At 51.0% G+C, this 66,289-nt stretch overlaps 2 protein-coding genes across 2 annotated transcripts; one reads left to right on the forward strand and one right to left on the reverse strand.

Moving 5' to 3' along the window:
* Positions 1–15,428: 15,428 nt before the first annotated feature.
* On the reverse strand, positions 15,429–16,208 carry LOC135441431 (olfactory receptor 14J1-like; the record flags this gene model as incomplete). The annotated part of the gene is made up of 1 exon (XM_064700975.1): positions 15,429–16,208. A coding segment is annotated over one exon (780 nt), but the record flags the coding sequence as incomplete, so codon positions are not given.
* Positions 16,209–43,025: 26,817 nt separating this feature from the next.
* On the forward strand, positions 43,026–49,920 carry LOC135441433 (serine/threonine-protein kinase PAK 1-like). The gene is made up of 8 exons (XM_064700977.1): positions 43,026–43,087; positions 43,772–43,820; positions 44,589–44,701; positions 45,365–45,482; positions 46,179–46,278; positions 46,680–46,876; positions 48,213–48,350; positions 49,754–49,920. Exons 1-8 carry the CDS (start codon positions 43,026–43,028, stop codon positions 49,844–49,846), a joined length of 870 nt encoding a protein of 289 aa, XP_064557047.1. The 3' UTR covers positions 49,847–49,920.
* Positions 49,921–66,289: the final 16,369 nt, after the last annotated feature.

The following is a 66,289-nucleotide window of genomic DNA, read 5'->3' on the forward strand; positions in this document are numbered from 1 at the left end:
AAAAAGCCTTTAGTCCAGCCTGACTGAGGATTCAAACCTCTGCTGGTGACTGGAATGCAACCATGGATCACCAAAAAATATATCCAGACCTGAAAAGGAGCAATTATGGAGCCACCCACTCTTGGCTGGCTGTAGAGTTTGTGTCAGTCAGTTCCCTGGGGCTGGGGGAGCTGTCACGGGGCAGGGAGGGCCAGGGCTGGCAGTGGCTGCTCAGGGATGGCTTTGGCCCGTGTCCCTCCAAGCAGCCACTGCCCAAGCAGCTGCGCTGCCCCCGGGCTCTCCTCCCGGCCTGCTGGGCTTTGTTGGGTGGCACAGCCTGTGCCAAGGGGCAGCAAGGTGCCTGCAGGCCCCAGCTCTGGGGCAAACGGAGAACGTCCTGCCGGCATCCACCGTGCTGCCAGCTCAGCAGTGCAGCACAGCACGGGCTGACGCTCCCCATTGCTCCCACAGGTGCAGCCAGCCCCACCACACGGGTTCCCGATTCCCAGGAGGGGTGTGAAAAATGGCAATCACTTGTTTGTAAAATTGTAAAACTTTATTATTAATAAATTGGTTATAAAAATAGCAATATCATTAGAGTGCTAAAAATTTTGGACAATTTGGATTAGGACAATAGGAGACAATAGAAAGATAGAGTTACAGACATCTTGGTATCTATTTTCTGGGCAGCATAAGCCCGAAAAAGGACAGACATTAACAGAGGATTAACCCTTAAAAACAATAATCTGTTGCATATTCGTGCATCTCATACATGATGCATAAATTCCATTCAAACACAGGATTTTGTCTGGTCTTCGTCAACTTCTCCCTCTTAATCCTAACCGGCTTCCTGAGGGCTGAGCGATGCAGGAAGAAGTTAGTTTCTTCTGATAGGAGAGCAATACATTCTTTTTCTCTGACAAATTGCAGTGTTCTATGGCTGCTATATTAGCAAAAAGCCAATCATAAAATACATATTTCTCAGAGGACCTTGGAATGGGTTGCTGTTAGGGAACACTCTGCTTGCATGGGATAAGGGCAAGTTTGACCTTCTATTGATGCTGGAAAGGATTTGGAAGTGCTCAACACAGCCCTGACTGAGAGCTTCCCTGTTGCAGTGCATATTTTTGATTGTAATTCGGTCCTAGTAGTCAGTTTTATGACACCCCCTTATTTGGTATTGTTATACCACATTTTATTGCCAATGGGTTGTTCCTTCCCCCCCCCGCCGTGTTGTTGGCTTTCCCCTAGTTGTCCATCTCCCCAAAGTCCTGCCCTTTTGTTCCCTGTTCCTCCTCCCATTCAATGTCAATCCCTCCCCAAGCCTGCTCCTTTCTCTAGATACTTCCCTGTCCATTTGATATCTGTTGAAACCCTATTGGTTTGTTTAAGTTGTCCTCCTCCCCTGTAATCCCCTATTGGTTTAAACAATGTATTCCCCGCCTTGTGTTCCACCCTCAGTTTCTCCCAACTGGCTAAAGACTGTATCCTCCCCAGGGACCTCCGCAGTTTGGAAATCAGTGGAGGCCTTTAATTCAGTGTCATTCTGTCGCTGACTCTGCAGGGAATAAACATACAGAAGACCTCTCCCTGTTCCTTGTCCTTACCCCAGCGCACTCCACCTGTGCTGTAAAGCAGCCGTGCCCTACAGCCAAACCCCAGAGTTGACAGTTTTCTGGGGGCAGCCCACTCTGGGTGTTGGTGTTGGCAGCTAGTAGGGCTGAAGAAATCGGGCACTGCAGCACTTCCCGAATGAGCTCTTCTTTTGCAATAAAGAGATGGAGCTGTCAGCCCAGTGTCTGGGTGGCAGCAGCAGCAAAGCCCACCTGGCAGCAACACTGGCTGAGCTCCATGGCCAGGAGCAGCCGTGGATGCCCACGCTGTGGGCAAGCAGGAGCCAGGCAGGGGCTGCTGTGACCAGCGGCAGGGCCCCGAGGGCTGGAGAGCCCATGCTGAGCGTCCCTGGGCTGAGGGCACATTTCCTTCCCTGGCATCATCTGGGCCTGGACCTCCTCCAGTGGCAAGGCCAGGGAAAGAGGGAAGCCATCAGTAGGTGCTTGCCTTGAGAATAATGGAAAGACGCTGGACTCTGAAGGAAGTCCTTCATAGCCGGAGGGATGAGCTCAGAGCCCGACAGACACTGGGCCTGTGGCAGCCCCGGATCTCTTATGAGCATAGTGGGGATTTGTCCCCCAGGCCTCATCTGTTCACCCAGGGACACATGGTGAACACACACACACAGAAGATGGCTCAGCACTGTTGCTGCTCCCTGAGTGTTATGTTTGGGTCCCTCTAAAGGCATGCAGGGACTTTGGGTCACCTCTCTGCTGTGCAGGGGACTGGGGACACCAAGAAGTTGTGCACGGAATTTAATGTATGTCCAAAGGTGTGCAGGGGCATCTGTAAATTGAGCAGGACTTGGGGGTCTCCTGTGAGGCACACGGGGATTTTAGGGTGGCTGAGGACACTCATAAGATGTGCACGGGGTTTGGGTGTCCCCTGAAGTGTGCAACTACCCTGATGTCCTGTGTTAGATTATTTTTGTAAGCTTTGGCATCAAGTTGTTCACTTTTTAAATATGGGACAAAGGGCTGCACAGCGCAGAGCAGGGACTCGGTGTTAGTATGGCAGGGCCGCTGCTGCCTGCAATAGTGGGAATCATCAACATGAGTGGAATTTTACATTTGGCATTGCTGGTGTATGTAGAACCATGAAAAGCCTCACTTGTCCAATGTTTTATAACTCACTTCCTGTGAAAAAAAAAAAGAGATTGCAAAAGGTATCAGGAGGGACATGCTCTCCCTGCTGGAAGGGCACCTCTTGAGATCCATTCCAAGAAAATCCTGCCCCAGCCATGAGGTCACAGCAGGCTCTGAGGTCACAGAGGTGCCAGAGCCCCGTGGTTGCACAGCAGCACAAGGAGCGAGCAGTCAGTGCTTTAGCACAACTGTTGCGGCAGCAGCAGCGGCGGTGGCAGCAGTGGTGCTGACATTGGGACAGCGGTGTCAGGACAGCGGTGGCAGCAAGAGCTGCGGGACTGGCAGAGGGCAAGGCACCATGGCCCTTGCTCTGCGCCTCTTCCTCCTGCTCCTCCTGGCCGTGGCCCTGCCTGCCAGGGCTGCCCAGGCTGCTCCGCTGCAAGCATGGCGAGCAGGTGAGCCGGCAGCCTGGCTCCCCTTTCCCGGGACAGTGCTCCCTGCTCCCCGGGAAGCGCTGGGGATGGTTTTCTCCAGGGTATTCAGGGCGGGTTTCCTCTGGGGGAGGGAGAGAGCCCCCAGGGCCCTGGGCTGCCCCTGTTTCCTATCCAGGGATGTGTCACAGGGCCTGCAAAGAGGGTGGAGGGTGACCAGGAGCCAGCCCAGAACTGCCCAGGCCCCTGTGCAGCTCTGGCTTTGTCCATTCACACCTGGCTCCCACGGCCTTAACCAACTCCCTTGCAGTGCCCAGTTGCCTAAGGCAGAGTGGGATGCCAGCACACCATGGAAATGGGTTTGTTTGTGCTCCCTTCTAGACTGGGATGGTAACATGCATTATCTGGATGACCTATCGGATGATGGCTTGAAACCTCTTGAAAATTCTAGAGGTAAGTTCTCCTGTGCCTTTCCTGGCAAAATAATCAGTTTCTATGTGAAAAGAGGTCACTTGTGAGCCCTTTCCCTTAACAGAATCTCATGGTTGAAAGAATCTGATAACCTGGTCCTGTTTCTTTCTGGAGTCTGAGGGATCCCACTGTGGAGGCATCCCCTAAGTTACACCCCATGAGCTCCTTCCCCTCTTCCAATGTCCCTGAACCACTGCCTCCCATTTCCTTGATTGGCCCTTTGTAGTGCCCTGAGACCAAGGTCAGCCCCCAGACCCCCAGAGAGAGAAAGCTGGATCCACCCTGTATCTGTGCCTGCGACATGAATATTTCACCGCGCAGCTCCATTAAACATCTGAGGATATTTTGCAAAGTCCCTTTTTGCTAATAACACAGGATCGCTCTCAGTGGGAGGAAGGATCATTTATCTGTCCATTCTCCTCCCACGTTCAAGGCCAGTGTGTCCTTCTGTGTGCTCTGTGCAGCCACAGAGAAGAGCAGAGAGGGAAGGGGCCGGGCTCAGGGCTGTGCCCCAGGGCTGAGCCTTTCTCAGCTCCTTTGCTGGCTCCAGGGAGCCTGAGCTGCTCCTGCTGCCACTGCCAAGCCCTGGCCCTGCCTGGGGCTGGGTTTGGAGCTGCTGGCAAAAGAAAGAGTCCTTTCTGCCCCAACTGCCCCGGAAGGGGCTCCTTCCATCCCAGTGTGGGGCCACTGCAGGCACGAGGTGCCCCTGGCCCTGCTCCTGACTGGAAGGCAGAGCCAAGGGAGTGCCTTGGATGGCACCAATCACCCAGGTGCCCTCACTGCCACTCGGGCCTGAAGGAGAATCTTCAGCAGTGCCATTGGAGCTGTTGTGTCCTGCCTTTCTTTGCAGCTGAGCCTGTTGGTAAAGGTGATCTGGCTTCCCAGCCCACGTTCAGGATTGAGCCTCTGGGAGATGGTGAGGGTAGGTCAAGGCCTTTCCCCTGGGAGAGCTGCCAGATCAGATCCCAAAGCTTGGCCAGGGGGGCATCGCTGCAGGTGCCAGGACAGAGCCATGCACTTGTGTGCCCTTGTCATGCACAATCCATTCACAACTTCTGCTCAGCACTGGCAGATGTTTGGAGGAGGGTGGGCCCTGGCCCAGCTGAAAAAGACCAGATGATTTGTTGATTTTACCCGATTCTGCATAAGCATGACTGTCCGGTTTATCTCGGCTGTTTGAGGGGCCTGGAAAGGCCCGAGGTGGCCTTGGGGCAGCCCGCGGATCGAAGGACGAGAAGAGGCTTCAGTTCTTCTTTCTGGTTTTATGTTTATTAATTGTTTATCTAAAAGATGTTCTTTCAGCCGAACAAAGATCTGCTCAGCAGTCAGCCATGGGCACACTGTCTCTGCCCTCCGGGGCAGGCACCTATCTTTATACCCATTGTGACGTATACAATATTTATCATTTTTCCCCAATACCATCTATTGTTATAACTCGGTGTACTCTTAGTAATAACCAATCCAAAAGTGCCACCGTGGCCAAAGAAGATGGAGGAGAGGAGGAAGAAGGAGGAGGACAGGACACACCCCAATTCCTCCATCTTACTCCTCTAAACCCCCCTGTACATAAATCCTAAACCTTGTGTCTCACCCTCTAATTAACTAATCCCTTCACCATTCACCCTGTGAAGCCCTCATCCTTGTCGTCTCCTGTGCAGGGTTAAAGTCCAGCTACCAGACACTTCTGGCAGCATTCCAGGAGTCCCGAGCCCCCCCAGGGTCTCGGTGGCTCAGCATCTCAGGACTGAGATCTTGAGATCCGACATCTCCCCCTTCTGTTTGCCCCAAGAAAACCTCTTTTACAATCCGATTCATGGCATCTGGGACGACATGGATGAGGACTAGGAAAATTATTACAATATAAAATCCTAAACTATTAAAACATAAAATCCTACCCTTAAAATTCTTCTCCAAATGAGAGAAATGTCAAAGAAATCTGCCCTTAAAATTCCTCTCCAAATGGGAGAAATGTCAAAGAAATCTACCAGCTGATCAATATATGATCCTTTGTCAGTTTCCCCTGTAATAGGTAAATTTACCCCATTGCCTATTGCAATTCAAGACCCCAAGGAGAAAACCTCCCAGTCTTTCATTCTTATACAGAAATATTCAAGACCCCAAAGAGAAAAACCCCCCCAGAGTCTTTCGTTTCTCTTGTTTCTCTTCTGAGTTGTCCTTTGCAGTCTGAGTCCCGACTTTTGTCTGAGTATTCGTTTCTTCTTATATCTTGTTGAGGAAAATCGTTGCATAGTTGCAGACTTGTTACGAAATGATGCTGTAGCTCTGCTCACAACTGCCTCTTTGTTCTGCGATTGTTGCTGTTTGCAAGCTCACTCAGGGGTTACCTAGTTTTTGATTCAACTGACGATAGGGTTAGAAAACACACAAGCCTCCCCAGGAGGGGAGAGGCTTGGACTCCACGAGGGTTTTTTACCAAAGGCACCAAGTCTGGAGAGGGCCCCTCCTCGCCCGAGACGTTACCGTGGGTCTGGCCCGCCCCCGCCCGCGCTCTTTACTCTGCGCATGCGTGCTTTCCGAGCCGCCCTCTGTCTCTCCCGAGGTAATTTTTTCCTTCCCCCTTTTTTTTTTCCGCCTCTGAATTTTCCCCCTTCGGTCTGCCTCTGACTCTCTCCTCCTCCTCCGACCCTGTGTGTGTGTGGCCTTTCGTCAGTGTGTGCGGCCGCCCCCGCCGGCACCCGCGCCGGCCGCGCCTCGCTCCGGGTTTTTTGCGTCACAACTGCGCGCCCCCTGCGTCTCCCGCAGCTTTTCTGGGATTGCGCAATTCCCCTAATTTCGCTGCATGGGTCAGACGCCCCGGCTTTGGTTTGTGGCTTCTCCCCCCCGGGTTTTTTGCGAGTTTTGCCCGCCGCGCGCGTTTCTGCTACCTTGCCGGCCCCCGGGGCCGCTGCACCCCCCGGCCCTGAGCTTAGCAAAGCCGTATCTGAACACGCGTCTTTTGTTTTTTCTTTACCCGCGCTCCCCGCCTGCTCCGCCGCTGCCTGGCTGCCGCGAGAAAGCGCCTCCTCCGATCCCTTTTTCTCCTCCCCCTGCTCTCCCTCTGCTCCTGAGTCCTCCATGCTCTCTGGACTTTTTGGACGCTTTTTGGGAGTTTCCCAGGGTTTCTGGGTTTTGGGACCAGGTATTTTAATAATATTTCTTGCTCTTTTTCTCCAAGAGCATTTTCCTCTCGGCCTTTTAAGGCCAGAGCTAATAATTTTTTCCTGGAGCCTTGCTCCCCCCTCTCTTTCAGAGAGTCCCCCCCCCCGGACGTCTGCTGCGTCTCGGGGTCTTCCTTCCTGGCCTTTTAAGGCCAGAGCTAATTTTTTTTCCGGAGTCTTGCTCCCCCCCTTTTAAGGGCCCCCCCCTGGACGTCTGCTGCGTCTCGGGGGTCTTCCTTCCTGGCCTTTTAAGGCCAGAGCTAATTAATTTTTTTTTTTTTGTGTATGTTTGTGTCACACCTTAAAAGGCGGACAAAATTTCCCGTTGTTCCTGGGAAGGTGTGCCCCCATGTTCTTATTTTTCAGGCTTTCTTACCAAATCTGTTGTTCAGAGCAGTCTGGACGTCTCGATCTGTCCAGCAGATCACGAGAGGTGGTCCCAGGGCGCCTTCTGGTTCCAGTCCGGGCTGTCCTGCTACGAATTCTCTTCGGCAGAAACTGAGAGATGGAATTCTCAGTGACTGCTGTTTTTTGCAGTCTCTGTTGGCTTTTTTTTCTTCTTCTCTCTTTTTCTTCAGGGCTTTGAGAGTGGTGGTGGTGCCCCCCCCCGAAAGGTTGTGGTGGTCAGAGCTCACCCAGTGGAAGCCAAATGTCCGGGCTATCTCCCCCCGAAAGGTTGTAGTGATTCGAGTCCGTCCAGGGAAGCCAAGTGTCCGGTTTATCTCGGCTGTTTGAGGGGCCTGGAAAGGCCCGAGGTGGCCTTGGGGCAGCCCGCGGATCGAAGGACGAGAAGAGGCTTCAGTTCTTCTTTCTGGTTTTATGTTTATTAATTGTTTATCTAAAAGATGTTCTTTCAGCCTAACAAAGATCTGCTCAGCAGTCAGCCATGGGCACACTGTCTCTGCCCTCCGGGGCAGGCACCTATCTTTATACCCATTGTGACGTATACAATATTTATCATTTTTCCCCAATACCATCTATTGTTATAACTCGGTGTACTCTTAGTAATAACCAATCCAAAAGTGCCACCGTGGCCAAAGAAGATGGAGGAGAGGAGGAAGAAGGAGGAGGACAGGACACACCCCAATTCCTCCATCTTACTCCTCTAAACCCCCCTGTACATAAATCCTAAACCTTGTGTCTCACCCTCTAATTAACTAATCCCTTCACCATTCACCCTGTGAAGCCCTCATCCTTGTCGTCTCCTGTGCAGGGTTAAAGTCCAGCTACCAGACACTTCTGGCAGCATTCCAGGAGTCCCGAGCCCCCCCAGGGTCTCGGTGGCTCAGCATCTCAGGACTGAGATCTTGAGATCCGACACATGACGTCCTGAAGATGCCATCAAAGTAATGGAGAATCGTTCCATCTGTTCAGGTGTACTTTTTGTTTCTCAAGTGATGGGCCAAAAGGCAGGACAGAAGGAGATGTTTCCGCAAGGAAGCAGAGGCCGATTGGCAGCCCCTGCTGCAGGAGGGAAGGCCAAGCCAAACACAGGCATGGGCACGGGCACAGGCTCAGAAGGTAATTGCTGTGCCGGGCTCAGCAGGGCTCAGCCCTTGGCAGGGCTGTGTGGCAGCAGCTCTTCCTCCAGGGCCTGCCCTTGCATGGCCCTGCCGCAGCCAAAGCTGAGGGTGCCTTTAGAGCTCGTTCACAGCCCCGGGGAAAAGGGGACTCGTGCACCAACGTCCCTCCCGCTGCAGCTGCTCTGGAGCTGGCCCTGAGTGCCCAGAGGCCCAAGGCTCAGGAGCAGCCCCGAACGGGAGCCCTCCCGTGAGCCCAGGGCCAGAGCCGGCCTTGGCTCCCGACTGGGCAGGGGCTGCACTGGGTCTTGCCAGGTCCTGACTCTGTGCCCTGGGGCTGGGGGAGCTGTCACGGGGCAGGGAGGGCCAGGGCTAGCAGTGGCTGCTCAGGGATGGCTTTGGCCCGTGTTCTTCCAAGCAGTCACTGCCCAAGCAGCTGCGCCGCCCCCGGGCTCTCCTCCCGGCCTGCTGGGCTTTGTTGGGTGGCACAGCCTGTGCCAAGGGGCGGCAAGGTGCCTGCAGGCCCCAGCTCTGGGGGAAACGGAGAACGTCCTGCCCGCATCCACTGTGCTGCCAGCTCAGCAGTGCAGCACAGCACGGGCTGACGCTCCCCATTGCTCCCACAGGTGCAGCTGGAACCACTGCCCATGTTCCTGATGCCCAGAAGGGCCTTGGAAGGGGTTTCTGTCAGGGAACTGGCTGCTGGCTGGGGTTCCTGGCAGGCCTGCTTGTCTTGGAGCTGATCTTCATCTTATGCTGTGTCCGAATTTGGACTTACTTGAGGAGAAGACAGTGAGTGTTTAGTTCTCCTTTCCCTCAAACAGCTTCTTTTGAAAGTCTACTGTACATAGGAAACATTCCCAGTGAGGCTGCAGTGTAGGTGTGGCCAGTCCATGATTGTCCAAAGAACTCTGCTGAGGGTTCTGCTGCTGCCCAGAGCTTTCATTGGCCTCCTAATTGCTGGGCCTTGTCTTGGGGGGCCCTCTAGGGCTGCAGCCAGGGCTGGCTCCCACTGAGGCTGCCTGGCCAAGAGCAGCCCCAGGGGCACAGGGCAGAGGCAAAGCACTGAGGGGAGGAGAAAGAGCAGGACGAGATTGCCCTTGAAAGGCAGGGACAGGAGAATGTCACTTATCCGAGAGAGCCCCAAAGAGCGGCTGGAAGGGGTGCTGGCTGCTCAAGGATCCCCGAGGAGCGGAGGGAGGGCGTATCGGCTGATGGGGTGTCCCGAGGAGCGGCTGGGGAGAGTGGGGGTGTCCGTTGGCGGGGAGGAGCGGCCGGAGGGCTTGCACGGTCTGGTGGTGGGGAGGCCGGCGGGGCCTGTCGGAGTAGGCTCAGCCCGGCCGGTGAGTACAGCCAACGCCACCCGCCCGCAGGACCATGGCGCAGTTCCTGTTCGAGGCAGACTTGCACGGGCTGCTGAAGCTGGACACGCTGATCCCAAACGCGCTGCCTGCATGATGGCAACGCAAGGCCAAGGAGAGTGGCCCCGGGCCCAGCCCCGTCCGCGTGTCACCCGTGAAGCCAGCCAATCGCTCCCACAGCTCCAGCAAGAGAGACAGAGAGACAGATGCCATCCAAGATACCCGGTGAGCGCCGGCCACCAACAGCAGAGGTTTAGTGCGGGAGCCTCGCCCAGGCTGCTTGTCTGTAGCCATGGGGCTCTGGGCTCCCTGCCACGCTGCCCTACCGGCTGCTGCTCAGGCAGGAGGAGGTGGGCTGTGCTCCTGACAGCCACCCACCTCCTTGCCAGCATGAGGGGCAGAGCTCTGAGCACTGGGGCTGGCGAGCTGCTGTTCGCCCAGCTGAGCCTTGCTGGCACAGCTGTATGCTAGGACGAGTGTGGGCAGGCCTGTCAGCTGACAGCTTTACATCCTGTGAGCGTTTTTGTATCTTCTCCTTATCTCTGATCTCTGGAATTGTTGCACTAGACCCAAGTGCACACAGTCCCTAACCAACTTGGTGGCAGGGAGGAAAATATAAGTTAGTTGTGACTGGGTGGCATGAGACCTCAGAGTCCTAGTTATCTGGTGGGTGTGATGTGGAAGAGTGTTGGGTTTACTCCCATGAAAGCTCTAATACAGGCTATTAAATAGCTGCAAGACAATATTTTCATATGTGAATGCAGGAAAATCTGGATCCAAAATTCAAAGCACCCCCACAAAGGCTGGGGGGGAATCGCTACATTCCCAACTGCAGCACTATGCAGATGGAGATGGCAAATTTCCTCCTAAGCAAAGAGAATGACCCTGCTGAGGATTCCCCTACCAAGAAGGTGATCATGTTGCTAAGTTACAATTACTTCAACAACCGCTACTCCTTCCTGCCCCTTTACAAAGCAGTAAACTATAGGTTCTATCAAGTGGGCACACGGGACTGACAAGTCCCAGCCATCACTACTTGCAGCTCTGGGCTTCAGGAGCCTAGGATGAGACCGAAGCTGTAGAGACTGCCATGCACTCTAAGCCTATGCTGCTTCTGGAAGCAAAATTTAGCTTTTGACTAATGAGGCGTTAAAATGTAGCAGGCAACAAAAACACAGAGCTGTAAGCCTATGCAAAGTGAAACTGCTGGTGGTAGCTATTCTAGGACAATGTCTCCACAGGGAACACTTCTGGAATGTTTTACACTGTGTTCTGAAATCTGTTTATGAAGCATTTGGTGGCTTTGTGGCTGTGGCTTTTCCCGCTGGCAATGACACTGAATTTGCCATTGTGTGAAAATGTGAGCAGGACGATGTATGGAAGTCTGAGGAAAAACTGCTTTGACCTGCCTCTGTGTGACTGACCCTTGCAGCACAGTCAAACATCTTCAGATTCTAAGAGAAGGGGACTTCGGTGTCTGTTTAAATTGCAGTGTGGGAATTGTTGTAAATGCATTGCACTGAGGGTGATTTGTCTCTGTAGGAGCAACAGAAAGCCTGGGCAGTGAATCTGAATGGTTTTGATGTAGAAGAGGCAAAGATCCTCCACCTCAGTGGAAAACCAGAGAATGCTCCAGAAGGTATGTCTGTGTGAGCGGAATCAGCAGGAGAGATCTGTGATAGATATAAACACAATTAAGTTCTTGTATCGGGATGCTCATCCTGGAATGGAGGCAAAACAGCTTTAATAATTCCTGATTTGCAAAGCTTTCAGTGGTGGATGAAGAAGGGAGGTCAGGCTGCTCTTGGTGTTGAGGAAATGCTGAAACCAGCCTGACTCATTTCATCTCCTCATGCCCTGACTGATCTCCCATCTTTCTCCTTCCACCCATTGGCTTTTGTCTCCCACCAGGCCCCAGTGAAGAGCCTGGCTCTGTGTTCTCCATCCCCTCCTTGTTGGCACTGCCAGGCTGGGATGAGGAGCCCCTCAGCCTTCCCTGCTCCAGGCTGGAACAGCCCAGCTCCTTTAGCCTTTGCTCACAGCCCAAGGGCTCCAGCCCCACCTTGGAGGCCCTTCCCAGACCCTGCTCCAGCTGCCAGACATCTTTCCTGCCCTGGGCAACCCAAACCAGGCCACAGTGACCTGGATAATCCATATCCTTGATGTCCTGGTCACACAGCCCTGGCCCCTTGTCCCCTGTCAGGCTCTGGGGTGGATCCTGTGGAACATCCTTTGGTGGAGGCTGTGGCTCCAGGTGGGCCGGGGGGATCCCGGGGGACAGGGACCCTGCTGGGCATGAACAGCATTGGAGTTGTTGGGAGAAACTGTGAGGGGGAGCTGGGGCAGAGTGACCAAGCCAGTGACCTGACACAGCCCTGCTGGGATGTCACGCAGCCCCTCTGTGATGTCACAGCCTGCTCTGTGAGGTCACAGCTCATTCTCTAATGTTACACAGCTGGCCCCTGATGTCACAGCCAATTCTGTGATGGCAGACCTCTGCAGTGTGATGTCACAGTTAGCTCTGTGATTTCAGACTTCTGTCCTGTGGTGTCACAGAGGCAATCTGTTATGTCATAGCTGCCCAATGACCCCACATAAGCTGCTCTGTGATGTCACAGCCTACTCTGTGACTTCATGTTACCAGATGATCAATTGTCTACACCAGGTGAGCTGACACCTGGAGCTTGTTCTCCAAAACCCCAGGCCTATGGAAACCACACAATGCCCATTGTGTGAGAAGGGGAACTGGAAGTTCAGCAGCCTCAGTGTCCTGCCAGCTCAGCCCGCCTGACTGAAACATTGGGGTCCACAACCACCAGGAACCACCAGAGAGACCCCCAGGACAGAAGAACACATGGGTAATGGTGAGGGAAAATACGTTAATGATTTTGGAGTAATTATTATCATGAGTGTGTTTAGTCCAGGACAATCAATGAATATGTGTACAAAATACAGGAAATAACAAGAAACTTTCCTGTACTCAGCATGCACGGCTTTGGGAGGAACTATCTCCTGTGCATCCAGCTGAATAAAGAATGCTGCTTCTTAATGCTAAATTGGGGTTAAAGAGTTTTCTGTTTTACCGAATTTTTGGTTACACTCCCACTCCCAAGGAAAGCTCTGTCTCCTGCTGTTCACAAACAGAGAAGGGCTGATGGCAGATGTGGGCCTCGTAGGCTGCCTGGGCCACAGTGACCATGAAATAATCAAGTTTTCAATGTTCTGTGAAAGAAGGAGGGGAAGCAACAAAACTTCTGCACTGGAATTAGGAAGGGCAGACTTTGGCCTGTTTAGGATGCAGATCTGGGGAGTACCAAATCAGGTACTGATTTTTTAAAGAGAAAGAGCCCTTAAAATCAAAGGGCTTCAGGAAGGACCAACACATTTCAAGAAAATAGTTTTAAAGGGGAAGGAGTAGTCTGTACCAGGGAGCCAAAATACAATCTAGTGAGGAAAAAGACTGGCCTGGCATCCCCGTGGAGCTTTTGTGGGAACTCAGGGGAAAAAAGGACTGGCAATACAGGAAGTATTTAAGGATGCCCTAAGATTATCTGAAAGAAAATTAGAGAGGTGAAAGCTCAATGAGAACTTAACCTAACCCATTCTTTAAAAAAAAAAAAGTTTGTGGAAAAACTATAAAGCAAAAGGAGACACAGGAGAACCTCTACCCTTTATTAATTGCAGTGGGGAATATAGTAACAAAAGATAAGGAAAAGGCAAAGCTACTTAACAGCATGTTTGTCTCAGTTTACAATATTAGGACAGTCTGTCCTCAGGAGAAGTGTTCTCCTGAGCTGGTAGATGGGCACAGGGAGCAGAACAGCCCCTGTAATCCAGGAGGAAGCAGCTGATGATCTGCTGAGCCACTCAGATGCTCACAGGTGTATGGGATGAGATGGGATCCATCCTAGGGGGATGAGGGAGCTGTGGAGGTGCTCTCCATCATTTACTATCAGTCCTGGCTCAGCATGGAGGTCTCAGAGGACTGGCGGTGCCAGTGTGAGCCCATCCCCAAGAAGGGCTGGAAGGAGGATCTGGGGAACTCCAGGCCTGTCAGCCAGACCTGGGTGCCCAGCAAGGCTATGGAACAGATCACCTTTAGTGCCAACACAGGGCACCCACAGGATGGCCGAGGGGTCAGAGCCAGCCAGTGTGGATTTCAATGCCTGCATGAAATGGTCTGGATGAGGAGATTGTGTCCAACATCAGAAAATCTGCAGATGACAGCAAGCTGGGTGTGAGTGTGGATCTGCTGCAGGGTAGGAGGGCTCTGCACAGGGCCCTGGACAGGCTGGATCCAGGCACCAAATCCAACAAGGTCACGTTTAACAAGTCCAAGTGTCGGGTCCGGCACTTTGGCCACAACAACCCCTGCAGCACTACAGGCTGGGGACAGAGGGGCTGGACAGCAGCCAGGCAGAAAGGGACCTGGGGGAACTGATGGACAGCAGGCTGGACATGAGCCAGCAGTGTGCCCAGGTGGGCAAGAAGGCCAATGGCTCCTGGCCTGGATCAGGAATGGTGTGGCCAACAGGAGCAGGGCAGGGATTCTTCCCCTGCACTCAGCACTGGTGACGCCACACCTCGAGTGCTGTGTCCAGTTCTGGGCCCCCAATTTAGGAAGGCCATGGAGGGGCTGGAGCGTATCCAGAGAAGGGCAACAAGGCTGGGGAAGGGTCTGGAACAGAAGTCTGGTTGAAGTGACATGAGGGAGCTGCGGTTGTACAATCTGGAGGAGGCTAAGGGGAGACAAGATGGTGTTAGGGCGCAGGTTAGAATTGGTGAACTCCAAGGGTTGTCACAATAAACCTGAGTGGTTTCCCTGGTGTCCCCAAGCCCTTGCTGGCCCCAGGGGCTGATGGCATTTGTGCTCCCTCAGGTTCATGTCCCCACAGCAACAGCATGGGGATGCTCCCCCTGCTCTGTGCAATGCAAACAGGGGCTGCTGAGGCAGTGCTGCCGTGTCTGTGCCTGCAAGGATGGGGCACCTGTGTGAGCTGGGGGAGAGGCCAGGGCTGCAGAGGGGGGATGTTGTTGGCAGCTCCATGAGGACACTCTGGGACGCTGCCCTGGGCTGTCCAGCACTCTGGGGATGGATCAGCCCCTGCTCTGCTGCTCCTTCCCGTCTGCCCCAGGGCGCTTGCAGAGCCCCAACCATGCTGTTTGCCCCCAGCCTGCCCATGGCCAGCCTGGGGCTGCTCACGGGGGTTTTCTGTGCTGAGCATTGGCCTGGGTGTGTTCTTGAGAGAGCCTGGGCAAGGAGCCTGGAGCCCCCAGGCCCTGGCCTGAGGCGTCAGCGCTGCCCCAGCAGTGCCCATGGCCTGTCCCTGCTGCAGCCCCGGCACTGCCACCCCCAGGGCTGTGCCCGGCCCCAAGAGCACTCAGGCCCTGCAGCAACACCAGGGCCACCAGGGCAGCGGAGCAGGGCCACAGCAGCAGCACTGGCAACACCAAGTGCTGCTGCTGCTGGGCACAGCTGCTGGGCCAGCACTGATCTGCCCCAGCCTGTCACACAGACATTGCTGCTGCAGCTCCCGAGAAGGCAACAAAAGGGCATCTCTGCAGAAAACTCTGCTGGGAGATCCTATACTTCCTTTAACACCACGAAGAGTGCAGCCCCTCATTGACCCAGTCTGTGGGCACAGGGAAGGTGGAGAGAAACCTACTGAGAAATGGTACAAACAAAAATATTTCTTTATGGATAATATAAATAAGTTAAACTAAGAAAAAAAATGCTCCAAAATGAAATCAACAAGAAATATCAAAGATGACTTTTATTACAAGTGTTTTGCAGATAATTGCCAGCAGTTTAATGTTTCTGAAAGCATCCAGTCATCTGTCTCCACACTGCAGCCTTGAGCTCCTGGTTTCTCAGGCTGTAGATGAGGGGGTTCAGGGCTGGAGGCACCACCGAGTACAGAAGTGACATGGCCACATCCAGGGATGGGGAGGACATGGAGGGATGCTTCAGGTAGGCAAACATGGCAGTACTGAAAAACAAGGACACCACAGCCAGGTGAGGGAGGCAGGTGGAAAAGGCTTTGTGCCGTCCCTGCTCAGAGGGGATCCTCAGCACAACCCTGAAGATCTGCACATAGGAGAAAACAATGAACACAAAACAGCCAAATGCTAAACAGGCAATAATCACAATGAGCCCAAGTTCCCTGAGGAAGTTGGAGTGTGAGCAGGAGAGCTTGAGGATCTGGGGCACCTCACAAAAGAACTGGCCCAGGGCATTGCCGTGGCACAGGGGCAGGGAAAATGTATTGGCTGTGTGCATGAGAGCGTTGAGAAAGGCACTGGCCCAGGCAGCTGCTGCCATGTGGGCACAAGCTCTGCTGCCCAGGAGGGTCCCGTAGTGCAGGGGTTTGCAGATGGACACATAGCGGTCGTAGCACATGATGGTCAGGAAGGCAAGCTCTGCTACTATAAACAGGAGAAAGAAAAAGAGCTGAGCTGCACATCCCGGGTAGGAGATATCCCTGGTGTCCCAGAGGGAATTGTGCATGGCTTTGGGGACAGTGGTGCAGATCATGCCCAGGTCGCTGAGGGCCAGGTTGAGCAGGAAGAAGAACATGGGCGTGTGCAGGTGGTGGCCGCAGGCTACGGCGCTGATGATGAGGCCGTTGCCCAGGAGGGCAGCCAGGGAGATGCCCAGCAAGAGGCAGAAGTGCAGGAGCTGCAGCTGCCGCGTGTCTGCCAATGCCAGGAGGAGGAAGTGGCTGATGGAGCTGCTGTTGAACATTTGCTGCATCTGGCCATGGGGATCTGTTCATGGAGAAACGGATAGTGAAGATTGAAAGGTTGAAAGATACCTGTAACCAAATTCAAAGCCATTTCCCATATATCATCATCTATAGCATACATGGACATGCTTTTGTGTTTAAGCGTTCTGAGGTTTTCTTTTTGATCTACCCCCATGTCTCTCCTGGTTTTCTTGGAAAGCAGAAAGCCTCAGCAATTCTGCTGCCTTCTGGTAGAACACAGTGAGTTCCCTGAGGTGAGTTGATGAGTGGAGAGTGGGGATAGATAGTCTGTTGTTTGTACCTGTTGAGAGTTTCTTTGAGCTTTAATGTTTCTCAGGTTGAGGGTGATCATCTCCCAGTGCTTCCCCTGACATGTCACCAGACACAGCTGAGAGCAGGTTGATCCACCACAGCCCAGCTCCACATTTGTAGCCAACGACTCACATTGCTCATTTCACCATCCAGAAGCATTTTCAGTGTCACAACACCTCTGACTTTCCCCATCAATCTTATAACTCAAGAGATGATCTAAGACAGGTTTGCACCCTGGATTGAAGCTCCCCGCTTGGAATGAAATCTCAGGGAAAATCCCAAGTGTCCTTATGATGGCATTGGATTGAGGGAGATGCAGCTCCTTCCCTGGCTGCACTGACAGCATTGCCCAGAGCCGGGCACTGGGGACAGCATCACCCTGAGCCAGCTGTGCCCCCTGCCAGAGCTCCCAGTACCGGGCAGCTGCTCCCAGCCCTGTGCTCTGCAAAGGGAACTGGGCCCGGGGCTGCAGAGCTGCCCCACAGCTCTGCTGCTGCTCTGCCTGCACAGGAGGGGCTGCACACCTTGGAGCCCCGGCCCTGAGGGCAGAGGCTTGGCTGGGGGGACAGGAGGAAGGGGGCTTGTTCAGAGGGAGGGGGCTGCACTGGAGGGGATCCTGTGGGCATCTCTAAACTCTCCCTGCCACAGCATTGCTGGGTTTTGTTTTCTCTCTTTCCCTGATTTTCTCTCTGCTTCCTGGAGATTTCCCTGCTGCAGGTGTTTCCCTGTTCCTGATCTCTCCCTGCCAGCACTCACAGACCCAAAATCTCTGTGCCCTCTCCTTGGCCTTACAGAACCCTGCCTGTTTGCAGGGCACTGGCTGGGGCAGGTTCTGTTTGCAGCTTGGAGAAAGGACAGCTCATACTGAGCCTGAATGTTAAGAACAAAGGTGTTGCTGGCGCAGTCCATGGGCAGAGTGGCTTAAAGCACATTAGGAATCTCCTGTGAACCTATTGATCACAAAAAGTAACAGTTTGGATGTCTCAGACGCTTGTCAAAAATTCATATTAAATACTTCATAATCAACATTTAATATTCATCCCCACTACCCTTCATTCTGCAATAGTAGAAAGCTGACTACATAGTCTCAGAAAGTTTCCTAATTTTTATCAAAATCCTTGACTTGGAAATATTCTATGACTGATCAGAAACCCTCAGTATGTCAGAGCTTCATGAGCATTTCACCTTCCCTGCACCAGAAATACCCAGAGAATGTACTCACAGGGTCTGTAGGCATTGGGATGTTCCAGCTTTAGGAGATCACTCCAGGAGCTGCAGATGCATTGTCCTGCAGCCAGAGGTTCCTGTGCCAAGGGCTGGCAGTGTTTCTGCCCCAGGCACTTCTCAGCACCTTCCCAGCCCTGACTGATTGAAGCTCTCTGTGCCTCTGTGCTGTGCCCAGGGTGGCTGCAGGCAGTGCCCCAGCCCTGCTGGGCTGGCAGAAGAGCTGCTCATCAAGAGAAATGTGCTTTTGAAGCTCTTCTTGGTTACCAGGAGCTGCCTCTGTGCCAGGAGCCCAGCCCAGCTCAGCAGCACAGACACAGCACAAGAACTTTAATGAGCCTCTGGGGCTTTGTGCTCAGGCCCTGAACATCAGTCCTTGAGAAGGCGCTGAAGAAACCTCTCCAGAACTCCACATCAGAATCCAACTCCAAACTTTCTTGGACTTTTAATGGGTCCCACTGAAGGACACAACTGAGAAAGTGTCCCCAGGCCCCAGGCAGAGCAGAGAACTGCAGGCAGTGATGAGGGGTGGGGACAAGGAGAAGACAAGTCTTGGTGCCCTGGGGCACAGCAGCAGGGTCTGTGCCACCAAGGGCTGTGAGGAGACATCTTGTCCTGAGGCACTGGGGCCTCCTGGCACAGTCCCAGCCAGGCTGGGCACTGTCAGCCCCTTGTCCTGCCCTCAGCATTCCCCCCTTAGCCCACATCTGCTGGATCTGCTGGAAGGAGTCCCTGGGGAGCCTTGGCCAGGAATGGCCCTGGGGGGGTTCCTTAATTCTCCCTGCACGGACTGCAGGTTTTTCAAAGGACTTTGGGTTTGGCTTTTGCCTTGGAGTCACTGAGAGGTTTGTGCAATCATGGCCTCCAATTATCTGCTGTAATTAGTTCCTGGAGAGGCTTTTTCAGTAACAGCACTAAGTGGGGCTCATTAATACTTCAGCGTACTTTAGTTTTTTTTAGGTACTTTGGATTTTCCCTTTTGATACAGACTCTGTGAGAGGTTTTTGCAATCATGGCCCCAATTATCTGCTTTAATTAGTCCCTGGAGAGCTTTGTACCGACATTCAGTGGGGCTCATTAATGCCTTGAGATACTCAAGGATTTTAAGGTACTTTATGGATTTAAGAATACTTTTAGGTACTTTAAAGCATTTTCCTTCCAAAACTGAGTCTCTGATAGGTTATTGTGCCATCCTGGCCTCCAATTCTCTCCTCCAAGGAGTCCATGAGTATCCTGTGTTGGGTATCTTCCTCGTTTCTGTTTTACAACAAAGATGGAACTGAAAGAATTTTGTAAGACTTTCTAAAAGCATCCAAACAAACATGGGACAATTAACAATGCAACAACAACCACTAAGAGAATTAATAGTCCTGTTTTAGCTAGACATCATCCAACCCTTGGATTGGAAGAGTTTATTGCACCAGTCTTTGTTTTCCACTTGAAGCTTCTTGAACCCTTTCTTCAGTACCTGAATGCTCTTGTGGATTGACTCTCTGTGCCTGGAGAGGTTCATGCAACACATCCCTCAGAGTCTACACAGCCATGCCCATGTGCCCAGAGTAAAAACTCGATTGCTATTTTGCAAGGTGGCCTGTCTGATGGTCTCTATGTCTGAGAGCAGGACACTCAAAGTGAGGGAGGTAGCATTGGTTTGCTTACCTAACAGGCACCCAGCATGGTCTAATTGTCCTAAAGCTTTAGCTGCAGCTGCCCAAGTGTCATGGTTTGAGCCTGGCACAGAGCCAGTGCCCCCCATGAAAATGCCTCACCCTGGTGTCTGCTGTGAGATGTGACCAGGAATAAGCAAAACAGGCTCTAACTTAAACATAAAGAACACTTTATTACCTAAACTACAGGAAAATAGGGAAAGAAAAAAAAAAAGAAATTGAAAACCTTACAAAAAAAAACTTTCCTCCTCCCCACTCCCTGACTTTCCCAATCCGATACATTCTCCCAAAAAACACCAACTGCCCAGCCCTGGCACGACGCTTTAGTATACTCAAACTTCAGTTCATGAAGAGGAAAGGAGTCTTTCTCGTTCCATAGGCTTCTCCTGGAAACACACTGAAACCTCGTGTGCTTCCCTGTCACTGCGGCACCGCCCGGAAAGTCCATTTGCCGCTTGTGACATCTTCCTTCCATGCTCAGTGCTCTCACCACCGAGACATGGCCAGAGCTGCTTTTAGGGTTGTCTTTCAAGGATGCCTTGTCTCACTCCAAAAAGGCACAGTCTCTGCTTTTGGGACATCTGTCCCCCCCATATTTTTCCAACCCCCTGGGGCCGGGGGGTCCTCACGAAGAACCTTCCTGGTTTTGAGGCACTGCCTCCCCCTAAATGCAGTCTGTGTCACAGGAACAACTGAGTCCATAGCCACGAGAAAAGTCCAGCCAAAAGGCCACTCCAAATCATCTCTCCCCATCCAATCATCTCCACATTCTCCGGGCCAGGTCCTTATCTCATCTCATCTCATCTCTCATCTCCCTTCTTATTCAGCTTCGAGGAGGATTAGCATTTTTGCAAGGCCCCAGTCATGCAAGAAAGGGTTAAAAGTTTTCAGTCTCTGTCTGTCCTGGGACGAGATGATACTCCCACACGTGCTGCTGCTGCGGCCGGCCGCTCTCCCTCCCGGAAAGAGAGGGGGGAGAGGGCTGGCCGCCCGATGTCTCGATGTCTCTTGGGGCTCCGCCACCCTTCCATCCTTGAAAGCCCCTCAACCCCCACCTCTGTCCAGGCCCCTGGCCTACCGCATGGCCGCCCCTCCCCCACCCAGCAGCAGCGGGCTGGGCGGGGGAAGAGATCTGACCTCTTCGCCCGACGATGTCCCAAAGAGGAAGTGCCAGGGCAGTGCCTTGCTTTTAACCCCTGTGTATTCTCGGAGGTGTGTCCAAACCCCACTGGCTACACCAGGTGTCAGTATGAAACCCAAAACCTTCATTGGTTTGACCACAGCTTCCCAGAATTCCCACTCCTTCCTGGTCAAACCACGACACCAAGGTAGTCCAAACTGGGGGTGCTACCATGTGATACCTGGATTAAAGCTTTTAAAGTCATCTCTTTAATATCATTCAATACTTCTCTGGGAATACCTGCTGCTTGATCATCTGGTAGGCTGAGTAGTCCTTCTCCAGCTAGACGGTTGATTGTCAATTCTGCCCTTGCCTCATTTTTAGCATAGTCTGCTACTAACTGATTTAGTAAACATTTCCATCCCCTTTCCCACAGGGTGTATTTTGTAGGTGACAACAACATGGTCATAATATATTTTAAATCATAGGAAGTTAAGACAGGTGAAGTAAACATGGCCCTCATTAGGCCATTGAAACAAGGTAAGTCCTTCCTATGGTCTTTAGCTGTCTTAAAGACAGAGCTCCTTGATTTCCCCATAAACCAATGGCTGAAACCTGGGATTTTGCCCCCTACTTTCATATGAAGGCAATGAAGAGTTTCAAGGCTATTTTCCAGTGTCCTCCCTTAACTGGAGGCATGGTCCAGGGTGGAGAGGATGATTGACAGTGGGGGCATAACCTGCAGTTTTTAGGGTGGAGTCTGGAGGTTCGTTCAGAGTGGAAAAAAAGGTTGTGGCAGCAGGAAGTGGAGGAGCCAAGATGGAGGGAGGACGATCAGGCTCAGGGGCATCTGGAAAATTTTTAATCATCCATCTCATGATTGATTTTAATTTTTTCTTTGAAGATATTTTGTCATGATCAGTGAGAATTAATTTAAAGCATCCATATACACGCCTTTCTATATTGGGCATCCAGCTGCCCATTTTTTCTCTTTCTCCGCCTTTGGTGGAACAGCCACTGGAGCACCCCAAATCAATTATGGGATGCGGATGCGTATTGTAAAAACACAGTGGCAAAATGGGCAATAATTGTTCTGTGTTTCCCCAAATCCACCTGCAATTCTATGCAGGTGAAACTGTCATTGTCCCTGTGAATCCTCGCCAAGGTCCCTCAAAGCAATGATGAATCTGCCAGCACAGCACAATCCAAAATCCCGGGGAGCGCTGGCCTATCCATCAGCTAACCCCAGCTGACATGACTGAATGTCAGGGTCCCTGTTCAGGCACCAAATGTCTTAATGAGGGTGGCTGTGACAAACCTTTCTGGTTCCCCAACTTCAGGGCAAGGGTGGTGAAAATGAAAAGAAGCAGATGCTGGGGAAGATGAAACAGGAAAGCCTTATAAATATGATTGCCTGGCAAAAGATTTTGAAAATATGGAAACTGTAAGTGAGATTGAAATGAAAGCAATCTTTTAGATACCTTAGTTACTGAACAACTAGAAAATAATGGTATGGCTGACTGAAGGCAATCCCCTTTTGATGAAAAAATACCCTCTGCTTGCAGACAAGTCCAAGGGTCAGAGCAGACCCTACTAGCTTGGCAGAAGGGGTCCAGAGAGTAGTTTTTAGGGTTTAAAATGTAACACAGTATGGTCATGTAATGGTTCTTATAGGCTGTATGTAATGCTATAAGATTTGTATCTTGTACTAGATTGGTTAGTGAAAATGAGAATATGCAGCACAGAAGAAGATTTATTGTATAATAAGGGAACTCCCCTCCTCTTTCAGGCATCCATTTTGGGCACCTCTTTCAAGCTCTTCTTCTGGACCTGCTCCGAGCTGTGGCTGGAAGCTCCAAACAAGGCCCCTGCACTCACACCCTTTGCAATAAACCACAAGTTCCAAGACCTGGCTTCAGAGACCTCTCGTCTCCGTCCATCCCAACCGTCTTAACCCCCGACGCTCCTACAAGCAGGATCAATGGAGTTTCCCAAAAAGAACTTTAGTAACATGGTGAAAAACAATAAACATGGAGAAGTTGTGCACAGTACGAGGGGTGTGATCCAAAGGCCTGAGATAAAGGCAAAGGAACAATATATACACTTGAGGGTAGAACACTCTAGAACAATACCCCTATAGGGGAAACAAGTAATCATAGGGCGGGAGAACTTGGACAATTTAGCATAACAACACTAAAGGATTATGAGGGAACTCTCAAACTCACCTAAGCTGAACAAATATTTCCAGGGCTTGAAACTCACACCCAGTTCTTCTGGAGTAAAATCTGACTGACTCTGATTTAGAGCTGGGCTAACTACCACACCGCTGCTTTGCTCTGGTCCCTTGGGAACATGTGGCCCAACAGAGCCACAGTGATGTCCTTGGTTCCACGAGGCTCTACAGTATCACAATGGTGCCTTGGATCCATGGTGCTCTGCAGTGTCACAATGGCCCCTTCATTTCACAAGGCTGCCAAGTGTCACATTGGTCTCCATAGGAAGGAAGCACAGAGCCCCATGATTCAGGAGCTGATGAACAGCAACCATCAGAGGTCAAGGCAAGCCTGACCTGTCTGTCCTGGCAGGTTTGCTTGGAGAAACCCTTGGATATTTGAAATTATGAATGTGGAATCTTAATTTAGAACATTTGTGCCTGGAGAAGAGAGATGGAGTTTTTTTTCATACAAAGAAAAGCACAGAGCCCTTTCCAGTGTCTGGAAAACAGGTAAGTGCTGCCCCTCAGGAGTCAAAGACCAGCCAGACCTGTCTGTCCTGGCAACTTTTGTCTGGCAGCAATTCTTGGATACACAGAAATTTGGAGGTGGAATCCTAATTTTGGCCATCAATGTCTGGAAAAAATGAACAGTTCTTTCCCATACAAAGGAAAGCTTAGAGCCCTTGTGTTTCAGGGGCAGATGAGAGTGGCCTTCCACATTCCAAGGTCAGTCAGACCTGTCGGGTGAGCCCTGGGAGGCCAAGGCAGCCACACCTATTCCGTCTTCCCTTGGTTCCACAAGGCCCTGCAATGCCACAGTGGTTCTCTTGCTTCCATGATGCCCTCAGGTGTCATAATAACCCCTTGATTACACAAGTCCTTAAGGATCTTAATGGTCTCCATGGTTTAACAAGGCCCCACAGTGTCATAATGATCTACTGGTTCCATGAAGCCTCTCTGTGTCCAATGGCCCCTTGGTTCCATTGGGGCCCAGTAGTGCAACAATGATTCCCTTGGTTCCACAAGTTCCCGTAGTGTCACAATGGCCCCTTCCTTCCATGAGGCCCTGCAGGGTCACAACGGTCTCCATGATTCCATGGGGTCTTGCAATGCCACTATGGTCTCCATGGATCCACGGTGCCTCTCAGGATCACAACAGCCCTTTGGCTTCACGAGGCCCTGGAATGCAGCAATGGCCTCTTGGTTCCACAAAGCCCTGCTGCTTCACACTGGTCCCTTGGGACCATGCAGCCCAACAGAGACACAATGATGTTCTTGGTTCCACAAGGCCCCACAGTGTCACAGTGGCCCCTGGGATCCCTGGTACCCTGCAGGGTCACAATGTTCCTCTTGGTTCCACAAGGGCCTGCACTGTCACCATGGCCCATTGGTTTCACAATGCTCCGCAGTGTCACAATTGTCTCCATAGAAAGGAAACAATTGAGCCCCAGTGGTGCAGGGGCAGTCACCAGAGAGGCAGTCATCAGAGGCCAAGTCTACCCAGACTTGTGTCACCCTGGTTTTTAAAGATTTTCTAAGCCTTCTGATGTTGACATTCTTGTAGTGAACTTTCTCACACATTTTCTGTAAATAACTCATTGTTTTGCATTCCTTTATGGAGGAGGAGAGAGTTGAAGGGCTGTTGGTTTGACCAGTGTCATTGGAGAGGTGACACTGTCACCTTCCAATGCGCTGTCACTTTTGGAAAACTATAAATGTTAAAGTCAGAAAATAAAATTCCCTTTCATCCTTCACCCTGAGAACAGCAGTGCGCGCTTGTGTTCTTTCGTGTCCTCTAGTGACATCTGGTGACTGCCAAAGTGTACTGCAGCCTAGACTGAGACACAGGGTCCGGATTGCTGGTGAGGTTTTATTCTTCCCCTCTCTTTGATGCTTTGCCTGCTGTTCTTGGGGTGTTGGCAACCTCTGCGAGTTTTGAGGAGGATTCTCTCATTTTGGACCTCTGGAGTGGTCCAAAACCTGGTCCTGGGGGATGGGTCCAACTCGGGGAATAGCGATTTTTCCCGGGGTTGATTTTGCTCTTGGCAAGCTGTTCCCAAGCCCAGGGGGCTCTGTGGATTTGGCAGGCTGTCATTGCCTTGCCCTGTGGGGGCGGTGGGGCAGAGGGCGTGCTGCCCTCTCTTTGTGCCTTCCTGGCCTTTGAGGATCAGCCTCCACCTCGGATTGAGTCTAACTCAGAGATGAGTCTTTCTCCAAACTGCAGTGTTTCCACGACGTTCCCCCTGAGCATGGCAGGGGCAGGTTCACCTGCCTCCGAGTCGGGCTTATTTGTGGGGGTGGCTTTGCCCATCTCTGAGTCTGTGCAGTGTGCCAGGGATGCACAGTCAGTAGAAGCCGCTGGGTGTGGGGCCGTGGTCGGCGTTCCGTTTGGCCCCGCCCCAGTGGGTGGGCAGCCCACCCCACTACTCTTGGTCTCGGCGGTGCCCTCTGTGGAGTCTTGAGGCTCGGGACAGATGCTCATAGGGTCTGTGCCAGGCTCCCTTATGCCGCCCTGCAGTGATGCGGCTCCACGGGCTGCACCTCTCTCAGCATCCCTCCCCTCCTCCGTGTCAGGGATGGGGGCACCGCGCCGGTCTTGTCCTGTCGCAGACATCTTTTCATTAAAGTCATTAGGATTCATTAAATTCATTAGGATTTTTCCTGCTGAAGCTGAGAACTTTCAGCAACAAAGTGTAAACAATGGTCATCTGCTGCTGTGGAGTGCAACAGGTGGATCCGTGATTGGTCTCCTGTGGATGTTTGGAGGTACTGACCACTCATGGCAGAGCTGGGTCTTGCTCTCTGCCGAGACACAGATCTTTGTTATTCATTCTTTTCAATTCCATTCTTAGCTTAGCCTTCCGAGAAACCTTTTCCTTTCTATTTCTTTTTAGTTTAGTTATAATGCAGTATATATATAATAAAATAATAAATCAAGCCTTCTGATCATGGAGTCAACATTCTCGTCTCTCTCTCATCCTGAAAACCCCTGTGACCACGGGCACATTGTCCCAGCCTGCACCGGGTTTGCAGGCTGTGCTGGCACCGGCCTGGGTGGTACAGATTTCACAGTTCCCGCCAAGGCGCCCCCTGCCGGGGCTGGGGCACGACTTTAGTGCAAATGGTGACACGGCCGGCGGGAGGCCGGTGGATTCCCAGGGCCATGGCGTCTCGTCGTTGAATTTGTGGACACTTCCCTCGTGCCAGGTGACTGTGTGTCCAAGGGACCCTGTGCGTTTCTGGAGAGAAGCCAAAACCAAGACTAACGAGATGTTTGAGCCTGCCTCCTCCCGGCATCTGCTGGGTTGATGAGGAGGCTCCTCTGGCTCTGCCGGTGTTGCAGGGGCAAGTGGAGTTGACCTGGCTCCTGTCAATCATCTGCCCTTGTCCCTGTGGGGCCCAAGGACCAGGATGAAGCACATGCTATGACTCTGCCAGGGGCTGCCCAGGCTTTCCCTATGCTCAGGGGTGTTACTCATAACACTCATGAACTGCTTTTGTATAAGCTGGAGAGGGCAGTCCATGATGCTGTTGTTCAGCATGGTTTGGGGTCTGCTGAGGTTATGCAAATTCTCCAGAGGGTTGCTACGGACGTGCTGACGCCTCATGACCTCGATCGTGTGGCACATTCTCTTTTTGACCATGTGCAGTTTGGTGTTTTTGAAACCAAGTGGGCTCGTTTGGCAGCCCACGCGGTGGTGCAGGATGCTGCGCTGGCGCCACAGGACCCCAGGTGTGGGGTTGTCACTGACGTGCTGTTGGGCACGGGGCTTTATGCCAATGTTCAGGGGCAGGCTGGATTCAATTCCCTTGTGCATGACCAGTGCCACATGCTGGGCTTTGCAGCAATTGTTCAGACCCTGGAAATGGCTGCTCCGAGGCAGCCATTTGCGACCATCGTCCAGGCGGTTGATTTGATGAGTCTTTCATGGAATTTGCGGCAAGGTTGACTGTGTCTGTGGAGAGGCAGGTGCCTAATCCTGTGGCAAAGAGGATTGTGATTGCAAACCTTGCAAGGTGTAATTGCAATGATGCTTGTAGGAAGGTCATAGTGGCTCCGCCTGGTTTTCCTACTGTCTCCCAGATGGTGGAGGCCTGTGCAGACATCATCCCCTTGGGTCAGAAGTTGGCTGCCGTGGCTGCCACTGTGCAGCCAGTCTGGGCAGCACCCCAGGGCAGGTGGCCACAGCAGGAGAATGTGCAGGCTGGCAAGAAGCAGGGGAAGAAAGCACAGAAGGTCAAATTCCCCATGTTTTTGTGTGGTCAGTGTGGTAGGCCGAATCACATGTCCAATATCTGCAAGGCGACAGTTCATGTTAATGGCCAGGGTTTACTGGGCTTGGGAAATGTGAAGCGGGGCGTGCAGGAGGGACGTGCCCAGATACAACTTCTCTCCAGACCCTGGAGCCCATGGAGGTCTCCTTTGCTGGCTTGCAGCCAGCACCCGTGGATCAGCAGGTGTGGATTTCTGCACCGCAGCAACAGTTGTCTCAGAATCTTCTGAGATACACAAGATTCCCTGGGATGCCTTTGGTCCCTTGGGTTGGGGCATGAGTGCTCTCCTGATGGGGAGGTCTTGCGCCATCCTTCAGGGCATCACTGTGCCCCTGAGGCTCAATGATGCAGATTTCACAGGGCAGATTTGTGCCATGGTCACCACACCCACCCCCTCCCGTCACGATCCCGAAAGGGACATGACTTGCTCAACATGTGCCTTTTAAATCCTCTGTTCACAGGACAACTGACCGGTCACATGCAGCTGGTGGCTTTGGATCCACTGGGCCACCTCACGTTCGCTGGACTGCTGTCCTGACCAAGGACCATCCTGAGATGCTGAGTACCGTGATCCGTTCCTGGTGCAGCGCCGTGGGAGATCCACCTCCACGGGCTTCTAAACAGCGGTGCTGACATCACGGTTCTCCCCCTTGCCGCCTGGCCCCCAGTGGCCCCTGGATCCGGTGGAAACATCTGTCGCGGGCCTGGTAGGGACGGTGCAATGCTATGTGAGCCAGCGGCCCATGCTGGTCACGAACCCGGAGGGACAGACAGCCTGGGTTAGGCCTCATGTTACTTCTACTCCTCCCAAGCTCTGGGGGAGGGATGTTCTGTCTGTCTGGGGGGTGCGCATCGGGACAGATTTTTGATGGGGGCCACTGCGATGAAGGGCACAGAGTGTCCTACACCTCTTATACGGTGGCTGGTGGACAAACCTGTCTGGGAGAAGCTGTGGCCCCTCCCTCAAGATAAATTGGTTGCCCTTCAGAATCTGGTGCAGGAGCAGTTGGACCAGGGTGAAGCCAGCAGGTGGGCTTTGTACAAACCACGAACTAGACAGGGCTGCTGTAGAACATGCCTCAAGCTGCTTTATTTTTCAGCATCAGTCTCATTACATGATTATGAAAATGGGAAGATGAGAGCAGCTCACATTCCAGGCAGCAGACCAGGAACTTAATGTTACAACTTACTTTATAAGTTTCTTGACCAATCACACAAATCAAAAGCACATTGACAGTAGTTCTATCCAATCACGATAAGCACACATACCTTTGGTTAAAAATAATGCTTTCTTATTTTGAATACAATACCTACTTGTAAGCCTTAAAACACAATGCACAGAGCTCCATTATTAAGCTTTAATCTTCCTAATATCTTGCTAGATAAACTTTCTGTAGCTTAGAGAGCTATTCTAGAAAAGTGTTAATACACAGACCATTGATCTATTTGCCTTTGCTTTTCTACAGTTTAAATAATTTTTCTGCTGACCTATCTCATGGCTGCTGCATAGCTCTGCTCACAGTTCTGCTGTCTCTGAGGCCTGCATCTTTCAGCTTTCCCAAAATCCTCTAATTTTGTGGATTCCCAAAAAGGGTCATCTGGAGCCTTCTACCAGTCTCTGGAAGACTCCTGTCTTCTGCATCAAAAAGAAATCTGGGAAATGGAGGTTGTTGCAAGACCTGTGAAAGGTTAATGTCGTGATGGAAAGCATGGGAACATTGCAGGCGGGCATGCCATCTCCTACCATGCTTCCCACAGACTTGCTGGTCCTCATTGTGGATCTGAAGGATTGTTTCTTTATGATTCCTTTGCATCCGGATGACAGACTGAAGTTTGCCTTCTCAGTGCCAGCAATTAATGAGGCTGAGCCTGCACAGAGATATCAATGGACAACATTGCCCCAGGGTATGTGCAATTCTCCTGCCATATGCCAGTGGCACGTGTCCACTGTCTGGAGTTGGCAAGCAGTTTCCTGATGCACTTCTGTATCCTTTTATGGATGACATTTTGGTGGCCGCGTCCACCCAGGAGGAGCTACTGAGGATTCAGCCTCGGTTGCTCAATGCTTTTCATTCTCATGGACTGCAGGTGGCTCCAGAAAAGGTTCAACAACAACCGCCTTGGAAGTACTTGGGGGTCAAAATTCTGAAACGGATGATCGGTCACCAGGAGGCGTAATTTGTGCATTCTGTGAAGACACTGAATGATGCTCAGAAATTGGTAAGTGTCATCACTTGGTTACGTCTGTACTTGGGACTAACTGACACACAGCTGTCTCCTCTGTATGATTTGTTGAAAGGACACTGATCTAAAGTCACCTCGCACACTGACCCCTGAGGCGCATAAGGCATTGGAGGTGGTCCAGCAAGCTGTTTTGCCTTGCCTAATTAATTGCATTGATCCCTCCGTTGATGTCACTGTGTTCATCACCACTCCAGATTCGCATCCCACGAGCATCATTGGCCAATGGAGTGACAAATGGTTCGATTCCTTGCACATTTTGGAATGGGTTTTTCTGCCTCATCAGCCGCTGAAGATGGCAGATGCATTGTTTGAGCTGATTGCTTGCTTGATAATGAAATGCCAGCAACAGAGTTTGCAATTGATGGGTGCGAATCCTGCAAAGATCATACTCCCGGTGCAACGGGAGGATTTTGACTGGAGTTTTGCAAACAGTGTGTCCCTGTGTTGGGAAATTAGCTGACTAGAGACTGGAAAAGTACAAAGCTGTGGCTAATTCCAAGTCCTGTACCTGCAAGATAGTGTGTCCTTGGGCCTAGCTGAGTATGATAAAGAAATGGACAGCAAGATGTGAGAAGTAGAGAATGTAGGCGCAAAGGAATGAGGAAGGGTTGATGGTATAGTTTAACCAATAGATTGCTTGGCTTACAGAATATTCATAAGCTTATTATTTGCTGTATAAGTGTTTGATGCTTTCTTCAATAAACTGGACCTGTGATGAACCATCTGGTGTCCTGGTCCCCTTCCTTCGACATATGGTGACCCCGAATGTTGACCCCCTTGTCACGCACTAAAAGAAAAAGGGGGAGGAAGAACGTGCCAAGATAGAGGAAGTTGGAGTTGGGTCCTGAGAAGCCAGGACGGTGCCAGAATTTTGAGGAGCACCCTCGAGGTTCACATCGGTGACCCGAGCCATACGTGCTGTCAGAAGCCTGGAAAGCTGCAAAGAGCGCGCTCACTAATAGGTATGGATAGGCAAGAGCATATGATTTTTCGCCGCATATTTAGAAAGGCGAGGAGTAAAGGGGATAGATTTAAAAAAGGAGCTACCAGGGTTGTTAGCCTACGGCTATGCTAAAGAAGTTTTCCTTAACCCACATACAGTCCATGAACTCTCGGAATGGAGAAAATTTGGGGATATACTATGGGAAGCGGTGTTAGAAGATGATAAGACTGCAAAGAAAGTGGGCAAGCCATGGCAGGTGGTGCACAATACACTGCTTCAGCATGTCTCTGAGTGCAAGGCAGCAGCCGTGGCTCGGGCGCCTGCGGGGCTGTGCCGCTCCGAACTCGGCATGGACGCTGCACCATGGGGAGCGGTGAGCGGCCACCTGAGATGCTGCGCTGCAGCAGTGGTAGCGGCGGCAGCTGCGGGGGAAGCGGAGCCGCAGCAGAGGGAGCAACCCGCACCACCAGGGGTACAGCGCATGCAGTGATTCAGCCCGCCGGCGAGTCTCGCGAAACAAGGAGCCCAGCGCGGGGGGGTCGCCCGCTCCAACACAAGCGGCACGGGACCAGAGCGCTTTTTCAGCGCCAGCGCTTCTCCCTCCGCCCCGCGGCCGGCAAAAAGCTTCAGTTTTAGACCTAACAGCCATAATAAATGTGACTCTTGTCAACAAAAGATCCCTACTGCAATTAAGAAACCAGTGATAATAAGCAAGCGACACCAAAGAGCATTACTATGAAGACGTTCCTCACCTAAGTTAAAAAGACTTTTTGTTCTTCCTAGCAGAAACTGTGAAAGAGAAATCAGCGTAGCAAATGAGTGGGTCAAATTTCAGCCGATTTAGCTTAGCATCCATTATGCTGTCAAAATCACCTGTATTAACATAGACTTTAAACATCAGAAGCACAGATAACTCAGTCAGTAGAACATCAAACTCTGAAATTGTATTTTGAAAAATTTTAAAATGTTAAAGATATGTTAAAGCGATTGTATAAGAAAGATGTAATAAGTGTTTTTGTATTCTTTGATTTTTGCTTAGATGTGATTAATGAAAAAGCAAGCACTGAATTCAAAAAAATTTTTTCACAGCTATACCTTGAACAAACTCCTTATGTTTAAGTGCATTCAACTGTAAAAATGCTGTAGCAAACGCATGAAGAAAGTTGTTTTAGCTTAGTATTTTAGAGTCAGGCCTGTAAGTAAGTTATAGTAAATGCTATATTCTATTTCTACAGTAAGTTCTATCTGTTGCTAAGTAGTTTAAGTTAAATTTTCTATTAAGTGCCATTAAATGTTAAATACTGTTAAGGTTAAGTTTTGTTAAGTTTATCTCCTGTTAGGTTTAAGTGCTGTTCAGTTTAATTTCTTTAAAGTTTAAGTGTTATTAAGTTTAAGTGAAGTTAGATTCTGTTAAGTTTGAGTAGAGATGGGTTTAAGTGTTGTTAAGTTCTGTTAAATTTAAATATTTTAAGTATTTTAAGTCTAAGTGCTGTTAAGTTTAAGTGATGTTAGATAGATTTATGCTTTTATGATAGGCATTTATTTTATGACTTGTGTGCAAGGTGTTTTCGTGAACATCAGAGAAACTCTAGTTAAAAGAGACAATCAGAAGCATTTGTGAGTAGAGCCATTCCTGTTTGAAGTATATCTGCTGTTTGAAGATGAAAAGCAAACTTACCAGACAATCGACGCAGATGAAACCTGCGCACATGTTGCTCCTTTAGCTTATTTTTGTAGGTTGTATTGGCAAACCTGAGTTTTGTTTGAGCCTTGTAGCACATAGAATCCTTTTTGTATCTGTTGTATGGCATATCCTATAAATAGTGATAGCCTTTTTGGTTTGTCTCCCTGGCTTAGATCCCTTGTAAGAGAGAAACCTTCCTAGCTGAGAATATTGCTTGTAATGTAATAGTTGTATTGTATAGGCAATAGAATTGCCTATTTTTTTGTTGCAAAGAGTGTGACACAGTTAGCCCATAGAACTTTGCTTGGAAAATGTTGAGAATTTAGCTGACTAGAGAATGGAAAAGTACAAGGCCATGGCTAATTCCAAGTCCTGCACCTGCAAGATAGCGTGTCCTTGGGCCTAGCTGGGTATGATAACGAAGTGGACAGAGAGACGTGAGAAGTAGAGAACGTAGACCCAAAGGAATGAGGAAGAGTTGATGGTATAGTTTAACCAATAGATCGCTTGGCTTACAGAATATTCATAAGCTTATTATTTGCTGTATAAGTGTTTGATGCTTTCTTCAATAAACGGGACCTGTTGATGACCATCTGGTGTCCTGGTCTCCCTTCTTTCGACATGTTGGGAAGACACTAGGCTGATTATTCTTTTGTTTTGGCCCTAATTTTCTTTGGATTCATCTTCATACCTTTAAAACAGAGAAAATTGGGGTAAAAATCAATAAATTCATCAAGGGCATCTAAAGCCTCACGTTTTACTTGTGTTTCAGGGGAATCTGGGATTCAGGGAGATAATTGGGAGAATTTTGGGGTTTTGGGGGTATTTGGTGTACTTGTTTCCCTTTCTTGGCACTAAAAGAGACAAGAGGGTTCAATCTGTCACCTCAATGCCACTGAAAACTACTCAATCCCACCCCAAAATTCCTTGATTCCACACCTTTTTGGTGTGGAATGGGGTTGGAAGGGGATTGAGCAAAGTGGGCTTCAAATCAGGAGGGTTGAGATGGGCATTAGGTGGGGCAGGATGGGTGGGATGGGGTTTGGGAGGTGGGAAATGGGGGAAATATGGCTTGGGAAGTGAGTGTTGATGTCCAGGAGGGGTGGGTTGTGGTTGGGACTGGGGAGGTGGGCTGGGGTCTGGAATGAGACAGCCAAAGTTTGGGGATGATGAAGGGAGGGGGAGCCCATTACTGAGTGAGTTTCTGAATAATCCATATTCCTGAAGAGATTTTGAGGTCTCTCATGTTTCTGAGGCAGTTTTGGGGCACTCCCCAGCTCTTGGGGGTTTCCTGAGAGCAGCTCCATGGAGCCCCATTGCCAGGGGTGTTTGCCTTGGTCACGAGCTCAGAGCTATATCCAGAGTCCGTTGCCTCAGTGCTGGAGAGCAGAGAAATGATGAACGGCCCCAGACATCTCCAGTGTGTGTTTGGGGGCAGGGAGAGTTCTGCATAGGTGGGGTGGTCACTGCCCCACCCCAGCCACTGCAGCCTCTGGCGCAGCTCCAAAGTGGCTGCCAAGCCCCTGGCACCCCGAAAACCCCACCTGGGAGAGGGACCAGAGCAGGTCTGGCTGTGACACGGGTGTGACACTGACACGTCCCACGGCCCCCGAGCTCACAGTAGCTGAGATCCAAGACTGACTGTGGATCTCTGTCTCCCTCTCTCTCTTCTCCTGACTTCATCTTCTCAAAATCTGGATAACTTGAAGTTGGACGGGTTAGAGTTTGCGAAGTCAGTGCTTTGTCAAGTGCTTTACTGTAATTCTATGTTGTTTAAGATTTCCCAAGTACATCATTCTCTGAAGTTTGCAACTAAAAGTTTGTTCTCCACCCTCCTGAGCAGTTTGTTGTTTTCTCCCCCTGGCCATGTGTCCTGCAGGCTGTGCCTCCTGTGTTTGCTGCTCCTCTGCCCTGGCCGGCTGCACTCGCCCATCTCGCTGTGCCCCAGCATTTCTCACCCAGCGTTTCTGTGCCCTCCCTGGGCTCCCTGCACCCAGCGCTGCCGGCTCCTGGCACACAGAGCCAGGGCAGGAGCCCACCCTGCCAAGGGGCTCTGGAGCAGGGCGGGGGCTGCGATGGCTTCTGAGCTCAGCAGCTGCTCCTGGCATGGTTCCATGGAGACTGAGCACAGCAACACTGCTGAGCATTGTCCCTGCTGAGGGTCACACACTGCCGGGGCACATTCTCTGCCTGCAGGATTGCTGAGCATTGTCCCTGCTGAGGGTCACACGCTGCCAGGGCACATTCCCTGCCTGCAGGATTGCTGAGCATTGTCCCTGCTGAGGGTCACACACTGCCGGGGCACATTCCCTGTCTGCAGGATTGCTGAGCATTGTCCCTGCTGAGGGTCACACACTGCCGGGGCATATTCCCTGCCTGGAGGATTGCTGAGCATTGTCCCTGCTGAGGGTCACAAACTGCTGGGGCACATTCCGTGCTTGCAGGATTGCTGAGCATTGTCCCTGCTGAGGGTCACACACTGCCGGGGCACATTCCCTGCCTGCAGGATTCGTGCCTGACCCAAGCGCTGCACTTGTGTCTCCAGCGTTCCTTTCCAACAAAAACAGGAATGCAAACTGTGCAGCTCATGGTATTTTAGTGTGTCTAAAACTCGCTAAATCATTGATCTTAGAGGTGAGATGCATTTGGAATTAATGGCATGGAGAAGTAGTGTAAGATGGAAAAGGGGAGCACAGAAATAAATTGAGGAAAACATTTCACATTATTTCTTTCCATTTTCATTTCACTTCTAGAATACTGATTCAGTTTTCCAGGAATCTTCTCTGTAATCCTGTCTGCTCTTTTCAAAAACATTTCCTGGAGAATGAGGTCGAGCTCCTGTCACAAGATGTGCCACCAACTGCAGCTTCTCTTGGCTTTCCACACTGTGCGTGCAGCAGGACTCTTGCAGCAAAGCAGGACAAAGGTTTGGAGAACTTGACAACTTGTGCTTTCTTTTGCTCATGGACAGGGGAGTTGTGCCATTGGTGAGGTTTTCATTGTTACTGTTCTAGGCTAAGAAAACAGGAGGTGGTACCAGGAATTGTTATAGAATACAAGCCTGGCTGTAAACTGGGGGCAGCAGCAGTGCAAAACACCTCTGGGCATCTCTGTTTCCTGCTGCTGGGAAGGAGCCATGAAGTGAGTCGAGAAGTTCTGGTTTCTGTTTCTCCTGGTGGATTTTTTAGTTTAATTCCACACTGCAGAGGCAATTTCTGTGATGACCTCTGTCAGTTTATTCTATTACATCAGCGCCAGCAACAGGGCTGTGTTTGAGCACTGCAAATGTGGCCTGTGAGGCTTTAATTCCCCTCACCTTAGTGCTTGGCGTTGGTGAGCATTCCAGTACCTGTTGATCTTTATGCCTGCGGCAAAAAGACTGACTTCACTGTCATGAAAGCACCGTGGGTAGCACCAACTGAAAGAGGCACTTGCAGTTTCATGGATAAAATTCAGGTGGCAAGCAGAAGAGAGCCAAGAGCAGCCATGATCCCCAATTCCCAAGACAAAGGCACCAGCAGCCTCCTGCTGCCACTTCAGGGTGAGTAAAACAGTGCTGTAAACAGCTCTGGAACCCGATCCTTTCTTCCTCTGAGGGCTGGCTCAGGGCAGCACAGGCGGGCCCTGAGCAGTCAGGGCTGTGTGTGGGTGCTGGTTGCTCTGCTCCAGAATTGAGCTGGAAAAAGCCCTTGGGAGCCGAGGCAGGAGCAGGCGGGAAGGGGCCGGCGCTGCTGCTGCTCCTGGCCGGGAGCCCCGGCTGGGCCGGGCCGGCGCCCCCTGCGCTGCGGCTGCTGCTGCTGCCAGAGCCAGGCGGGACTCGGGGACAGGGAACGGACACGGGGGGACAGCAAAGGCCTGGCGGCTGCAGGGATGGTGACGCTGGGGCCGGGGCCAGCAGAGAGCTTCAGCCGGCAGTTAACCCCAAGGGAAATGCTGGGGAAAGGCTCCATTTCAGCCTTTCTTTACTTGTCGCTGTAATGAAGGGACTGAAATGAAAGGAGAACAAGCAGGGCCTGACCCCTCCTCCTCTGGGCGGTGCCCCGCGTCTGGGGCTGTGAGGGGGCGTGAGGGGCCGTGAGGGGCCATGGGGAACTGTGAGGGATTGTGAGGAGCCATGAGGGGCTGTGAGGTGTCACTCTTGAGTCTAGAATGACACAGGAACAGGCGGGAAGCAGTTTGTAGAGAGAATGAAAGAAGGTTTTATTCAAGAGAACCTTGCGGTTTTTATAGAGTGAGATGAATTATTCTATTTGATTGGCTGGTTAACAAAAACACATTACACTGTCCTTGAGAAGAACAGAAAGATGAAGTAGAAGAACACCACCTGCAGATTGTTTATACTTAACAAGTTATCACATCCCTACAATACCCTAAAAATTCTCACAGGGTGCTGTGAGAAACACTTGCTGTTTCTCTCTCTCTCTTCCAGGGCATCCACAGTGAGGGGCTGTGAGGGGTCTTGGGGAACTGTGAGGGAGTCATGAGGGGCTGTGAAGGGCCATGAGGGGCTGCAAGGGGCTGAGAGGGACTGTAAGAGTCGGTAAGGGGCCATGGGGAGCTGTGAGGGAGTCATGAGGGGCGGTGAGGGGCCATGCAGAGCTGTGAGGGGCTGTAGGTGGCCAGGCTCCTCATGGAACCAAGGATCCATTGTGACACTGTGGAACCAAGGAGATCATTGTTGACAGTACAGAACCTCATGGTACCAAGGGGCCATTGTGATACAGCAAGGCCTTGTGGAACCAAAGGGACCATGGTGACACTATGGAACCTCATGGTACCACAGGTCCGTTGTTGCACAGCAGCCACAGCAGGGCCGCAGAACCAAGGAGATCGTTGTGGCACTGCACAACCTCATGGAATCAAGGCGTCCATGTTACACCAATGAACCTCATGGAGCAAAGGGTCCATTGTGACACTGTGGAACCAAGGAGACTGTTGTTGGCAGTAGGAAAGCTCATGGAACCAAAAGTCCATTGTGACATTGTGGGGCATCATGGAACCATGGAGACCATTAGGACACTTCAGGACCACTGGAACCAAGGGGCCATTGTGACACTGCAGGGCCTTGTATAAGCAAGGGGTCCTTGTAGCACAGCAAGGCCTCATGGACTCAAGGGGATCAAAGTGACACTGTGGGGCTCCATAAGGGGCTGTGGAGCTCCATAAGGGGCTGTAGGGCTCTATAAAGGGCTGTAGGGCTCCATGAGACCATGGGGCCTTTCTGATGGTGGAACCAAGGATACCATTGTTACATTACAGAATAAAGGAGGCCATTGTGAACCAGCGGGGGAACCCGCTGGGACTACTGTGACACTTCAAGGACCATTGGGGAACAGCAGGGCCTCGTGGAAGCAATGAGACCTTTGTGACATCCCAGGGCCTCATGGGAGCAGAGGGCCATTGGGACACTGTGGGTCCCCATGGAAACAAGGGGCCAATGTAACACATCCAGGCCTGCTGGAACCAAGGGGCCACTGTGATCCTGGGGAACCCAATAGAACCAAGGGGCCATTTGGAGACACTGTGACCTCATGGAAGCAAGGGACCATTGTGCGGGCCCTGGAAACAAGGAAACCATTTGGACACTGCAAGGCCCCATGGAAAGCAAGGGGCCATTGTGCCACTGCAGAGCCAAGGAGACCATTGTTATATCACTGGGCCTCATGGAAAGCAAGATCTGTGGTGATCCTACAGGGCCTCATGGAACCAAGGGGCAATTTTGATGCTTCAGGGCCTCAAGGATCCAAGAACATGGAACAGGTGTGGGTGGCTGGGCCTCCTGGGGACTGCTTGACTGGTCCAGCTGGCCTTGGCATGTTGAAAGTTGCTTCTTATCATCCCCTGAAACCCTGGAGTTCTGTGCATTCCTTCCTGTGGGAAAGAACTGTCCTTCTCCTCCAGGGGTTCAAGGCTGAAACTGGGATTCCTTCTCCAAATCTGATTATATCCAATAATTATTCCCATATGAAACCTGCCAGGACAGACAGCTCTGGCTGGCCTTGGCATTTGGGGGCCACTCCTCATGTGCCTTCAAAACACTGGGGGCCCGTTCCTTTCTTCCCAACGAATAAAACACTTTCAAGTCCAGCCATCCATGGCCAAAATTGAGAATCTGCCTCCAAAATTCCTAATATCCAATGATACCTCCCAGACAAAAGCTGCCAGGGCTATCTAGATTCCCTTGGCTGCCCTGGTGGCCCTGGTGTTGCTGCAGGGCCTGAGTGCTCTCGGGGCCAGGCACAGCCCTGGGGGTGGCAGTGCCGGGGCTGCAGCAGGGACAGGCCATGGGCACTGCTGGGGCAGCGCTGACGCCTCAGCCCAGGGCCTGGGGGCTCCAGGCTCCTTGCCCAGGCTCTCTCAAGAACACAGCCAGGCCAATGCACAGCACAGAAAAGCCCTGTGAGCAGCCCCAGGCTGGCCGTGGGCAGGCTGGGGGCAAACAGCATGGCTGGGGCTCTGCAAGGGCCCTGGGGGAGAAGGGAGGGAGCAGCAGAGCAGGGGCTGATCCACCCCCAGTGCGCTGGACAGCCCAGGGCAGCGTCCCAGAGTGTCCTGATGGAGCTGCCAACAACATCCCCCCTCTGCAGCCCTGGCGTCTCCCCCAGCTCACACAGGTGCCCCATCCTTGCAGGCACAGACAAGGCAGCACTGCCTTAGCAGCCCCTGTTTGCATTGCACACAGCAGGCAGGAGCACCCCCATGCTGTTGCTGTGGGGACATGAACATGAGGAAGCACAAATGCCATCAGCCCCTGGGGCCAGCAAGGGCTGGGGGACACCAGGGAAACCACTCAGCTTTGTCCTGGCCTCTGCAGTCAGCCAGAAAGTTTGTTCCCATCAGCTGGGAGTTTCCTGTCCCACTGCAGATGCTGTTGCTCAGAGCCAGGGCTGCCTGGCAGCCACCCCCAAACTGCCCTGAGCATTTCCTTGGCTTCACCTTTGCTTTCTTTACTCTTCCCAAAAGAAATTTCTTCCTATTGCCCACCCCTGTTTCCTCCCTGCAAACAGCACATCCTTGTTTGCCCTTTCCTCTCTGGCCCCACTCCCCACTGCAGTTCCTGACTTGGCACCATGGGAACGTCCCTTGGGGAGCAGGATCATCCTACAAGTGCTGCAGGAATTGTCTGCAGGCTCCTGCAGTGCCTGGTGCTGCTCCCTTGCCAGAGGCACCCCAGGCCAGGGGGGCACATCTGGGCTGCTGTGTCTGCCTCTGGGGCTCCCTGTTCTGGGCAGTGAGGAGAGGCTGACAGGATGGGCTCTGGGGCTGGCAGGAGAAGCTGAGGGACCTGGGCTGCTGGAGCTTCTGAAGAGGATGCCCAGGGCTCATCCTGCAACTGCTCCAATGGTACTTTCAGAGAATCCCTAAATCAGCAAGGGTGGAACAGGCCATGGAGATTATCAAGTCAAACCTGTGCCCTGACACTGCTTTGTCTTCCCTGAGCCTCCTCTTCTCCAGGATAAACAACCCCAGCTCCCTCAGCTGCACTTCACAGCTCTTGTACTCCAGATCCCTCCCCAGTCTTGATGACCTTCTCTGGACATGCTCCAGCCTCTCCATGTCCTTCCTAAATTGGCAGCCCCAGAACTGCAAACAGCACTCGAGGTGCTGCCCAAGCAGTGCTGAGCACAGGGGAACAATCCCTGTCCTGCTCCTGCCGGCCACACCATTCCTGATCCAGGCCAGGGGCCATTGGCCTTCTTGCCCAGCTGGGCACACTGCTGGCTCATGTCCAGCCTGCTATTCATCACTCCCTGCAGGTGATGGAGGAGACCATGCTGCTGCCCAGCCCCTCTGGCACCTTGTGGAGGAAGGGAAGGGAAGGGAAGGGAAGGGAAGGGAAGGGAAGGGAAGGGAAGGGAAGGGAAGGGAAGGGAAGGGAAGGGAAGGGAAGGGAAGGGAAGGGAAGGGAAGGAAGGAAGGGAAGGGAAGGGAAGGGAAGGGAAGGAAGGGAAGGGAAGGGAAGGGAAGGGAAGGGAAGGGAAGGGAAGGGAAGGGAAGGGAAGGGAAGGGAAGGGAAGGGAAGGGAAGGGAAGGGAAGGGAAGGGAAGATCCTTCCTGAAATGTGGGGTTTGCTGGCACTGCCAGTGCCTTGACCTGAAAATTTCCCTATTCTGACACAGCCCAAGTGCAGCAATTTGCTGGCACAGAAGTCCAAAACCCGGCAACTTCCTGCTACTTGGTCTGGCACCTCCCACATCTTGTGTTTGCTGGCCCAGTACACAGATTTGGAAATTTCCTGGTGCCAGCACAGCCCAAGTCCAGTGATTTGCTGGCACAGAAATCTAAAATTTGGAAATTTCAAGGTTCTGACTCCAGCACCATCCAGATCTAGTGTTTGCTGAGACTGCCAGCGCACAGATTTGGAAATTTCCCGATGCCTTCACAGCCCAGGTCCAGCAATTTGGTTTTAGCTAGTTTAGGAAGAGAAGTTCCTTTGGACTGTGACTTTCCTTTTTCTTGGAATTGTTTAAACCTGCTCTGGACTGAAAACCCAGAAAAACGCCGTCATCTCAAACCTGTGGCTCACCGAACTCTGGGACGCAGCATTCCAGCTCCAGAGGGACTTAGAAGAGACCGAGTGAGCCAACTACAACCCACAAAAAGGACTTTCTGAATTTGCCATCTCTTCAGCACTGTCAGAGGTTTTATTTAATATTATTCATTTTTCATGCTTGTGAGTACTTTACTTGTTAAATAAACTGGGGTTTTTTTCACTTTTCTTGAGGGAAGTCTTTTCCTGAACTAGTAGGGGTAGGGGCTGCTTGAACTTGCTTTCTAGATGGATTCCTTTTGGAGATTTCCTCCCAAAATTTGTCCTAAGCCAGCACAAACTGTCACAATGAAAATTGCACCAGTGGCATAATTTCCTGGTGGCAAATCTTGTGACAGAATCTTGATCTTGTTCTCCATGAGAAATTCTTGGGAAGAGCAGACAGGAGAAGATTTCCTGGAAAACTGAAACAGCTTTCCAGAAGTGAAATGAAAATGAAAGAAACAATCCAAGGTGTTTTCCTCTGTTTATTTCTATGCTCCCCTTTTCCATGTTGCATCCCAGTAATTCCAGATGCACCTCACCTCTAAGATCAGTGACTTAGGGATTTTTAGGCGCTCTAAAATACCATGAGCCACACACAGTTTTCCTTCTCCTGTTTTTACTGGAAGGCAACACTGGAGGTGTAAGTGCAGTGCTGGGCTCAGGTAGGAATCCTACCCCAAGGGAAGGTGGCCCAACAGTGTTTGACCCTCAGCAAGGACAATGCACAGCAGCGAGCGAGGGGATCGCTGTGCCAGTGTGCAGGAGTCAGGGCTCTGCATGTGGGCTCAAGGCTGCAAAGTTCCCGTGTTTGGACAGACGGAGGGGCTGTCCCCGGGGCGCGCGGGGCTCGAACGTGGGGCTCGTGGGGCGAGCGGGGAACGGACACGGGGACGAACGGCCCCGGTGCTTCAGTTGCAGCGGCGGCAGCAAAAAAAGCAGAGACTCCTAAACACTGCTTCTCATTCCCATTCTCATTCCCATTCTCATTCTCATTCTCATTCTCATTCTCATTCTCATTCTCATTCTCATTCTCATTCTCATTCTCATTCTCATTCTCATTCTCATTCTTCTCTCTCTCTCCTGCTGTCGGGCGCCCTTCTCTCCGGGTCCCTTGCCCGGCGTCCCTCTCCTCTCCCCGCCTCCCTCTCCCCTGCCGGGCCGGGCCATGTCCCCGGCCCGCCCCCGGCCCCGGGCGGGGCGGCCCCGTGCCCGGCCCCGTGCCCGGCCCCGGCCGTCCCGCCGCGGTCTCGCCTCCGCCTGGCTCTGGCCGTACTGGCGGTGGCGCTGCCGGGCGGGCATCAGTGCCTGGGGCTGGGGCGGCATCGCCGCCCTTTGCATCCGCCTGGCCCGAGCCGGGCCCCGGCCCCGACGCAGGCTCCAGTCCCGACCCCGGCCCCGGCTCCTCCCGGGGCCCGCGGAGCACACACGCAGCGCGGCCGCTCCCGCCGCCTCCGCTGCGGATTCCCCCGCCCGAGCTCCGCCGCTCGGCAGCGCGGCCTCCGGCCCCGAGCCTCCCGTGCCGCGTTCCTGGGAGCGAACGCCTGGGCATGGCCGGCCCGGGGCGGATGAGGGGCGCTCGGGGGCCGTTGCTGGCCCCGGGCCGAGCGCTGACAGCCGCGTCCCGCCCGCAGGGAAGGCGCAGGAGGCCCTGCAGGAGCGGTACCGGCTGGGTTCGCTGTTGGGGCTCGGCGGCTTCGGCAGGGTCTTCGCGGCGACGCGGATCTCGGACGGCGCCCCGGTGAGCGGCGGGGCCGCCGGCGGGCGCGGGAGGAGGGGAAGGAGAAGGAGGGAGGAGGAGTAGAAGGTCGGGGCGCGGCGGGACGGGCGGCGAGCTCAGCCCGCTGCTCTCCCTCGCTCGCAGGTGGCCATCAAACGCGTGCCGCGGGATCGCATTCGGCACTGGGGCGAGCTGGTGAGTGAGCGGGGCCAGCGGCTACAGCCGGGCCGTGCCGGGCGGCGAGGAGCCGGGGCCCGGCACGGTGGGAGCCGCCGGGAGCCCTGCGGGGAGAGCGGGCGTGGGGTGAGCGGGGCGTGCAGAGCATCCCGGGCTGGCTGAGGGCTCCCAGAGCCCCGGCACGGCCTCGGCCCCACTGACGGCACCACGCTCCTCCCGCAGCCCGACGGCACCAGCGCCCCGCTGGAGATCGTGCTGCTAGCCAAGGTGTCCCGTGGCTGTGGCGGGGAAGATGTCCTCCTCTCCTGGGATTGCACGTCCCTGTGCTTTGTTTCCTGTCAAGAGAACTCTTCAAAGGTCTGTACAAAATCAGTCTCTGTGCTGGCCACTTGTGCTGCAGAGCTGTCTGCCTGGTTGTGGTCGTTGTTACCCAGCTGACCGCAAAGGGCTCAGAGCTCCAGGCGCTGGGGCTGCCTTTTGTATCTCCTGGAAGCTGGGATCTCTGCTTTAAAGTCAGCATCTTGCATTTTGTTTCCCTCAGGGAGAATGGTGAACCCCACTGCAAATCCCCTGATGAAATACACGTTCCTGAAATATCTTGGCAGCAGGTGAGTCCAACAGCAGTTACTCCTGCACAACCATGGGCCAGGTGTTTTTGGGGTGGAATGTCTATCCAGCGTGAAGTCAGGCCAGCTGCAAAGATGTTCACACACTGGGGCTAGATTGTCCCATCTCTCAATGCTGCTCAGAATTTGTGAGTAGGCTCAGAAGGCATTGTCAGAGATGCCTTGCTACCGAGGTCTTGCCTGCATCAAGGAACAGGACCTGGAAGGTCTCCTTGTCTCCCAAGTGTGAGACAGCTCTGTGTTAATTTCTTTAGCATTTTTTGTATGTCTCAAAATCATACTGGCACACTAATGAAAAGAGAAGAGACTTGCTTGCCTGAAAGAGCAACCTACGCCTTATCAAAGTTGTGAGATAACAGTTCCCAGGAGCAATTCTTTCCCCTGGTTTGAAGAAGGAAATACTCTGTGGTCAGGATAGGAACCACACCATTTAGAAAGTGAAACCCAAGAGGAAAGACTAAACTCCCTTTAGAAATTGAACCCCAGTGCTTCAGGAACAGGCCCAGTGCCCATGCACTTGAGAGGAAAATGCATCATCTGCCTTCTGGCAGAGCCCTCCTGCATCCCGCAGGTTTTGACACTTCCAGCAGAGATCTCCTGTGTGGGCTGGCTTTCACTGCAAGATCTAAACAGCTTCTCCTTTCTCTGCTTCTGTTTTGTTTCTAGGACGTTTGGAGATGTTTACAGAGCACTCGACACTGCCACAGGAGGAGAGGTAAATGTCAACAGCCCCTGCAGGCTCTGCTGCACTCGAGGGCTTTCCCCTCTGGTGTGAGCTGTGGCTGGAGCTCTGGGCAGAGCTGTGCTGAAAAGGCACAAGAAGCACAGACTGGTGCCAGCCCACAAAACACATTTGGGACTTTGTCCTCCTCAGCTGCCGGAAGGAAAGCATGGAGGGCAGTGGTTCCTTTCAGAGAAGGACGCGCTCACTCGCTCTCCATTGCAAAAACAAAGGTGGTGCCTTCGAGCACCTCACTGCTCTTTGGGGCCACAGCTTCAGAGTCCTGGATTCTCATTTCTGGCTGCCAGCAAATCCATCTGAAAGTTACTGGTAGTTTCTTAGCCACCTGCAGTGCTGCACTTTGGAACTGCACATAGGGAGAGACCTGCAAGGCGTCCCTGAAAGCCCTAAGCCCTGCCCATAGCCCAAGATGTATCCACAGAGTATTAAGGCATGGATTACTTCTTCTGAGTCCCAAACAAAGCAGCAGTGAGTGTGGTCAGAGGTTTGTGGGTGATAACTGAGACACCGCTGTTACCAAATGGTCAAGGCAAAATGTCAGCGGCCCCACGTGTCCTGTAACTGGCTCCCAAGGGAACAGAGAAATGGGCTGTTGGAATGTCAATTCCTAATTACTGCAGTGCCAAATCACAAGGCAGTTTGGCACAGCTCAGCTATGTCATTGTAAAATCACTCCCTCCATGTGTCTTGTGGTCTCGTGCCACCAACCTCTCAAGTTAATGATTTTCAATGTCATTTTAGGTGGCAATAAAAAAAATAAATCTTCAAGGAGTGAGGAGGAAGGAGCTAACCTTTAATGAAATAATGATCATGAAGAGGTATAGGAGTCCCAATGTTGTGAATTATTTAGACAGGTGAGAGGTCATGGTCTTTATCCCATGGATGTGTGTTTACATATTGCAAACAGGAGAGGTTAAAAACCCACTTTGGTCAGTGGCAGAAAGTAGAGCTGTTAATTTTTATTTATTCATATTTCTCTACTCATCTCCAATGGATGAGAAGAGTGCATCTTGTCTGCATGAGTCTTCCCTGGCACACCTAGTTTGATAATTACTCCAAAATTATTCAATACCTGGATCAGCTGTATCTTCCTAACTCAATAGCCTCAAAGTTCACTGCCTCCACATTTATTTGGGATTGATTTTTTAAAGTTTCTTAAGTGCAGATGAACCATCCTAAAGTGGATTTCACTTGGATTGTTGCCCCTCTTTGCCATTGCTATGCATGCCAGGAAAACTAGGTGCCTATTTCCAGAAACACTATGCCTGAAATGTTTTTTATCTGGGCTGTTTCTAAACTGTACTTTTCATTTGCTGCCCATCTAAGACATCTCCTTTTTCACAGATGTGTCTTTCTCTTTGAGACTGCACAGATTGCAAACAATGCACAGACAAGAGGGAATATCTCTTCCTTTGATTCTGTCCTTGTCACAAAGGCATCTGGAAATAAGAAACCTGGAAGCTAAAAATCAACATCACCATGCATGTTCATCTCTACCCCCTGTTTCCTTCTTTCAGCTACCTTCTGGGCGAGGAACTCTTGCTGGTTATAGAGTACATGGATGGAGGTGTCCTGACCGATATCATCAGCCAGACCTGCCTGTCTGAAGATGAGACAGCAGCCATCAGTCGGGAGGTCAGCAATCCCAGCTGTGTTTCCAAGGCCTTGGGCAGGATTGTCTGGGAAACAGTGGCTCAGAACAGGAGAGGTTTCCTGTGCCAAGCTTTGTTTCTGTGTTGCTGCTATTCTATGGGCAAGTAAAAGCATCTCAAGTGAAAGGCCTGCCAGTGCCCCTGCACTCCCTGTACTCAGTGCCAGTACTCTTATCTCCTGCTGTTGTATTCTTGCTCTTGTCTCTTGTATTTGTATTTGCTGTTCTCCACCTTGCCTCTCTAAATATTTGCCTGGCATCTGTCTTCACTGCATTCCTTGCCTGTAAAAGCAAAGGTGCTGGTGGCAGGATTTGAAACAAACATCAAAGAAAAAAGAGAGAGACTCGTTTCTCTCAGTTCTCAGCTAAAAAGGATAGGAGTGCAGCCAGAATGCTCTTTGCTTCTGAGCACATGCACTGCAGCAGGAGTCATCCTGGCTGGTTGGCAGGGGACAGCCTACAACAGCAGGTGCTGTTGCTCTTTCAAAAGCTGACGTGCCTTTCCTCAGAAAGGTCCTGCTCTGCAGGTGTTGGAGCAGCAAGCTCTTCCTCTCAGTGGCCATTACTGTTCTGCCATTATTCCCCATTCCCCTGGAGAGGGAATCTTTTGGAGCTGTTTCCTTTCTTGTGTGATGAAATCACATCACTCATTTTTGCCCTCTTTCTGTTTTCTCGCTCAGTGCCTGCAAGGACTGGATTTTCTTCATTCAAACGATGTGATCCATCGAGATGTGAAGAGTGACAACATCCTTCTCAGAACCGACGGCTCTGTCAAGCTGGGTCAGTATATTCTTGGTCAGGTGCAGCGTTCCAGGGCTGTGGGTGTGGGGCTGCTTGGAGTGACTGCCAGCTCCCCAGAAATGGTGCTGGTGGCAGTGCGGGGACCCCTGCTGCGAGCTGAGGGCACAGTTGCAATGTGCACAGAGGTAGAAGGAGCCACAAGCAGTCAAGAGTGAGCTTGCTCTGTGTGTGTCCCTTCCAGAAGGAGGGAGTTACAAGTCTAAAGTTTCCAAAGAACAAAAGCCACTGCTGGAGGCAGTGTAAAAAATGGGGGGATTTTTAAAGTCACCAATGCCAGGAGATTCAACAGCACATTTTCAAACTTCTACTGGGGAATTCTTTTGCTTGCTTTCCTAATTGCACAGAATTCAGATAAAACCACTATTTTGTTTTCTCCTCAGCTGATTTTGGCCTCGCTACTCAGCTCACCCCTGAGCAGAGCAAACGCTGCTCGCTAACCGGGACTCCTTGGTGGATGGCGCCTGAAGTGGTGACAGGTCAACCATATGGCCCCAAAGTGGACATATGGTCTTTTGGAATTGTGGGAATTGAAATGATAGAACAAGAACCTCCTTACTTGAGTGAAAGTTCTGGCACGGTAAGGAGCAAATACTCACTGATCCCACTGTCTTTCTCACCTGTCCCATGTCCTGTGTGCCACTGGACAAAATCCCATTGCCATCTGCTGGAACTACTTCCACCAAGGTCCCCTCCTACAAATGTCCCTGCAACACATCAGCATCTGCTGTACTTTCGGTTGCATCAGTGGGGGAAATCAAGCCTTACCACATGCAAACAAACTCCAAACAAACAAAGTGTTCTCAGGCAACACTTTCCTTTGGGTTAGTGGTTCCAGTTCTTTTTTCTGTGTAGATGGCCTTAATAACAGGAAAAAAGCATTTTAAAAGTGTTGTTATCTTTCCAGAAATGAAGGAAGGAAACCCAAACCCAACAAAGTTTCTAAAACCATGGTCTTTAGAGAGGAACCTAACCCTTTGTGCAGTTTCTTCTCATTGGGAAACATGGGCATGAGGGTGTAATGCACAGAGTCTCTTCTGCTTCTTGTGCAGTGCTGCTGAAACACTCAGTGACCCTGTTTCTCTCCTAGCCCAAGCAACATTCTGCACGTCACCAAGCCAGAGTCTGGTGATGCGGAGAGCCTGCCAAAACCTTCCAGTGATTCCTGGCACTTTCTGGGATGGGCCTACCATTTATGCATTGTCTTGAGTAGCCAAATGACTGGAGGGTGACCATAGAGATGGAACCTCTCCTTCTTCTGACCTAGACAATTTTTCTTTTGCTGCAAAAATGGGAAGCTGAAATTTTCAGACTGCTGAGAGACAGAGCTGCAGGTGGCTCCTGTGTGCCCAAGCAGGCATGTTCATCCCAATACATTTGTGCAGGCATCTTAATGTGTCTGTGTTGAAGAGGAGATGGTAAATGTTTGTTTCCCTACCTGGGTATTAACTGAAGGATTTCCTTTCTTTTCTTCCAATTACCATTGTTTTCAAGAACAGCACAAAAAGCTTGATGAGTTTTTGTTCTAGGGCACATGCGCTTAAAGGACCAGTAAGCACTGCAGAGAAGCCATTCATGTACTAACCCTTGAAATTAGTTAGTATAGCAAAGTCCCTCTTCCAAAAAGCCTCTCAAGCTGGCATGAATCCTCAGAGAAGCAAACGTCCTTTTGGTGATGTAGTTCTTACTAACTAGGTCAGTCAATGAAATCAGCTGCCAAGGCAAGATCTGCAGGATGGTGGAAAAGCTGTGGCTGCATCGGGGTTTGGGTTTTTGGTTGGTAAAGGAAAGTCATCTCTGGGTCTCTGCCAGGGCAGAAAACTGCCACTGAAGAACAGAGGTTAGACACAGGGATCTGGGAGAGCCTTAGAGATGTGAAAGCAGGAGGTGGAGCCTGGTGTCTCCTTTTTCTCCAGGCTACACACCTGATAGCCAAAGTAGGGACTCCACAGCTGCGGCAGCCCAAGCTCCTCTCGGCTTTGCTGCGTGACTTCCTGAGCTGCTGCCTGCAGACAGACGAGGAGCGGCGCTGGTCTGCCAAGGAGCTCCTGCAGGTAAAATGTAAGGGGCTGCAGGTGAAAAAGGCTTTGAGGGATGGGCTCCTCCTCCCATCTGATGGAGGCTCATCCTCCTCATCTGATGCCTTGGACTCAAGTCCAAGGCATCAGATGAGCCCCCTTCCTCCTCACCTCCACTCTTGCTGCTCTTCAAATGAAAATGGTGAGGAATCCTAGACTGGGCTGGGCTGGCAGGGCCCTGTAAATGTCCTCTGGTGCAAGTGTCCTGCAATGAGCAGGGACATCTTAAAACAGATCAGGTTGCTCGGAGCCCTTTCCCACCAAAGCTGGAATGGTTGCAGGGATGGGGCTCCTACAAGCTCTTGGGGCAAGCTGTGCCAGGGTTGCACCATGCTCCGAGTAAACAAGTTCTTCCTTAGACCTACTCTGATTAGATGCCCTTTGTGTTTAAAAATATTTGTCCATATCCTATTGTAACTGGCCCTGTTAAAAAAGATGTCCCCCACTTTCTTCAAAGCCACTCTGAAGTCTTGGACAGTGGCAATAAAGTCTCCCTGGGGCCTGTTCTTCACAAAACTGAATAACTCCAGCTCCCTCTGCATTTCCTGACAGGAGAGGTGCTCTGTCCTCTGACTATTTCTGTTGCCCTCTTTTGTGATTTGGTGGAGTGTTCAGTTTTATCTAAAGGCAAAAGAATTGAAGTAGAGCAGTGCGGGGTACAGAGACATGAAATGGTGGTGGAGGAACCCAAGGAAGCCAGTCCCAGCCTAGGGGTCAGAGATTTGGCTGTGGGCAGGAGGGGCTGTGGGGGGCTCACTGTGAGCCTCTGAGGGGCCCTGGTTTGTGCCCCCCAGCCCACCCTTAGAGGTTTCTGCCACGCAAACAGGGACAGCTGGGAGGGCCTTGTCCCAGCCCCATCTGCTGCCTGGCACGCTCAAGCGGACGGGAACTGTGCCAGGGTTCCTGCCAGGCTGTGTGGCAGAGAGGGAACTGCAGGGCCCAGTGCCACTGGGCTGGCCCTGCTGGGAAGGAAGGTGCCAACCAGCACACGAGGGGCAGGGCATGGAAAGGCAGACACTGCTTTCTGTCCCTGTGGGAATTAGCACAGTGCCCATCTTTCAAAGGCCTGTGTGAGTCATTGGAGTTTCCTGAAAGGAAGAAAACCCAGGGACAGAAAGCACCATTTCTAGAGCATTGGCAGGGCAAAAATCCCAGCATGATGAAGAAATCACAATAAAAGATGAGTGGGATTCTGGGCCAGGTTTGCCTGTGATGGCAATGTCTTGCACACTGGGGATGACTGGGGAGCAGATGGTCCCATTGCTCCTCTTTCTGGGTCTTTCCAGGAACTTGATGTATCCTGATTGAGTCCCTGAAGCAATGAGCTTGGAAAGTAATGGTTCATTGTTCTTTGTTGTATTTTTTTTTCCGGTGGACAGCATCCATTTGTAACTTCAGCCAAGCCACCATTCATCCTGGCACAACTCATCAACTCTGTGAAGAAGACGAATAACCCTAACCCTAAACCCTAAACCTAAAACCTAAACTTAAATGCTAACCCAAACCCTAACCCTATCCCTATCCCTATCCCTAACCCTTACCCTAAACCCAATCCTAAGCCTAAGCCTAAGCCTAAACCTAAGCCTAAGCCTAAGCCTAAGCCTAAGCCTAAACCCAAACCTAAACCTAAGCCTAAGCCTAAGCCTAAGCCTAAACCCAAACCTAAACCTAAGCCTAAGCATAAGCCTAAGCGTAACCCTAACCCTAACCCTAACCCTAGGAGACGAGAACATAGCAATCATGTCAAGATGTTATCTCTGTTACCAATTTAGAGTAGGATTGTAGGAGAGGGTTGCTAAAGAGATTTGTAGCATAGAATTATAGATTAGAGTTGTAATTAATAAAGTTTCTGAAACATCAACTCACTTGGAAGATTCTCCTCCTTCTGACCCCTTCAGAAAATTCAACATTTCCTTCTGAATTACCAATTGTTTTTTATTGGTGCTAAGTCACACATATGGCTTCTTTTGTATGGTTTCATAAGTGAGGAGGGGACTTCATATCATTCATCCTCTCCAGACCGCACTGCCTTTGGAATATGAGCCACTGGCTGGTTATGGCACAGCTGCAGTATTTCTAGTTGAGGCAGTAAGGGCAATGGCATTTGAAGGCAAAACCAAAGGAAGAATGAGGCAGCCCAAACACCCTGTGCAGATGCAGGCCTTCAGCTGTGACTGGAGAGCATTGGGGTTCCTGCCACTTAGATTTGTATCCCTAAATGCAATAATCTCTTTGGCTGGAGGAGAGCCTTACTCAAGTGATAAAGCAGAAAGGTCAGAGAGGGTGCTCGGGAAGGTCTCCTGTGGTGCAGAGCTGTCAGCGCCTGTGAGGTGAGAGCGGGCCCGGCCTTGGCCGGGGTGGAGCCCCAGCAGAGCCCCGGCAGAGGCTGGAGCAGCCTGAGCCCCGGCAGAGGCAGGCTGGAAGGAGGCTCTTGGAGCTGCAAGAGGCAGCACCTGGGCCCTGGGTGCCTCTTGCTGGGAGCGGGCGATTCCTCCGCTCTCAGACCCAGGTGGCAGCTGGCTGCTGCCGAGGGGAAGCGCAGCCGTGCTGGGCACAGCCCGGCCTGGAGGTATTGGCCATCTGCAGTGTGCCCAGGAGCAGAGAAAGGCCAAGGGCAGCCGTGGGCAGCTGGGCTGGCTGAGGATTCCTCCTCTTCTGCCGGCTGCCCTGCAACTCCTGGCAAAGGCCAGCAGTGTGTGCAGCACTCTGGGCACGGGGCAGGGAGCCGGGCTGCTCGGCAGGCTGGAGCACAGGGCAGCTCCTTCAGGCCCGGCACTTGTGCCAGGGAAGCGAGGCCAGTGTGAGGCAGGGACAGCTTGGCAGGGCACATCTGCAGGAGCCAGCGCCTCACGCAGCTCTGGGAGGAAGCGCCTGCAATCCTGCAGTTCTGCACTGAGCCAGAGCAAAGGTGTGAGATGCAGAGTGTTTGGCAGAAATATTCAGGCCCACCAGGCCAGCCTGCTTTGTGCTCTGTGGCGCACAGCAAGCGCTGTGCAATGCAGCTCTGAGCTGCTGGGAGAGAGGCAGTCGGGGATGTGCCTGAGGTGAGTCAAAGGGTTAGCTGAAAATGTAATTAGGATAATTGAAAATTGCAGATGGGTCGAGGGGCCATCTGGGAATACAACTGGGATAGTAGAAGATTGCATATTTTAGTTAAGATTTTAAAATAAGGGAAGAAGCTAAGTTAGTAGTACAGCTAGCAGAAATCACATACCTTAGGTAAAGAGTACCAAATATATTAGGAACATAAAGCTAGGAGTGACAGGAATAGAGGAAGCAATTGTGAAGAAGCAGAGACCATAGGAGTACCTTGCCTTAAGAATAATTGAACAGTTAGGAGAGGCTTGGACCATGAGCAGGTCAAAAGGTCTTGCCAACTGGCCATGAGAGAAGAGTTCACCATGAGGAAGACGGCTTTCTTCCTCCCATACAACCACTCCCTCATTTCAAAATCCCACCAACCCAGTTAAGGGAATACAATTGCGCAGCTGTTATAGATATTCAGCCGATAAAAATGCGAAGCAGGCACGTTATAATTATGTATTATGGGTCCTTAGAAACCTAATGTAAAACCTTTTCTGTAGAAATAAAGAGCAGGAGTCTGCAACTCCTTTAGAAACTAGTTAACATGTGTCCAGCGGTGCAATAAATACCCTTCTTTTCAACTATAATTAGTTGAAGATTCGTCTGTCCGTGCTTCAAGGGTTATGCTGGAGTAGTGAACTGATTTGGAAGGGAGCAGAAGAGTTTCAGCAGGCAATTTTTGGAAGAGATGGAAGCCTCTTGTGACTGAAGGGAAAGCCATTTGGAATGCAGTAATGATCCCAAAGTCCATCCAATTGTATCTTTGTGTCTGAATTTAAATCAGAATGATTATAGATAGCTTCATGCAATTTGTCTACAAATTTATCAAAGCCTTCATTCTTTCTTTGACAAAGCTGTGTAAAAGACATAGAGTGTAACTTATCTGTAAGTGCAAGGACAGCATTATATGCTAGTTGTTGGCTCATCTGTAAGACTTGATCAATGCTCCCAGCCTGGGCAGTGGCAGTAGCCCAGGGCCCCTTGCCAAGTAACTGTTGTGCTGTTAAACCATACAGAGGATCACCCTGCACTCTAGGTCTTGCAGCTTCTTGAAGAAGAAGCTTTTCCTCCCAGAAGAAGAAGAAGAACACTTTTCCTCCCAGCTTTTATGAAACATCACCTGCTTATAGGGTGGCATTCTAAGTCTTATTACGATATGCACATCAGCTGGAATTAATGTGTTAGATGGAAAAATATACTGCAGAAGTGACTGTGCAAGCTGGGATTTTCAACCAAATTGTGAAATTGCAGCTCTCAATTTTTCTAAAATCTTCCAATCAAAAGGTTTTCAAACTCTACTTGCAGCATTAGTTACTACACGAAAAGCTTCTACATCATTGGAGAGAAAAGTCCCTTCTACAATAGCTTCTGGACTAAATTTTTTCTACTGTAGTTTCTGAGCTGCTTCTATTTCAGGGTCACATTCCAACCCTAATTCCACATTCTTTACAGCATGAGAGGGAGGATTTTGTTTAACCAGCTCAAATGCTGGCTCAGAGACAGAATGGAGGAGTTTTTGCATGAGAGTGGCCATATTCAGCCGATGCACAATCCAGCCTGCTTGTAATAATGGACAATGGACACCTTCACAAAGAATGAATTATGGACATATTCAGAATTGGGCTCGGTATATCCTTGAAAAAGACACAAGAAGAAGAGTCATCAGGACTCAGAAAGTTTGTCAATAAGCTTGGGAAAGTGAGTCATGGGTAGGCCAGACAACCCCAGCAAGATGCGTAAAAAATTAGGTGATCCAATCAGCATTCTATTTTAGACGTGTGAACAGCTAGGATTAACCAATCATGTATTAGCTAGAGACACGTGGACAGTAGAGATTTATTATAAATAGAGTCTTTGTAGGAATAATAAATTTAGCTTCACTGGATCATATTGGTTATGTTTTGATGTCCCTGAACCTCCGCACCATGCACTTAAGGGTGTGTTGGTTTTCCCCAGGAAATGTACACATCTGGGGAAGGGCCCTTGGCAGAGAGGGGCTGGATTCCCAAGGAAACTGCTTCCCCAGGAGCCCCCAGTGAGACCGGTGCAAGTGTCTCCATTTGACTCCCTGTGTTTCCTTCAGTCCTTGAGGCCCCTTGCACTTTGCAGAGGGGCATGCAAAGGGAGAAGCCTGTGAAGAAATACCAATTATGTTCTCTTGATGCAGAGTGTGATTTTATAGACTCTCTCCTATGGTGCAGATGCTCTGCATTTCTACTGTGTTGATTATTCTTATCAATACATATTTTAATTTGCTCTGGCATTCTTCCCATATAAAAGTTTTCCTTGTGTATTTGATTTACGTCTGCAAATGTTGACAATGTAACTTTAGGTACCTGAATTTAGCCCATTACTCCTCTCACTTTAATTTCAGAAAATGTCAGAATTACAGATGTACGCACTAAAGCATCCAAGATTTCTGTGCAACAGAAAGACGAGTAAACAGTAGTCTTTCTGTGCAACATGCTTCTGCTTCAACAAAAACCCCCCAGTCTTCCCTTTCCAGAGAAGGCTATAAACCTTTTCTTGATTGGCCTAAAGGGGATAAACAAGTCCCTCCATGTCCTGATCTTTTACTAGTCTCAAATTATTTAGAAAAGTTTTAATTTTTTTTTTTTTTTTTTTGGTGGGGGATGGTGGTGTTCAGGTCTGTACTTCAGACCTGTTCTCCCAGCAGCCAGGGACCTGTGGGTGGGACAGGGGCTCAGGTAATTACCAACAGGTGCTTGGTGATTGCTAACAGCAGTTGAGGTGAGAAGTTGGCTTGTGCCTGGCTGAGGGCTTGAGGACTGTGGTGAGAGAAGGGATAGGGAGTGGAGTGGAAAATATTAGTTACACAAGCAAATCTGAGGTGTAGGTTGGATTTAACTGGATTAGGGACTGCATTTCATGGTCTTAATCACAATTTATGAAGAACTGAACATTTAACTATGAGATAGAACTATTTAGTTGTTATTCTAGATGCTGCATTTACTAATATGTAATGTAGTTTCTTTGTATTTTGCTCAGAAGCTGTCTCAAAAACATTGAAGTCCAACTAAAGTCTTCATAAACACAAGTTAATAGCTTACATTTTGTTAAAAACAGAAGCCGAAAGGGCCAATGGCTCTTGCATTCAGTAATTCACACATTTTAAAAGTGGCTCTCTCCTCTTCCTATGGCTAGCTTGTCTCTTCAGGCTAGAAAACATTTCTGGGAGCATTTCTTTGCTGCTCCTATATCTCTATGCACTTGGAATCTGATGCTAATACTATATTTTTCTAAAATTAGAAAATTTTAAATTTCTGTAGGCCCTTTCATTTTGTAATTTGCACCTTTCACTCGGGGAGGGGAAGTCTGATAAGTTTTTTTTCTTGTAGGCCTCTCAAATTGCAGCCCATTGCATTTAGCTGCAAAATCCTAGGTCATGCTAACAGGATGCCTGAAATGGACACTGGTAGAGGGTAAAAAAAATTGCCTGATACAGATGCTATCAACTATTTTTAGTTCCTGACAGTCCAGTATTTCCCTTACCGAAGGGATACCTGTTCATATTTCTTTCTCTTTTTCTTGCAGCTCTCAGTTCTGTGATGACTGAGAAACAAAAATACAAAGTAAGGGTGTGCAGAGTAGATGGACTTTATGAGAATTAGGGGGCAATTTGACCATACACTGATCTGTATGATTGCCTTCTTCTGTTAGATTGTAGTGATGTTGCAATGTATGTTGGGAAATACTTCGTGCTATAAAAGCATGTATTTCATTAAGATTGCAAAATCCAAACAAGTCTCTGACCACAAGCAGCCTGAGAGGCAGGCGTCTATTCAAATTCCAAAATTCCTGAAGGTGGCCAGATAACGATCACACCCAGTGAGATGATCACCATTATCCTGAGACATGGTCATGTCATCGGAAGAGCCTAAGAGTGATCATTGCCCTGTTGATAACATCGATCAAGATAGCCAAAGTCACCAGAAAGATATGTGTGAATACGTGACTTCCCTGAATCCGATCAGTGCTGGCTATCAGATCAGTGCTGGCTATCAACAAGGAAACGGCGAATGTCCAGCTCTGCCCAGTGAAAGAACCAACTATGAATATGCAGAGTTACAAAAGAAACTGGGACTTCTTTGCTCAGGCATAATAAACTGTATAAAGCATCCCTACAAGAAGCAGCTCTTGTGAATGGTGGAGGGTCCGATGCAAAAGAGGTGGGATCCAGGTTCACCCAGCACCAACCCTGGGCTCGACACTGTCTCTTTGGCTGTGGTGGTTTTGAAGACCATATTTTAGTAGCGGAAAAAGATAAAGAAATCTTTTCAGATTTTTTATAATTTGGCTTTCGATTGATCATTCATAACAGTTCCATATAGATGATTCCACATTTGGTGTCTTGGTGCGTAAATCAAGAGCACAATCAGTTCATGATAAGCACCAGTACAAGCTGGACTTCCCAGAGCAGCCAACTGAAAGAATCTGAAAAGAAGAAATGCAGGAAATGCCTTGGTAAACCTTGCCTGGAAGATGGGTGACTTTTTTTCAGTAATCTATAATCCATTCCCTTGGCTTTTGGCTTTCTTAACAAGGCCATTTGCATCCCAGATTCCCTATGAAGTGAGAAGCCTGAGCTTGTGGAAGTGGCTGAAAGATGCCCTGTTTCTCTGCAGGGACATTCAACTGGAACAGGAGCTGGAGCGCTGTCTGGGGATGCCTCCGCCGAGCTGGAATTGGTACTGTGCTGGGAGAGGAGGAGGAGGGGGAGAAGGCTGGCGCTGTGTGGCAGGAGCAGGAGGTTTGGGCCGCAGGACATTCCGTCTGCGCCGCTGCCCCACAATGGGCGGCCGTGCCCGGGGCTCTGGGCCTGGCCCCGCGAGCGCTGAGCTCCCTGGGCTGGGCTCAGGTTCCCACTGGGACTGGGCAGAGCCTGGGCTCAAACTGGGGGCAGCAGCAGTGCAAAACACCTCTGGGCATCTGTGTTTCCTGCTGCTGGGAAGGAGCAATGAAGCGAGTTGAGAAGTTCTGGTTTCTGTTTCTCCTGCTGGATTTTTTGATTTAATTCCACATTACGGAGGCAAATTCTGTGACAGCCTCTGTCAGCTTATTCTATTTCAACAACGCCAGCAACAGGGCTGTGTTTGAGGGCTGCAAATGTGTCCTGTGTGGCTTTAATTCCCCTCATCTTAGTGTTCAGGGGCTGTTGAGCATTCCAGTGTCTGCTGATCTTTATGCCTGTGACAAAAATACTGACTTCACTGTCATGAAAGCACCGTGGGTAGCACCAACTGAAAGAAGCACTTGCATTTTTATGGATAAAATTCAGGTGGCAAGCAGAAGAGGGCCAAGAGCAGCCATGATCTGCAATTCCCAAGGCAAAGGCCCCAGCAGCCTCCTGCTGTCACCTCAGGGTGAGTCAAACAGAGCTGGAAACAGCGCTGGAACCCGATCCTTTCTTCCTCTGAGGGCTGGCTCAGGGCAGCACAGGCAGGCCCTGAGCAGTCAGGGCTGTGTGTGGGTGCTGGTTGCTCTGCTCCAGAATTGAGCTGGAAAAAGCCCTTGGGAGCCGAGGCAGGAGCAGGCGGGAAGGGGCCGGCGCTGCTGCTGCTCCTGGCCGGGAGCCCCGGCTGGGCCGGGCCGGCGCCCCCTGCGCTGCGGCTGCTGCTGCTGCCAGAGCCGGGCGGGACTCGGGGACAGGGAACGGACACGGGGGGACAGCAAAGGCCTGGCGGCTGCAGGGATGGTGGCACTCGGGCCAGCGCCAGCACAGAGCTTCAGCCCGCAATTAACCCTGAGGGAAACGTTGGGGAAAGGCTCCATTTCAGCCTTTCTGCACTCGCAGCTGTGAAGGGACTGAAATGAAAGGAGAACAAGCAGGACTTGACCCCTTCTCCTTTTGGAGGAGCCCTGCGCCTGGGGCCGTGAGGGACCATGACGGGCTGTGAGGGGCCGTGATGGGCTGTGAGGGGCCATCAGTCATGAGGTGCCATTAAGGGCCTTGAGAGGCCATGATGGGCCATGGGGAACTCTGAGAGGCCATAGGGGTCTGTGAGGGGCTGTGGGAAGCCAGGCACCTCATGGAACCAAGGGTCCATCATGTCCCAGCAGGTCTTTGTGGAACCAAAGGGACCATGGTGACACTATGGAGCCTCGAGGTACCACAGGTCCATTGTTATGCAGCAGCCACAGCAGGGCTGCAGAACCAAGGAGATCATTGTGACACTGCACAACTGTGCAAACCTGTGAGCCTACCAGGGAAAAGGCAGTAGCAATGCCCTGGAAAGTCACACCACAGGCTCTGGGCACTCCTCGCAGCTCAAGGTGAGAAAAAAGGCTTCCCCATGGTGTTCTGCAGCACTATGTTAATTTGTCCCAGTTCTGTCCTCTCCATTGGCCTTCTCTACCCCTTTTACACTTATATGTTCATGTTCTGGTGAGTTCTCCCTTCCCATTGGTGTGTAACCCTGTCCATCTACCCTGGCATTCCCTACTGGTCCCTTCCCTGTGTACCACCCCTGAGCCCTCAGAGCATTGGATCCCTGGTGCTCTCCATTGCACCCTCTTTCCCTCCATTTATACCCTGGACAATCCTTTCTCTTTGGCCTCTGGACACTTTCAGCGTTTCTCTGTGTGTGTGTGTGTGTGTGTGTGTGTATCTGTGTGTCTGTATGTCTGTGTCTGTGTCTATGTGCTGGTGCTCTCATGGTTCCTACCCATTGGCACAAGACACTCGGGGAAGATTGTATCCAGAACACCTAAGACTGCAGCAATAACTCATTTTTTTTCATTTACTCTGTGGTGTAAATGAACCATTCTGTCTAATCATGATCAGAAAAAAACAGAGCTGTATTTATAGAAATTTATCGGGTATTCTATGATTAATCCTGTGGGACAAATAGCGTTTAAGTTCAATTCCAATGTCCAATCTTTTACACCTTTGACAAAGACTGGGGCTTGGATTGGATACAGCCATTCCCAGTCTCCTCTCTTAGAAGGAATTTTAGAAGTCTAGGGGCCCTGCGCGAGTTTGAGGATCCATGGTGGCTGTTTCATGTAATATCTGCACCTCATGTATCAGGAGGAGTTTCTCCAATAAAGAAATCAAGCTTTTGCCTGAAACTCCCTTTGTGCCCATGACAGGATCCCCTGTGAGTGTCTGAGACATCCCGGCTCTTTGGCAGCCTGGGGACTCCTGGGATGTCACCATGGAATGGCTGTGACTGCCTCTGACCACAGGGCTCTTTACCATCCCCAGAAAGCCGTGCGAGGTGTCCATGGAGCCCCTGTCTGTGCCTGTGACATTCCAGCTCTGGAACAGCCTGGAGACTCCTGGAAAGATCCCAAGGAACCTCTCTGAGTGTCTGTGACAAATCTAATCCAAACATCACCAGGACCCTGTTGCTATGGTCAGTATCCATGGCAACCATTACCAGCCCCCTGTTGCTATGGTCAGTTTCCATGGCAGCTCCATGGAGACCCCATGCCAGGGATGGTTGCCATGGACACCAGTTCAGGCCTGCAGCCACAGCCTGTTGCCATGGCAACCATTGGCAGCCCCATCCCCAGGCTCATGGGATCCCAGAACCACAGAACTGGCTGAGCTGGGAGGGACCCATCACGATCCTCCAGTCCAACTGCTGGCCCTGCACAGGACACCCCAACAATGCCAGCCTGGGCCTGGCAGCGCTGTCCAAACACTGCTGGAGCTCAGAGAGCCCTGGAGCTGGGACCCTTCCCTGGGGAGCCTGGGCAGGGCCCCAGCAGCCTCTGGGCAAAAACCTTTTCCTGACATCCAACCTGAGCCTGCCCCGACTCAGCTGCAGCCGTTCCCTCCACTCCTGTCCCTGGGCACCAGAGGGAAGAGGTTCCCACAGCCCCAGCCAGGGACCCGCTCCCAAGGCTGTTGCCATGGCCACCAGGGCTGGCACCAGCTGGGATGCTCGGTTTCCATGGGCCGGGCTTCAGGAATGGGATTACCCAATTTCCTGCTCCTGCTAAAAGCGCGTTGCCCTTGCTGCTCTCCTGCCTCCCGTGGAAAGAGCAAAAGGCAAAGATCCCGGGCTGGGATAAGAAAAATTTATTTGGAACAGCAACGAGATAAGGAACAAATGGACCAGAAACAATATTTTTAACAGAAGGGATAAATAAAACTGTTCACAGGGAAAACTAAAACACAACTGACTGGATCTGCCTGGCTATGTATTTCCTCCTGTCTGGAAAGGACACCCTTCTCCTCAGGGATAGAGAGTGTCCCTTTCCTGTCCCTGCCAATGACCTGAGGTGGGAGTGAATGCAATGACAGGGTCATTGCCAGACCCTCATGTTTTTCAATGCCACATCATGTAACTGGGAGAGGCAGGACAAGGGACAGATGTCTTCCCCACATAGATCATAGGGAAAATGGATCACCAGGGCTCTTCACAACATGGATCCTCCAATGATGGATGAAGTTGGGGCAGTGCACAAAAATCCTCCTGCATTGGGGCATTGGCAGAGCTTCCCTTACAGGTGCCTCCGTTGGTGTCTGGTTAAGATAGAGCTCTGTGTGAAGCTTGTCCCACACTGAGAACACTCTTACAGCCTCTCCCAAGTGTGGATGCGCTGGTGGGTGGTGAGGGTGAAGTTGTGCTTGAAGCACAACTGACTGGATCTGCCTGGCTATGTATTTCCTTCTGGAAGGGGAAGGGGAAGGGGAAGGGGAAGGGGAAGGGGAAGGGGAAGGGGAAGGGGAAGGGGAAGGGGAAGGGGAAGGGGAAGGGGAAGGGGAAGGGGAAGGGGAAGGGGAAGGGGAAGGGGAAGGGGAAGGGGAAGGGGAAGGGGAAGGGGAAGGGGAAGGGGAAGGGGAAGGGGAAGGGGAAGGGGAAGGGGAAGGGGAAGGGGAAGGGGAAGGGGAAGGGGAAGGGGAAGGGGAAGAAAGGAAAGGAAAGGAAAGGAAAGGAAAGGAAAGGAAAGGAAAGGAAAGGAAAGGAAAGGAAAGGAAAGGAAAGGAAAGGAAAGGAAAGGAAAGGAAAGGAAAGGAAAGGAAAGGAAAGGAAAGGAAAGGAAAAAGGAAAGGAAAGGAAAGGAAAGGAAAAGGAAAGGAAAGGAAAGGAAAGGAAAGGAAAGGAAAGGAAAGGAAAGGAAAGGAAAGGAAAGGAAAGGAAAGGAAAGGAAAGGAAAGGAAAGGAAAGGAAAGGAAAGGAAAGGAAAGGAAAGGAAAGGAAAAAGGAAAGGACACCCTTCTCCTCAGGAAGAGAGAAGGTCCCTTTCCTGCCCTGGCAATGTTCTGAGGTGGAAGTGAATGTAATGACAGGGCCGTGTCCAGACCCTCATGTTCTTCAATCCCGCATCTTGTCACTGGGAGGGGAAGGACACGGGAAAGTTGTCTTCCCAGCATAGATCACAGGTAAAATGGATCCTCAGGGCTCTTTCCAATATGGGTCCTCCAATGGGGGATAAAGCTGGAACTGGGCATGAAGCCCTTCTGCAGTCAATGCACTCGCAGGGCTTCCCTTACTGGTGCCTCTGTTGGTGTGTGGTCAAGTCAGAGCTCTGGGTGAAACTCTTCCCACACTGGGGACACTCGAAGGGCCTCTCCCCAGTGTGGATGCACCAGTGGGTGATGAGGGTGGAGTTGTGCTTGAAGCCCTTTCCACAGTCAGGGCAGCAGAAAGTGCCTCTTGCCAGTGTTAATCTGCTCATGCAGGAGGAAATTTGAGCTGGTCTGAAACCTCTTCCCACACAGGGGACACTTGTAGGGCCTCTCCCAAGTGTGGATGTGCTTGTGCCTGATGAGTTTGGAGTTGCACTTGAGGCCCTTCCCACACTCAGGGCAGCAGAATGGTCTCCCCTCGGTGTGAATCCGGTGGTGCCTGAGGAGATCGGAGCTGATCTGAAACCTCTTCTGGCACTCGGGACACTCGTAGGGCCTCTCCCCTGTGTGGATGTGTTGGTGGGTCACAAGGGTGGATCTGCAGCTGCAGCCCTTCCCACACTCCCCACACTCGTAGGCCCATTCCCCCGTGTGGATCATCTGGTGGCTGATCAGGGTGCTGCTCTGCCTGAAGCTCTTCCCACACTCCCAGAATTTGTGGGGCTTCTCCCCATCATGAAGCTGCTGCCTGGCCATCAGCTCTGAGCTCTGGCTGAAGCTCTGTCCACCTTCCTGGCACAGGGTGGGTCTTTCCTCCTCAGAGCACACTGGGCTGGGTTTGGAGCCCCTCCTCCTGCAGGATCTCTGGGGATTTTCCTCCCCATTCGATTCCTGTGCCATCGAGCCTCTCAAAACAGCCTCTTCCACAAGACTCTGCCGTGGGGATTTTTCCTCCCTGGTGTCCATCCTCAGCTCCTTGAATGGCAGAGAAAGGACAAGGAGAGGATGATATTTGCATCTGTGCCACAGCGGAGGGGATGGAGATCCCCCCAGTGCATCCTCGGCAGGACGGTGTTGGCACCAGGTTTGTCCTGCAGCCGAGGGCCATGCTGGGCTGGGAGATGGAGCAGGTGACAGGAGGGGAAGGGGCACTGACTTCCTCCTCACCTGCCTGGGTATTCCAGGGCATTGTGTCAGTTTGAACTAAGGTTTTTGCTAAGGAAGGCAGGAGACTCCCTTGAAATGGAAAATGTAAATCCCTTTCCTTGGAATTTAATTTTCAAAATAAGGGGCTGTCAAGCAAAATTTATGGGAATACGAATAACAGTTCTTCAGTAGGAAAATTAAAAATACAAATTTAATAGTACTAAAAAAGTACTCACAGAATCAGAATACAACCTGACACTCTGTGGGTCAGAGTGTTGGTGGCACTCCTGTTTAATTGTGGCTGCAGTGCTCCTGGAGTGACAGAGGTGGTTTTGTTGGAGCAGTGATCCTGTAGAAGGGTGGAGTTTTCCTCTGAACATCCACTGGTGGTGTCAATCAGCCTGGTCTTCCTCTGGGATCCAGTGGAGCTGAACGCTGCTCTTCTGGGTATCCTGTGGGAGAAGGCTGACTCTGTTGTTCACATTCTCAGATTATATCCAGGTAGGAATGCTTGGCTCCTTCCTGTGGGAGGAGCTTCTCACAATGGGAAGATGTCATTTTTGTCAGTGACACTCAATAGCCCATTAACAGAAGATATCTCCCTGGAGGGAGGATTCCTTGAGGAAGAGATAAAGTAAACTGCTTAATTAACAGATGATAATTGCCCCACCTTTAACAGATGGTAATTGAATACACAGCCAGCTAAACCTGAGACACCGGTCCAGCCTTGGAAAGCAAGATTTGGTACCAAGGCATGTTAGGGAATGCAACCCTGACTGAAGGCAGAGATAGAATCTCCAGAGCCTGCAGCCAGAAATGGAGAGTTGTGTGATAATAATTTCAATATCTTCCCTTTTGGAATTATTTACTAATGATAATTTGCTTTGCCTATCTAATACTTTTGAAAATTTTTGCAAATTTGCATTATCCTAATTAGCCTGTGTCTTAAGTTAAGTTAGTGTCTGTGTGTTTGGTGCTAGTGAAATAGGGCCCCATCCTGCCTAAGTGTTACCTGGAAAGACAAAATTCCTCACTCCAAATGCCCCCCCTTCCTCCTTGTTCGCCCCCTAATTATGCACAGATGATGATGTCCTATGGTCTGGGGTAGCCCTGGGGTCAGCTGGGGTCCCCTGTCCTGGCTGTGTCCCCTCCTAACCTCCCCCACACCCTCAGCCCCTCCCCAGCGTGGCCAAACAAGGGGCAGGACAGGCCTTGGCTCAGTGCGAGCTCAGCAAGAAAAAAACCATCTCTGTGTGCTCAGCCCTGTGCTCAGCACCCGGCCCCGGCATTTCCTCTGCTCCCACCCCAGACCCCCCTTTCCCACCCCTCTGCCCCACGGCCGCCGTAGCACCAGGTGAAAATAGAAGCAATTCCGTGTCAATTCCAAGTTTCATTGGTTCCTGCACAGCTCCAGCTCAGCTGCTGGCAGCTTTCAATAAAAGAAAAGTGCAAATTCAGCCCAATACATACATTATTAAAAGGAAATGGAAGCTCTTAGTAGCTGTCACAAAGGTGACAGGGATGAACAGAATAATGATTCTCACATTAGAAAAAGCCCTTGAGACTTGGAATTTTGGAGTTATTCGGGAGTTTAGCTGCTTGAGCTGGGCTTCTTCTGGGACTTTCAGCAGCCTTGTATTCCTCATCGTGGGGTGAATGAACCTTGTCAGTCTCACTGGTAACATTTGTTCCATTTCCTCCTGTGATTTTAACAAATTTATAAGGAAAGACAGCAAATTATTTTCTTTACACTCCAGAACCACAATGGCCATTTTTCTCATCAGTTCTCTCATAGGTCACTCAGAGGAAGCTGCGTCCAAATTTCCAAGAGTTCTTCCAGACAGAACCACAACCTCCTCAGTGGAGGGAACCATGCTGTTGTCAAAGGCACTTGGGGTCAAAGAAACCCTGAACTCACTGTGCCAAAATAATTTTGCAGTCTGGTTAAGAAAATTGTTACAGAGATGCCTCTGCCCCAATTAATGTTTTAACAAGACCAAATCCATTGTGGATTTTATTGAACAGGAAACGTGAGGTAGAGATGAGACAGAATATCCATCCTGAACTAGGTAAAGTGTCTGGGAGAGGTGAAGGGTCTGTGGAGCTAAAGCTGAAGGAGAGGCCGCGTTCCAGAGACAGCAAGGAGACAGAGAAAGAAAAACAGAAAAACCACGAGGTCAATCTGCCCCCGACTTAGGAATTCCTTCGATAAAGAAGAATTAGTGCTAAATGTCATGTGGAATGAATATGTATGAACTTAATTTGAAACTGTATGCATATGCATTTGGAAGGGGGGATAAAAAGGGGACTCGGAGTCTCCAGGGGCACGCATGCCCTTTTGGGGAGTCTTGCGTCCGGCACGCGTCGTAATAAAGCATACCGGGCTTTACAACTTTTACAAGTTGTAAAGTTTCTTCTTTTCTCCGCAAAACATTTTGGCGAGCCAAGGCAGGAGTTCTCTGTCCCCGCGGGGCAGGGGGGATAGACGGACCTCCAAGGCGCGCCCCAGGATTTTTTCCTGGTGGGGCTCCGCTTGTCTCAACTTGCCACCTGCGAGGACAGACAACGACCCGCTGGCCTGCGGAGGAGAATACGGTATGTATGGGGCCCCAGGGGGGAAGAACAAGGAAATAACAAGGGAATTAACGACCCAGAGACGTCTGGGATCAGCCGATAGAGTGGCTGTATTAGAGACGGGGTTCGTTCCATCGTCCTGATAGAGCAGGACTGCCAGCGGCTCCGGGGTAAGCTAGCTGCAGCTGATAGAGCGGCTGTATTAGAGACGGGGTTCGTCGCCTCGTCGTCCTGATAGAGCAGGACTGCCAGCGGCTCCGGGGGTAAGCCGGGTGAACCCGTGTATGCGTGTATTAGAATTCAGATTCTGATAGGGCAGAGCTGAATTCGCGTATGTTTCTTCTGTTTGTGCGTGTGTGAGTGGTGTCCGGACACTGTGTTGCTGTATGGTTAATGTGTGTGGCCAGTGCACTGTGTTTGTGATCGTGCAGGTGATATGTGTATGGTGTATAAAAGAGAGTAAATCTACAGTGCCCTATAGTGCGGGGATGGGTCAGTACTCCCTGTGTTTGAAGCAGCCAAGTGAGGCCAGAGGCGCCGGCTGCAGCAAGCTGCGGGGGCAGGGAGAGAAGTGCCCTGCGGGAAGCGAGTGGAGGAATGTCAGTGATGGTATTTATCGTGTTTGAATGTAGTGATTTGTGTAGATTTGGTACATTTTAACCGTGAGTATGAGCTCAGAGAGTTCCTTTGCCTTGGATGTTTGGACTTGATCTCTAGACTGTGTGCTGTTATTTTGATTGTGTCCAGGAAAAATTGATTTGAGTAAATGCCGAATTATGGTGTGCTGTGTTGTGTTGAGAAAAGTGAGCACTTTGAGAAATATGCCCTTCCCCAGTGATTTTGTGTGGTGATTTTCTTCCGCTGCATTGTGGTAATTTGATTCTCAGACTGTATAGTGGTGTTTGTGGAGATTTTAAGATTTTGTTGCAACAAGAGTAGCATTTTACATAGGAGAGCTATAGTACGGTGATTTATGTTTAACTTCGATAAAGTGAGTTAAAGGAATTCCAAGAATTCTCCCCCTCACAGCAATTCAAGCCTTGGCTCTAGTGAATTTTGGATAAGGCGGGGGGGGGGCAGTGCGTGTGTCTGTGTCTGCAGGTATGTCAGAGTTTTGGCTGTGACGAGCACAGCCCTTTTGCAAAGCAGCAAAACAAGTGTAAGTAGACACAGTGCTTAATTAGATTGTGCAAGAAGAGAACTAGAAAAGACTGATATTTTGTAAAACAGAGTTTATATAGAAGGGATGAATGAGATGAATTAGTTAATGAGACTTATGAGATTTATGAGACTTCGGTTGGTACTGCAGTAAGTCTTTACTGGAAACAATCCGCTGAAAGGATTTAAAGTTCTCTGTAATAAACAGAATAGCCAGCCTTTGCGGGCAATTTTGGGGAGCCTTTGGTACATCAAGAGGCTAGCAGGCTGTGTGAGGTGACAGTGGCTGCGCCCTGGGCACAGGGACAGCTCTGGCTGCCCTGTCTCCCCAGGGAACACGGGAATGGCCTGTGGGCAAGAGCTGGATGTGCAGGTATTATTGCAGTGCGGTGTTTATGAGAAACACTGGTATTGCTGTTTTGCTGTTCCAATAAGTGTCAGGGTACACGCCCCGAGTGTAAATTAAAGGTTTCTGGTCAAGCGGATTCAGAAACCTAAGGTCTTAGAGCTTGTGTGTGAGAATCACATCTGATACCTGCCACCTGGAGCTGTGTGTATAGGAGGAAAACTGAGAAAACTACTGTGAAGGTCTGTAAAAAGGTTTGAATGGAAGCGGGATAGGGCAAGG

Source organism: Zonotrichia leucophrys, unplaced genomic scaffold, assembly GCF_028769735.1.
Source record: "Zonotrichia leucophrys gambelii isolate GWCS_2022_RI unplaced genomic scaffold, RI_Zleu_2.0 Scaffold_290_66289, whole genome shotgun sequence".
Taxonomy (NCBI): domain Eukaryota; kingdom Metazoa; phylum Chordata; class Aves; order Passeriformes; family Passerellidae; genus Zonotrichia; species Zonotrichia leucophrys.

Bases quoted from the DNA above. Each gene is read 5' to 3' on its own strand.
- LOC135441433 (XM_064700977.1), top strand. From the start codon at position 43,026: ATGGTGAACCCCACTGCAAATCCCCTGATGAAATACACGTTCCTGAAA. The intron at 46,279-46,679 runs GTCAGTATATTC...TTTTCTCCTCAG, and splicing joins CGACGGCTCTGTCAAGCTGG to CTGATTTTGGCCTCGCTACT. The intron at 48,351-49,753 runs GTAAAATGTAAG...TCCGGTGGACAG, and splicing joins CTGCCAAGGAGCTCCTGCAG to CATCCATTTGTAACTTCAGC.